Raw genomic sequence first — 72,089 nt, 5'->3', positions numbered from 1 at the left:
ACAAGCTGGAATCAAGATTGTTGGGAGAAATATCAATAACCTCAGATATGCAAATGATACCACCCTTATGGCAGAAAGCAAAGAGGAACTAAAGAGCCTCTTGATGAAAGTCAAAGAGGAGAGTGAAAAAGCTGGCTTAAAACTCAACATTCAAAAAGCTAAGATCATGGCATCTGGTTCCATCACTTCATGGCAAACAGATGGGGAAACAATGGAAACAGTGACAGAGTTAATTTTCTTAGGCTCCAAAATCACTGCAGATGGTGACTGCAGCCATGAAATTAAAAGATGCCTGCTCCTTGGAAGAAAAATTATGACAAATTTAGACAGCATATTAAAAATTTAGAGACATTACTATGCCAACAAAGGTCTGTCTAGTCAAGGCTATGGTTTTTCCTGTGGTCATGTATGGATGTGAGAGTTGGATCATAAAGAAGGCTGAGTGCCGAAGAATTGATGCTTTTGAACTGTGGTGTTGGAGAAGACTCTTGGGAGTCCCTTGGACTGCAAAGAGGTCAAACTAGTCAATTCTGAAGGAAATCAAACGTGAATATTCATTGGAAGACTGAAGCTCCAATACTTTGGTCACCTAATGCAAAGAGGTGACTGATTAGAAAAGACCCTGATGCTAGGAAAGATTGAAGGCAGGAGGAGAAGAGGATGATAGAGGACGAGATGGTTGGATGGCATCACCGACTCAATGGACATGAGTTTGAGCAAGCTCCAGGAGATGGTGAAGGACAGGGAGGCCTGGTGTGCTGCAGTCCATGGGTTCACAGTCAGACATGACCGAGCAACTGAACAACAAATGCATGACTACAGGCTTCCCTGATGGCTCATTGGTAAAGAATCCACCTGCAGTGTAGGAGACAAAGGGGATATGGGTTCGATCCCTGTGTTGGCAAGGTCCCCTGGAGGAAGAAATGACAATCCACACCAATATTCTTGCCTGAAAATTCCCATAGACAGAGGAGCCTCGGGCTACAGTGCAAAGGGTCACAGAGAGTTGAACATGACTAGGCACACACACTACCACTACTACACTATGTATGACTACAAATATTAACAAGAAAACCTTGCTGGGATTTTGATTGGAATCACACTAAACCTGTAGGTCAATTAGGGCAGAACTGATATCTTTATTATGTTGAGTCTTTTAATCCAAAAACACAGTATGTCTCCATTTATTTACATCTTCTGATTCCTTGCATCAGCATTTTATAATTTTCAGCATACAGATGCTGTGTGTTTTGTCAGACTAACACCGAAGTAGTTCATTTTCTTTGGAGCAATTATAAATGTTTTTAATTTTAGTTGGCACGTATTTGTGGTCAGTAAATAAAATTCTAATTGATTTTTGTATATTTCTCTTGTACCATGAAGCCTTGCTGAAATCACCTACACCTTGAGATTATTTTTTAAACATAGTAAAGCATTTCATCTGCAAACAGGGACAATTTTATTTCATTTCCAATCTGTGTGCCTTTTAAATCTTTTTAAAAATTTTCCACTTCTTAATAAATGGATTGTAGGGGACAACTGATTTTTGGATATAGGATGTGGGTGGAGAGTGGAGCCATTTGTTGAAATTGGAAAGACTACAGGAGAAGACTAAGGCAGAAGGGGTTCTGCCTGCTGTTGAGTGGGTGATTAGAGATTTGAGGACACAGCTTGAGAGAAGAAGTCAAAGGTAGAGGTACTGGGAACAGTCTGCAATTGATTGCATTGAAATCCAGGAAAGAGAGTAGATGGAGGCCAGAAGAGGACCCATCTTAAGGGCTGAGCCCTTGAGACTGCAGTTGTTTACAGACTGTGTGTAGAAGGAAGAGCCCACAAAGACCAGGAAAGATATCCAATGACTTCAGACAAATCATTGCATTTCTTCATACTTCAGTTAACTCACTGGGAAAAAAAAGGGGCGGGAGTGGAAGGTTTCAATGAGAGCACTAGTATACCTCTTCTTTAGCCAAGTGCTAGATGGGAGGAGGTCAGACAACGAAACCATTTCCTCATTTCCTCATGTGGTGAGATTTGGTGTGTTGGGAGTGATGAAGCATAGTATTTCCTGGGACAGGCTGCACTGATCCCAGCTAAGGAGACATCATTTGAGTATCTCCTGCCTGACTCTTTGACCAACCACTATGATAAGTTAATCCTCACAAGTCAATGGCTTCATCAGTCATAAAGAAAAGCATTTTGCTGACAGGAAAGACTAAGTAGGTTCTCAGTGGTCTGTAAAGCCAGCGACTCGTGACCACACTACTGCTTAGACTCTGGCAATTTTGATCTCGCCTACCCTGTGCAAGTTTTTTCTTTTTCCCCTTGCCTATTACCATACCTTTTAATGTAATAAACATGATAAATAGATAAATCTGGTGATATTTCTTTTCTGTCTCCCACTATTAATGTCAACTCCTATCCAACCCGAAAGCCTAGACAGGTGGCCAGATCACAATAAGTGTTCCAACATTTGTTGATGTCTTCAGAAATAACATAAATGACCTTCAGATGTTAAGTGCTTCAGGAATCATGGTCCAAATCTAAATGTCAGTGGTGTTTGTTATTAATACATAGAGAAACTGCTTGAGTATTCCTATTTATGAAAAAGAGTCCTGAATTATGCAGAGTTTAAATTATGTAAGACTGTCATGAATGCATCCTTCATGTCAAGCATAGCCAGTTTATAATTTATTACATATTCATGCAATAAATTAATGTGTATTCATTAAGCAAGGTCTAAAATATATTTAATGATGTATGAAAAATAACCTCATGAACAGTTTCGAGTTGAGATGTAAAACTATATACATAATATAATGAGCACATTTTTGAAAGGGGGACGAAATGGATCAGAAACACACACACACGTACCCAACACATAGGCCAAATAGTTAAAAGCTAAGATTACAGGGATTTTTGTTTGCATCCTTTTTGTTGTTTTCTACCATTAACACCTAAAACTTGTGCAATCAGAAAACACAAGCTACCAATAAATGGAGAGTAGTTGGAAGATAGTGTTCTCTCAGAATTGAAAGCACTTTTAGAAACAAAAAAAAATAGCACCACTGAACTGATCTGAGAAGTCCCAAGGCCTCTTGGAAATCAGCTGTGAAATAAAGGAGGAGCCATCAGCTATGGAAATGCATCAGTTTTGTCCAGGAGTGTTTCTCAGTTGGACTAGGCAGTTTAAAACTTTGAGGTTGCCCCAAAGCCCTTCCAAAAGACCAGAGATTCACCTTCACTCATAATCCCAAGTAGAATACCTAAGCTATGGGTAACAAAAAACTAACTCTGGCTGCAACTACGAGAAAATTATTTCACATAAACAAATTTAAATGGGAAGGGGAGCTCCTGGATAGGTTCAAAATGAGGAGATCATAGCCTACCCTTTGATGACTTGAACTCATTCAATTTAACACTAATTCTCATCCTTCAGTTGCTATCAGCATTCCAGGGATCACAAGCTGGTGAACAGCCAGAGTCAGAAGAGGTTTTGCCTCTTTCTCGTAACTGAAGAATGAGTCTTTCACCATTCACAATAGCCAAGACAAGGAAACAACCTAAATGTCCGTCAAGTGATGAACGGATAAAGAAGATGTGATCCAGATATATAACATTGCTCAGCCATAAAAAAGAATGAAATAATACCATTTGCAGCAATCTGGATGCAACTAGAGATGATCATAGTAATGAAGTAAGTCAGAAAGAGACGGATAAATACCATATAATCACTTCGATGTGGAATCTAAAATATGACAGATGAACCAATCTGTGAAATAGAATTATTGCAGTGAAAAGAAAAAAAGAGGAATTTCTCTTTTTTTCCCCTTTCCTGAAACAACAAAAAATTAAAGAGAACTGTGAATAGGCCAGAGAAGAAACATAAATGGGTCTGAAAGAGCTAATCCCTATTAGTTTTACTTTAACTGTTCCTAATCTATAGTCCATAAATTTTCTTTTCCCAAAACAAACCTGACACTATGTAATTTACACCCTGTACCTATCACTCCCTTACTCTGCATGAGCTCTATCCTGCTATTACACTTTAACTCTATGCTAATTACATCCTGTACACGGTGCTTACCTTCACCACACTCCCTTTACAGACCACTCCTGTAGCTTTCCACATTTCAGGAAGAAGGCCGCAGTACAATAAACCAGAGACAAACGGACCCAATTACTGGACTACCAGACTGTTTAAGACCCAATCACCGGATCACCTGACCCCAGATATGACTGTTTTGAAACATTGCAAGAAATAGAAGAATGCAAGGTTCTTTTCCCTTATTACATACCCCAGACTGTGAACCCCATCTGTCAAGTCTCTCAGTTCCCCATGCAAGAGGAGGGCACAGTCCTTGGGGCACTAGTCTGCTGTGTTCGCCCCTCAGCTGTCTGAGGATTAAAGTTATCTTTCTATCTCCTCCAAACTCTATCTCCATATTTTTTTATTTGGCTTCAGTATGCAGAGAAAGCCAAGATTTTGGCGGTAAGAGAACCATGGACACAGACTGGTTGCCAAGGGGAAGGGGGTTGGGGATGGGAAAATAGGAGATTGGGGTTAGCATATATAAGCTACAGAAAGAGAGAAAGAATGGATAAACAACAAGGTCCTACTGTATAGCACAGAGAACTATACTCAATGTTCTATGATAAATCATAATGGAAAAGAATATAAAAAAGAATGTGTATGTGTATATTGTATAACTGAGTCACTTTGTTGTACAGCAGAAATTAACACAACATTGTAAGTCAACTATACTTCTATACAAAAGAAAGGAAGAAGGGACTTTTAAGAAAGACTCCAGCCTCCAATTTCTCACCTTTACTGTGTCACTCTACATTTGCCTAATCCTATTACCTTCAAGGAAAAAGGAGTTTTCTGATTATATCCCTCAAACCCACCCCTGGGGACAAGTGGGCTAGCCTCCTCTGAAACCCAGAATGTATGAACATTAGGAGGTACATATTTGGGAACACCAGAAGAATGTGTGGGAGATGCTGGGGGTGGATGTCAGGCTGGCAGCCGACAGCATCTGCGGTAGCTACTGGATTCTCCCTACCAGTCAACAGGCTGTGTTATTCCAAAGTGAAGGAAGCAATGTACAGTTCTCTTTGAAACGGCCTTGCCTCAAACACGAGGCCTTCCCAAGGACTGATATGGAGCAGGACCCTGCAGGGCTCATGGGCACAAAGGCTTTTCTGTGTCCCCCACTTCTTGGCTTCATTCAGCCTTCATGACTTTCCCTGAGTTCAAACGAGTAGGCTGAAACAATTGCTAATCAGGGAAGAGAGGGGATGGGGAGACAAGGGAGGAACAGTCAAAAGAAACAATAGTGCAACTTTAGGGCAAGGTCTTGTTTTCTCCTCAAGTGACACAACCATCTCTGAGCTGTTCTGAAGATACTGAAACCCTCACCAGGCTGAAGGTAACCACATAGTGCCCACAAGTAGATCCCAGATGGGATCTGATGCTGACTCCCACTTGCCTCACCATCAACCAATCAGAAGAATGTCCACATACTGAACACATTCTCTTTGAACCATTCCTATAAAACTCCTCACAATCCCCTCCCGGTAGAGACACACAGTTTTGAGGGCATAAGCCCACTGTGGCCCCCTTTGCCAGGCAAAACAATAAAGCTATTCTTTTCTACTTCACCCAGAACTGTCTTGGAAAATTAATTTGGTGTCAGAACAGAAGCTAGTCAGTCAGTTTAGTCACTCAGTCGTGTCCAACCCTTTGTAACCCCATAGACTGCAGCATACCAGGATTCCCTGTCCATTACCAACTCCCAGAGTTTACTCAAACTTATGTCCATTGAGTTGGTGATGCCATCCAACCATCTCATCCTCTGTCGTTCCCTTCTCCTCCTACCTGAAATCTTTCCCAGCATCAGGGTCTTTTCCAATGAGTCAGTTCTTCACATCAGGTGGCCAAAGTATTGGAGTTTCAGCTTCAACATCAGTCCTTCCAATGAATATTCAGGACTGATTTCCTTTAGGATAGAATGGTTAGATCTCCTTGTAGTCCAAGGGACTCTCAAGACTCTTCTCCAACACCACAGTTTCAAAAGCATCAATTCTTCAGTGCTCAGCTTTCTTTATGGTCCAACTCTCACATCCATACATGATTACTGGAAAAACCATAGCTTTGATTAGACGGACCTTTGTTGGCAAAGTAGTGTCTCTGCTTTTTAATATGCTGACTAGATTGGTCATAGTCTTTCTTCCAAGGAGCAAGTGCCTTTTAATTTCATGGCTGCAGTCACCATCTGCAGTGATTTTGGAGCCCAAAAATGTTTCTTACTGTTTCCATTGCTTCCCCATCTATTTGCCGTGAAGTGATGGAACCAGATGCCATGATCTCAGTTTTCTGAATGTTGAGTTTTAAGCCAACTTTTTCACTCTCCTCTTTCACTTTCATCAAGAGGCTCTTTAGTTCCTCTTTGCTTTATGGCATTAGAGTGGTATCATCTGCATATTTGAGGTTACTGATATTTCTCCCAACAATCTTGATTCCAGCTTGTGCTTCATCCAGCCTGGCATTTTGCATGATGTATTCTGCATATAAGTTAAATAAGCAGGGTGACAATATACAGCCTTGACATACTCCTTTCCTGATGTAGAACCAGTCTGTGTTCCATGTCCAGTTCTATCTGTTGCTTTTTGACCTGCATACAGATTTCTCAGGAGGCAGGTAAAGTGGTCTGGTATTCCCATCTCTAAGAATTTATCAGTTTGCTGTGATCCACACAGGCCAAGGCTTTGGCGTAGTTAATGAAGCAGATGGTTTTCCAGAACTCTCTTGCTTTTTTGATGATCCAACAGATATTGGCAATTTGATCTCTGGTCCCTCTGCCTTTTCTAAATCCAATTTGAATATCTTGAAGTTCACGGTTCATGTATTGTTGAAGCCTCACTTGGAGAATTTTGAGCATTACTTTGCTAGCAGGTAAGATGAGTGCAATTGTGTGGTAGTTTGAGCATTATTTGGCATTGCCTTTCTTTGGGGCTGGAATGAAAACTGACCTTTTCCAGTCCTGTGGCCACTGCTGTGTCTTCCAGATTTGCTGGCATATTGACTGCAGCACTTTCACAGCATCATCTTTTAGGATTTGAAATAGCTCAACTGGAATTCCATCACCTCCATTAGCTTTGTTCATAGTGATGCTTCCTAAGGCCTGCTTGACTTTGAACTCTAAGATGTCTGGCTCTCGGTGAGTGATCACACCATTGTGGTTATCTGGGTTGTGAAGATCTTTTTTGTGCAGCTCTATGTATTCTTGCCACCTCTTCTTAACATCATCTGCTTCTGTTAGGTCCATACCATTTCTGTCCTTTATTGTGCCCATCTTTACATGAAATGTTCCATTGGTATCTCTAATTTTCTTGAAGAGATCTCTAGTCTTTCCCATTCTATTGTTTTCCTTTATTTCTTTGCATTGATCACTGAGGAAGGCTTTCTTATCTCTCCTTGCTATTTTTTGGAACTCTGCATTCAGATACTTATATCTTTCCTTTTCTCCTTTGCCTTTCATGTCTTTTCTTTTCTCAGCTATTTGTAAGGCCTCCTCAGACAACCGTTTTGCCTTTTTGCATTTCTTTTCCTTCCTCAATCCAGATTAATTTACAGAAGCCACCTCTGAGTCATCCCAAAGTATGCCTTCCACATTGCAGAGAATCTCAAAACGTGAGTCACTTGGCTGGTTCTGAGAGCATCTTCTCAAAACCTCTTTGGTGCCCTAGCTGCCAGGTACATTTTCACACGGTTTGTGCCAAGTTGCACAGTTTATGCCACTCTCTGTCACACAGCAGGGATCACCTCTGTCAGATGTGATTGTTAGGACAGTTGGACATTCATGCCATTAGCCACACAGTGCTTCAGCTGCACTCAGAAAGTTCACTGGGGTGGCTGGAACGGCTTTCTGGGGCTGGTGAAGTCTCAAAACCTCCATTCTATGGCCTTTCGCCTAAGCATGGGCTTGGGTCCGTCTGAAGACGCTCCCTCCGACTCACCTCTAGGCTATATTCTCAGGAACTGGAAAAAAATTTGACCCTGAAAATCTTAGAAGAGACTGAGACTCTTTTGCAACAAAACTTGGAGCTGGTACAAATTAGGGAACCAAGAAAAATGGCCTGTTAATGGCACACTAAATTATAACACAATCCTCCAAGATAAGCTATTTTGCAGTTTCTTATGCTCAGATCTTTATGACAGTCAGTCAGAATCCAGATCTAAGGGACTCATGCCACATATATCCTTCTGTTTCCACTATCCCCCCACCCCCCTTGTCTCCCTCTCCATCAAATCTCCTAGCCCAGAACTTTCTCCTATAATCAAAATCCTGAAGGGGAAAAAAAAAAAATCTCTCCTAACATTCTAAAGAATCCCCTTGTAATTACTCCTATCTCTCAGTATGGGGGGCTGTAAGGGGTAGAGGGATGGAGGGAAGAAAATGAAGCTTCCCCACCTCCTGCAAAGTTCTCCTACTCTTCAAGTTGTTCTGATCAAACTAAGACCCTATGTCTCCAGAGGAACAATCCTTGCTAGGACAATCTTATCAGCCCCGTCATCAGAGCCAATTTGGGCACTATTTGGTCTATATTTTAGCACGAAACTATGACCACATAAAAGAGAGATGACATTTTTGACACCAGATGGCCATGATATTCTTTAGACTCCAGAGAAAATTAATTAAAATGAAATCTTTTTGAAATTATGAAATGAGTTTTCTTTTGCACGTACCATTAGAAAAACCTGGCTTCTTACACTACTCTTTTTTGGAGCACCAACCCTGAGAAAACAGAAACACGCCTACGAAAAAGCCTGAAGTTAACTCTTACCACGTCCTGGAAATCTCCCACTCTGCTGGAGACTTCAGCCTTGAGCAGATTAACAGAACTTCAAGCCAAGGATGAAAAGGGGGCAAAGAGACATTTTAAATCTCAAGTAGAAAACTATAAGATCTTTGTCTGTCTGGCTTTATGTGTGTCTTAATGTGTGTCTTTGTATTTGGGTAATATTGCTGGAGTTACTTTGTAAATAAGCTCTTATTTAATTGGCCTAAATAAAAGTAAGTGCTTAGAAATCAAACAATTCTAAATACAAGAGAAATTAAATGAATTTCAGGTTCACATGAATTGGGAAATATTCAATATTAAATTAATACCTGGTATTAATGTTTATTTGTTAATCTAACTAATATAGATATATCTAAAGGTTCATCAACATAAAGTGTAATACTGTTACTGTGCCTAGGTTTAGTAAAATATTATTATATCTATTGCAAATCTATCACCAATGTGAAGAAACTTTTAAGGAAAGAAAATGCAAATGAAGTAAGACTTTTGTGTGATTTATGTTTACCAGTCTACAGGGTGCTGATATAAAGGACAGTTCATGGTTGCTTAAGGAAAGTAGGATATGTGTTTTTAATAACAAAGGATGAGGAATGGAATTACATTTTATTAAGGGGAAAGTACATCAAAGCTGTATATTATCACCCTGCTTATTTAACTTATATGCAGAGTACATCATGAGAAATGCTGGGCTGGATGAAGCACAAGCTGGAATCAAGATTGCTGGGAGAAATATCAAAAACCTCAAATATGCAGATGACACCACCCTTATGGCAGAAAGCAAAGAGGAACTAAAGAGCCTCTTGATGAAAGTGAAAGGAGAGTGAAAAAGTTGGCTTACAACTCAACATTCAGAAAACGAAGATCATGGCATCCGGTCCCATCACTTCATGGCAAATAGATGGGGAAACAGTGGCTGACTTTATTTTTCTGGGCTCCAAAATCACTGCAGATGGCGATTGCAGCCATGAAATTAAAAGACGCTTACTCCTTGGAATGACCAACCTATGACCAACCTAGACAGCATATTAAAAAGCAGAGACCTTACTTTATCAATAAAGGTCCATCTAGTCAAGGCTATGGTTTTTCCAGTGGTCATGTATGGCTGTGAGAGTTGGACTATAAAGAAAGCTGAGTGCCGAAGAATTGATGCTTTTGAACTGTGGTGTTGGAGAAGACTCTTAAGAGTCCCTTGGACTGCAAGGAGATCCAACCAGTCCATCCTAAAGGAGATCAGTCCTGGGTGTTCATTGGAAGGACTGACGTTGAAGCTGAAACTCCAATACTTTGGCCACCTGATGCGAAGAGCTGACTCATTGGAAAAGACCCTGATGCTGGGAAAGATTGAAGGCAGAAGGAGAAGGGAACAGCAGAGGATGAGATGGTTGGATGGCATCACCGACTCAATGGACATGGGTTTGGGTGGACTCTGGGAGCTGATGATGGACAGGGAGGCCTGGCGTGCTGCAGTTCATGCGGTCACAAAGAGTCTGATACAACTGAGTGACTGAACTGAACTGAAGGGGAAAGGAAATAAGTGTGACTTACAGTTGGCTGTTCTCTGAATGGACAAATAGAGTCATGAATACAGAAAGATTTGGGGGGAAAAAAGGTTTGTGGAAAATGAACCCGGAGAGAAGAGTTTTATATATAAGACAAGTTTTCTTAAGACATTGAGTTGCCTTTGAAGTCTTTTGCTTTTGCTTTGGCTAAGTGATTAACTATGGTTTCACAACAAATATAAACAGGTACCACACTGGAATTTGATTTCCTCTCTCTAGTAACAGAATAAAATTTTCTTGAAATGTTGCTTTTGATAATAGACTGTATGAATTTCCTTGCCTTTAAGTGATTTAATTTTTCAAATCATTTGTTACTTTGATAAGATGACTAAGCATTATTTCACAAAGATCTATGAAATTTATGGCACACATAGATAAAGCTCATTCTGCTTCTACAAAATTTAACCCCTTATTTATTTCTAAATCAGGGATTTAAAATAGATAAGCAATGACTATAAATCAAACAGTCAGGGCTATGGGAAATCCAAGATGGCCACTTGGCTTTTCCTGGATCCCTGAAAAAAACCTCATTTTTATTTGATGGAATAAAGCCTTCTCTAGTTTCAGGGTCAACGTCCTCACAGTGGGAAAAAAATGGTTAAAAATGTGTTTCCCACCTGGGGTATACTTTCTTCAATCTCCAGTCATCAAGGCACCCACCTCACTGGATAAATCATACAAGCCTTAACCAAAACTTTTCAAACATCTTAAAACTATCACTGTCACTATCATCCTCACTTATCGGACAAGGTCAGGCAGAACAAAGATTAATTACATTGAATTAAATAAACTGCTAAACATGATAATAATTTTCATGACTTTTTATCTGACATATTACTGGTTTCTAATCTTTGTTTTGAGATATAAGGAAACTTTTCCCAAACTATTTATGGTTTAAATCAATTTGGTAATTTAAGCAAGTAGATAAAATTAAAACATTTTTCTTTTCTCTCTGCCTTGTCCCTCCAGAAATGTGAGACATTTTAGTTCTGAACAGCCTTAATAGGTAAATAAACTGTCTCCTGACATATACAAGAGTCTCAAAATATTTTGAGGACCTCTAGAAGAAAAATCCATCTAGGCAAAATATGATGGCAGGTCTTTGGCGTGGCTTTCTTGGCCTTGAGATGCCTTTGGGAATTCAACCCAAGACTTCTTCTAAGGAAATACACCAGTCAATGTAAAAGCCTGTGTAGTTAATGGTCTAAACTTATTCTCAAAACAAATTAGTCTTGGCTGTATTTAAAAAAAAAAGTGGAGGTAACTTTAGAAAAAAATTACCTTTCACTAAATATTAAATTCTAATTTTGTCAATTAATGTCTGCATCTACTAAGACTCACTTGCCAGATAATTCCTTGTTATCATGTCATAGCGTTACAAAAGTATTAAAAGGATCTTCTAAGTTTGTTTCTGAAGGCTAACTTCATAATCAATCTTTGGATAAATATCAGATGCTCCATGATCTACAACCAGGAGATTAACACCAGGCTATAGTCATTCAATCGGAGAAGGCAATAGCACCCCACTCCAGTACTCTTGCCTGGAAAATCCCATGGACAGAGGAGCCTGGAAGGCTGCAGTCCATGGGGTTGCTGAGGGTCGGACACGACTGAGCGACTTCACTTTCACTTTTCACTTTCATGCATTGGAGAAGGAAATGGCAACCCACTCCAGTGTTCTTGCCTGGAGAATCTCAGGGATGGGGGAGCCTGGTGGGCTGCCGTCTCTGGGGTCACACAGAGTTGGACACGACTGAAGCAACTTAGCAGCAGCAGCATAGTCATTTAATGGACTAAGTCAGATGTCATGGGATATACTGGACAATACCTCACGAAAGTTCTTAAATTCTTACTTGTGAGCTCACTCACCAGTCAGTTCAGTCACTCAGTCCTGTCTGACTCTATGACCCCATGGACTGCAGCACGCCAGGCTTCCTGGTCCATCACCAAATCTGGAGCTTGCTCAAACTCATCTTCATCAATCAGTGATGCCACCCAACCATCTCATCCACTGCAAACAATGACAGTTTTACTTCTTTCAATGCGGATTCTTTTTCTTTTTCTTCTCTGATTGCCATGGCTAGGACTTCCAGAACTATGTTGAATAAAAGTAGCAGGAATGGACATCCTTGTCTTGTTCTTGATCTCAGAGAAATGCTTTCACTTTTTCACCCTTGAAAATAATGTTTGCTGTGGGTTTGTCATATATGACCTTTATTATGTTGAAGTTGGCTCCCTCTGTGCCAACTTTCTGGAGAGACTTTATCATAAAATGCTGTTCAATTTTGTCAAAAGCTTACTCTGCATCCATTGAAATTATCATGATTTTTATTCTTCAGTTTGTTAATATGGTATATCAGTTTAATCACTCAGCTGTGTCTGACTCTTTGCAACCCCATAGACTGCAGCAAGCCAGGCCTCCTTGCCCATCACTGACACCCAGAGATTGCTCAAACTCATGTGCACTGAGTTGGTGATTCCATACAACCATCTCATCCTCTGTCATCCCCTTCTCCTCCTGCCTTAAATCTTTCCCAGCATCAAGTGAGTTGACTCTTCTCCAGTGAGTCAGTTATTCCCATCAGGTGGCCAAAGTATTGAACTTCAGCTTCAATATCAGTCCTTCCAATGAATATTCAGGGTTGATTTCATTTAGGATTGACTGGTTTGATCTCCTTGTAGTCCAAGGGACTCTCAAGAGTCTTCTCCAACACCACAGTTCAAAAGCATCAATTCTTCAGCGCTCAGCTTTCGTTATGGTCCAACTCTCACATCCATACATGACTGCTGGTAAACCATAGCTTTGACTAGATGGACCTTAAAAAGCAAAGAAATGTCTCTGCTTTTTAATATGCTGTCTAGGTTGGTCATATGGTAATATGATCTAGGTTGGTAATATGCTCCTTTTCTTTCAAGAAGCAAGTGTCTTAATTTCATGGCTGCAGTCACCATCTGCAGTGATTTTGGAGCCCAGGAAAATTAAGTCTGTCACTGTTTCCGTTGTTTCCCCGTCTATTTACCATGAAGTTATGGAACCAGATACCGTGATCTTTATTTTTTGAATGTTAAATTTTAAGCCAGCTTTTTCATTCTCCTCTTTCACTCTCATCAAGAGGCTCTTTAGTTCCTCTTTGCTTCCTACCATAAGAGTGGTGTCATCTGCATATCTGAGGTTATTAATATTTCTCCTGGCAATCTTAATTCTAGCTTGTGCTTCATCCAGCCCAGCATTTTGCATGGTGTACTCTGCATACAAGTTAAATAAGCAGGGTGACAATATACAGCCTTGGTATACTCCTTTCCAATTTGGAACCAGTCCATTATTCCATGTCCTATTCTGACTGTTGCTTCTTGACCTGCATACAGGTTTTTCATAATGCAGATCATGTGATCTGGTATTCCCATCTCTTTAAGAATTTTCACATTTGTTGTGATCCACACAGTCCAAGGCTTTAGCATGGTCAATGAAGCAGAAGTAGACATTTTTCTGGAATTCCCTTGCTTTTTCTGTGATCAGATCGGATCAGTGGATGTTCACAGTTTGATCTCTGGTTCCTCTGCCTTTTCTAAATCCAGCTTGAACATCTGGAAGTTCTTGGTTCACATACTTCCGAAGCTTAGCTTGGAGGATTTTGAGCATTGCCTTTCTAGCATGTGAAATGAGAACAACTGTGCAGCAGTCTGAGCATGTGGCATTGCCCTTCACTGGGACTGGAAAGAAAACTGACCTTTTCCAGTTCTGTGACCTTTCTGTGGCCACTGCTGAGTTTTCCAAATTTGCTGGCATACTGAATGCAGCACTTTAAGAGCATATTCTTTTAGGATTTGAAGTAGTTCAGCTGGAATTCCATTACCTCCATTTGCGTTGTTCATAGTGATGCTTCCTAAGGCCCACTTGACTTTGCATTCCAGGATGTCTGGCTCCAGGTGAGTGATCACACCATCGTGGTTGTCTGGGTCATTAACATCTTTTTTGTATAGTTCTTCTGTGTATTCTTCCCACCTCTTCTTAATATCTTCTGCTTCTGTTAGGTCCATACTGTTTCTGTCCTTTATTGTGCCCTTCTTTGCATGAAATACTCCCTTGGTATCTCTAATTTTCCTGAGGAGATCTCTAGTCTTTCCCATTCTATTGTTTTCCTCTATTTCTTTGTGTTGATCACTTAGGAAGGCTTTGTTATCTCGCCTTGCTATTCATTGGAACTCTGCATTCAGATGGATTCATCTACTAATAGTGTTAGCTATATTATTTTTTTATTGCCTATTTTACAAAATTGCTGTCTCTTATATTACAAAACATGTGACTGAGCCTCTAATAAAATGATCATATGGGGTTCCACATGAGATCAATGATTGTAATAATGTAACTCTAGATATGGGAAGATGCAACAATAGGGAATATCTCCTGGACTACTAGTAAGGCAGATACAGCCCAGGACTTTCGCTACTTTCATAGCCTAGTTCAAGAATAGCACATTGAGTGTTCTATCAGAAGAAAAAAAAAATCTCTGCCAGGCCTGGGAATTAGTATTCCTAGCACTGTGGGATAAAATGGTCATGAAATGCCCCCCTAAACATGGTCAAATATGTAGCTATGAAGGCACCATGCCACTGCAGCTGCTGACCTTCAGCACCCCTGAAAGGAGTTCAGGGTGGAAGCCAGAAAAAAAGGCACTCCTTGCCCTGGGAAAACTGGCAGAACAGGCCTTCAGATAATGAGCTATTTTCAGGTGGAGATTTTCATGAGCCCCAGTTCTTACATCTTCTCATACCTAAATAAACACTAACCTCACAGACCAGCGTCTTGTCCTGGTTCTCCTGGCTGGCTCCTCTACTAGGCCCCTTGGCCTACTTTCTACTTCTATTCATCTTTGGGCCATGTCTCTAACATTCTTGTCAAGTTTGCTTCTTCTCAGTTCAGTTCATTTCAGTCATTCAGTCATATCCAACTCTTTGTGACCCCATGAACCACAGCACACCAGGCCTCCCTGTCCATCACCAACTCCCGGAGTTCACTCAGACTCTTGTCCATCAAGTCGGTGATGCCATCCAGCCATCTCATCCTCTGTCGTCCCCCTCTCCTCCTGCCCCCAATCCCTCCCAGCATCAGGGTCTTTTCAAATGAGTCAGCTCTTCGCATCAGGTGGCCAAAGTATTGGAGTTTCAGCTTCAATATCAGTTCATCCAATGAACACCCAGGACTGATCTCCTTTAGAATGGACTGGTTGGATCTCCTTGCAGTCCAAGGGACTCAAGAGTCTTCTCCAACACCACAGTTCAAAAGCATCAATTCTTCAGCACTCAGCTTTCTTTATTGCTTCTTCTATAATACAACAAATAAATCTCCAGATAGTCCTATAACAAGGATACCAGCCAGGCAACACCCAGACAATGCTGGAATAAGCCACCTTGTCACTTTGTGGACTCTCATCTCCCTCCATAAATGCACCCTGACGGATAACAGGCATTAAGACCCAGGACATCATGACATTCCTATCCAGCCTGAAGAAGCCAGAGAGGTCTTCACCCCTTTCCCCAAGAACCTGGGTCCCCATGTCCCGAGATGAGGATAGGCAGGTAGTTAGAAATGAGCAGGGTGTTAAGGGACCAAAGATTTGACCCACAGAGAAAAAGAAAGAGGAATATGGGGTCCTGCCCCAAGGCCACAAGTGCAAGGCCTTGCACCAAGGCCACAGAAATGGAACCTAGAACCAAGGTCACCTCCAAAGCTGACTGAGCCCCTTTGTAGCCAAAACCTCCCCCTGATCATCATCACTAGCAGCCTTCCTGACCCCAAATTAGGCAAAAATGCTCACCCCAGTAATCATCCTATAGTGCCCTAACCAATCACCTAATGCCAACCTTCCAGCAGGCATTTTCTTTGTTTTGAGGATATAAAAATTGGCTTCTAACCCATGAAAAGCATCAATTCTCCCTGGTTTGTCAGGAGGCTGACCCGCTGCATTTGCAATGCCTTCATTATCTCTGCTCCCTGCTCTTAATAAACACTCCCTTCTGAAATGCTCTGTGTCGAAATTCTTTTCCAACCCGTGCTCAGACTGCCTCAACACTTTTTAGTTCACTGAACGAGGCTCTAGATTGCCAAGTTTGTCATTTCCTCAGTTAAACCACAGCAATATCTCCCAGGAAATAAAAACCTACACCCTGGCTTTGAAGAGCAGAAGTGTTCATACAGTTGGACTTGGATTACAGTGAGACAGCCCAGGGATGGGATGAAAAAATCATGGGTTTTTGTCTGAAATACCCAGGTTTGATTCCTGACTTTGTTAGTTAATTGCTGAGTGGTTTTAGGCAAGATATTGAACCTCTCAAACTACTTTCCCATGATAAAATGAAAATACTGCTACCCACCCAGAGGTCTGTTGGCCTGATTAAATGACTACTGATCTTTTCTCTCTCCATTTGCCTAGAGAAGTTTGCACAAGGAGTATTCAGACCACATTAGTGGTTAACCAACACACAGGCTGATCTTCTCCTTTGTAATGTTCAAAACTTGGCTTAAATGCCCTTAGAATTGAACCAGAATAACACAAAATAAGTTGATTGGCTTATAGGAATTATACTGTAGAGAGTGGGGCTTCATTGCACACATGGCTAGAGTCAGAAGACAATCTGTAATTCAGGGAAGCAATGAAATGCTTGCCTGGCATTTTGATTTTCCTGTAGATGAAGAGTCATGACATTTTCCAATATATCTGGAGGCATTTACAAAATGCAAAGTGGTATGAGCAGCAACATTGAGAACCATCAAGACTGAACACTGTCAATGGCGTGGATAATTTGTGTTATTGCTACTTAAATTATTGCAGCCTAAACACAGGGTATGATGCAACCTAAGCTATCTAATATACGTAGGAGGAGAATAAACGTTTCTATCAATATTCCAAGAGCATTAATTTCCAGCCAACTTGTCTTTGTCTACATTGAAATCCCAACTGGGAATTTCTGTCCATAATATATTAAAATAAATCTCTCCATCAAAATTTTTTTAAAAACCCACTATTTTCTAAAGCTTTCCAAATAGGTTATATATTTGATTTTATTTTACATTTCTTATTTGACATCAGCTATGCTATGCTGCCTGTGGAATCCAGTGGTTTGCATTATCAGTGGTACTGAGGATTTTTCTGACCTTCATTTTGCACAAACCCTAATTGTCCAGGGAAAAAAAGTGGAATTCCCTCAAGCTGTCCTCCTTTGCCATGCCTGTTAGCAAATATCCATCCAGAGCCAAGCAAGTCACTGCTCTACTGGTCTCATCCCATGGATCTTGGTTCACTTGCTGCAAGGATGAATTAAGTCAATTCCATAGGAAAGAAAACTTAATACAGCTATGAAATAACCCATGGCTGAGAATATGGGGAAGAATGAAATCACAGCTCCCGATTTCTTAAATTAACACTGTTTCAGAAACAGACTCACAGACTTAGAAAACATGGTTACCAAAGGGGAAGTGGGGGTGGCAGGGATAAATTAGGAGTTTGGGATTAACATAAACACATTAATACATATAAAATAGAAAATCAGTAAGGACCTACTGTATAGTACAGGGATCAATACTCAGTGTTTTGTAATAACCTATATTGGAAAAGAATCTGAAAAAGAACGAATATAACTGAATCACTTTGCTGTACACCGGAAACTAACACATTGTAAATCAACTACCCCCAATAGAAAATTAAAATTAAATCTAAAAAATCACCCCACAATGAAATAAATGCTGTTTTCTCTTCTTCAAGAGGCAGTGTCAAAACATCTTTTAAGTCCTGAAATTCACCTACTGAAATGATTTCAGACCACAATCATTCATTATTTTGTGGCATAGAGATGGTCATACTCTCCAGGGGGTAAACATGGATATCCCTTCCTGTGCCTGAGGAAGGTGGCCCAATACTCTTCTGCCTGCCGGTCTCACACGGACGCCGGCAGGCATGGAAGCATCCAGTCAGATAAACCTGATGTAAATGCTGGTCACATCACTCTCCCCAGTGTATTTTCATTTTCTGGGTCCATTTCTTTTCACTCATCACGTGGCCTCTATTTTCAAAAAGGCTGTATGACATTCCATATATATTTATCATAGAAATGGCAAGGCAGAAGGCAGTTGGAAAGGACTGAATTTGATGGGAAACCCTTTAACTGACAGAAGAGCTGCCCAGATTCAAGGGCAGGGTTTCTCAGTGGTCGTATCAGTACCATGTCCAGTTTGCCATGTGTCTCTCTCTCCATGTCACAAGGAGGAATGACATGGAATGGAGAGCAGAGTGTACCTAGAGTTCCAACATCTGCTCTGGAGACCACACTCTAAAAAAGAATTTAGAAGTTCCAAGAGCTGATAACAGTAGGTAACATTTATGTAGTATCCTCTATATACTATTGATTATTAGTTATTAGCAATTAATTATTAATAAATATGTATTATGCATGTATGCACATATATATGTGGTATATATTATATTATTGTGAACTATTTCTCCAGTCTTATGAGCTTGTTCTGTTTTAGAAGTGGGAAAACTGTTGAGTGTCTTGCTCAATATCCCAAACTCAGGTCACAGAAATCTATCATGGCATCCTATGAGGCAATGAACAAGTGTGTTGTGGAAAGCTTTCCACTCAATGAACAGGCTTATAGCAGGAGCTATCGGTGCCTCACCCAGTCTCTGTGGGCAGCTTTCCAAGCTCATGGGCCAGATTTCTCACTGCCACTACCTGCTCTCCTTAAGGGCTTTCTTTGGCCACCAGAGCCCCTCTGTCCCTGTGTGTAGGAGCCTGGAAGTGCTGAGAAATTAGTGTCCAATGACAGACCAGGGAACCTCTGATGTGTTTGTAATAGTCAGGGTCCCTCAGAGAACTAGAACTCATGAGGTGTATGTATGGATACACACACAGATATATACACCACACATACATATATATATCATATATATACTGAGAGAGAGACAGACAGAGATTTTAAGTAGAGGCCGAAAGGTCCACCATCTGTGGCAAAGTCTGGTAGGCTGAAGACCCAGAGAGAAGTTGATGCTATAGTCCAAGTCCAAAGGCAGACTGCTGGCAGAATCCCTGAGGGAGGGTCAGTCTCTCTAGTCAGACCCTCACCATTAAGGAGAGGAATCTGCCTGATGCAAAGTCTGCTGATTTACATGTTAGTCTCCTCTAAAAAAAACACCTTGACAGAAACATCTCGAATAATACTTGATCAAGTACCTAGCCAAGCTGATGCACAAACTCAGCCATCACAGTGTTCTGCGCTGTTCCCAGGTACCCAGAGTGATCACTGGCTTGATGACACGCCCTGTACTGACTCCCTCCCCGACTCTCTCACTTCCCTAGGTCCCCACCCTAGTGCATTCTCAACCCTATTCTTTGTATCAAGGGCTGTTCTGGGGAAATCTAAACTGAAATGATATGCTTTGTGCGTGGCCCATTTTGCTCCTACAAGAAAAGACCAGACTAGATGTGAATCCTGCTACAAGGAAGGGAGTGACGTCAAGGAGCCAGCGGGGACTGAACATCTTCAACCTGGTTGGCAATGCACTATGATGAAGAATCAGCCCTGGGACTTTCCTGATGGCCGTCCAGTGGTTAAGACTTAGTGCTCCCAACACAGGGGGTGCAAGTTCAATCCCTGGTCAGAGAACTAGCATCCCACATGCTGCACAGTGCTGCCAGAAAGACAAAGTTGTTAAAGCTTTAAAAAGAAAAAAAAAAAAAACAGAAAGAACCATTCCTGATGAAAGTAGACAGCTCTGCTGGTGGATCTAGCTGCCGAGGAGGAGGTGGGGCTAGCACCCAACCAAAGGAAACAGGCCCAGGCAGAGATCCAGAAGCAGGAAAGAATTTGATGTGTTCCAGAAACTTCCAAGAATGGGCAAATCTCCTGGCTCTGCAGAGGAGGGTTGAAAGGGAGCAAACAAGGTTGGGTGTGGGAGGCTGAACGGGACACTGTTATTCTAGTTTAGGGGAGAAAGGTGAGGACCTGACCTGAGGTGGGAAACACCCAGGAAGCAAGTCTGCAAAGGCTGAAGTGGAGATGTGCTTGTGGAAAGCCTGTGATTCCTGCAGTCATGACATAAATAGAGATGTGTACATTTCTTTTTTTTGGCTGAGCCACACGGCATGCAGGATCTTAATTCCCACCAGGGATCGAACCTGTGCCCCATGCAGTGGAAATGTGGAGTCTTAACCAGCGGACTACTAGGGAAGTCCCAAATTTGTATGTTTCCATGCTTCACATCCAGGCTGGGGAGGCACAACTTGTACCCTTCAGTGTATCTTAGGAGAGCCATGCCATCTATGAGAGAAGGGGCCCCTAACTCAGACCATACCCTGAGGATAACCAGCCGCTCCCTGGAGAGGGCTGAGCTGAAATCTATCTGCCTTGGTCCTGGCTCAGAGAGCAGGGACATGTCTCTTCTAGGAAATAACCCAGATAAAGCCTATCTGGACTTCCCAGGTGGCCCAGTGGTTAAGAATTCGCCTGTCAACACAGGGAACACAGGTTCAATCCCTGGTCCAGGAAGATGCCACGTGTCACAGAGCAACGTAGGCCATGTGCCCCCAACTACTGAGCCCTCGAGCCCTAGAGCCTGTGCTCCGCAACAACAGGAGCCACCGAAATGAGAAGCCCGAGCACCACAACTAGAGAAAGCCCACGCACAGCAGCAAAAACCAGCACGACCAAAAATAAGTAAATACATAAAATGTAAAAGGGCTTCCCTGGTGACTCAGATGTTAAAGCGTCTGCCTGCAATGCGGGAGACCTTGGTTCGATCCCTGAGTCGGGAAGATCCCCTGAAGAAGGAAATGGCAACCCACTCCAGTACTCTTGCCTGGAAAATTCCATGGATGGAGGAGCCTGGTAGGCTACAGTCCATGGGATCACAAAGAGTCGGACACGACTGAGCAACTTCATTTAAAATGTAAAAACAAAAATAGCCTATCTGATACAAGAGCCCAAATCTGAAATCTAGCCCTGTCTCTCCAGAAGGCATAGATGGAGACGTGGCCTCTCTCAAGAGCCCTTATGGGGAGTGTCAGCCCCTCCAAATCAAGAGCTGGGGATAACAACGCTCTCTGTTTTCAGCAGATGCTCGCCTATGTCACACTCAATTCGGTTACTCATTTGCCACCTTCCTTTGGGGAAGCTCTGTGAGGGAGCACACCTTGTCCACCACGGTCGCTGCTGGACATGGAGCCCTAGATCTATATCTGGCACCGAGGACATGCTCACTTGTTGTTGTTCAGTCACTAAGTCATGCTTGACTCATTGTGACCCCATGGACTGCAGCACACCCGTCTTCCCTGTCCTTCACTGTCTCCCGGATTATGCTCAAACTCATGTCCACTGAGTCAGTGATGCCATCTAACCATTTCATCCTGTCTTCCTCTCCTCTTCCTGCCCTCAATCTTTCCCAGCATCAGGGTCTTTGCCAAGGAGTCGGCTCTTTGAATCAGGTGGCCAAAGTATTGGAGCTTCAGCTTCAGCACCAGTCCTTCCAATGAATATTTGGGATTGATTTCCTTTTGGATTGACTGGTTTGATCTCCTTCCTGTCCAAGGGACTCTCAAGAGTCTTCTCCCACCCCACAGTTTGAAAGCATCAGTTCTTCGGTGCTCAGCCTGTTTCATGAGGACACACTTATATATGATGAATAAAGGGATGCTAGACCCCTAGAGCAGTAACTCCTGGCTCCCACGAGTCTATGAAGGAACTTGTCACCCACCCTTTTCTGAACATGTCTCTCTAAACCACTTCTCCTCAGCTACAGTGAGGCTGGGTGGAGGGACTCTGACGTCCTGTGTTTAGATGACTGGATGCCCAGAGGTGTTGGCAATGGCAAATTCCACTGAGGAGTCTTCCAGCCCAGCCCAAGGCAAAAGGAATAGGCTGGATGATATTTTGTCATCTTGGATGCTGAGGAAACAGGATCTACTTACGCCACTTTTTACCTGGAAAAAAATCAGGCATTTCTGCACCCCTTAATTTAGAGATGAGAAGACAAACACCACCAGAAATAAAGCGATGAGCTGACGGCTTCTCCTCCAGCGCATGAATAGCTTAGATTCATCTCAGGAGCACAGTGTCAGTCCCAAGTGGGTCCTCAACAAGTCTAGGTTGAATGCAGCATGAAAGATGGCCATCAGACACAGAGAGACCCCGCGTGCTGCACACTCCACATGTGGGTGTGCAAGTGAGCACATGCACACTAGAAATGGAGTCTCAAAGGAGGAAGAGCTGGGTCTTATTCTCCTTGCTCCCAAGAGATCTTTGTCTCTTTGAAAATGGACACACCCTCCCCCTAATACCCAAATCAAGAATCTGAAAAAGAATATATATGTGTGTGTGTGCACATGTGTGTGTAACAGAATAACTGTTGTACATCTGAAACTAACACAACATTGTAAATCAACTACACTCCAATAAAATCTTAAAAAACAAATACATGTATAGTAACAGCAACAATAACAATACCTAGCTCAGATACCATAAGAGGCAACCAATAATCAAGAGGCAAATTTCCAGGTTTTGCCTGACCGCATGCATACACAGCACAGAGCTGCCCTGCAGGCCAGGGTTAGTTGGGTTGCCTCTGCAATGCCTCACCATGATGATTGTGATGTGCAAGCAAGTCCATCCTCATCTGTATCAACACCAGGATATTGGCATTGGAAGAGGTTTGAATCAGGAGCATTAGTGATGCTTAAAGCTGGATGGATTAGGAGGCATCCTAGAGAAACTTCCACCTTTCATTAAAATAGCACAAGAAGAATTAGAAAGCCCAGAGGCCTGTGCCACCAGCGCCCCCACAGTGTAGAGAAGCCTTTCCTCTTGGGGTTGGTCTGTTTTAAGAAGGATCTTGCTACCTCCCAACTTTAAGATGTCCCATCTGCTTGGGAGGGTTCCTTCCAAGCAAGTGCTTGGAGAACCGCAGATGAGAACTCGAGGGATAGTGACCGCTTCCCACTCCAGACAGGCTAGGAGAGCTCTGTTAGCAGAGCCCGTACACTTGGTCTAACTTGGTCTGAGACTGAGGAAGCAGTGAGGCTGCCAGCTGTGACACTATCTCACACGTTGACCTTCAACAATCAACCAGACTGGTTCAGGTTGGTAGGTTGGTGAATGACACCCCTTAGTCGTTTCAGCTCCTTTTCTCCCCACTCCTAACGGCTTTGCCATGGGCTTGTCATAGTCGCTGTTCAGTGTGACGGCATTCTCTCACCTCTTTCTTCTACTGTCCTCCTTGGCCTCTGCTGGCTAACTCCACACTCCCCAAAGGGGAATCTGATTGGTTCTACTGATGCTTTTAAATCAGGCCACTTGGGTCATTAAATAATGTAATGCTGGACTTTCCTTGGGTCACTTTACCCAACATCCAGGCAACTGTGGCCAGAGGGATGGGGCCAGATGGAAAAAATATGGCAAACAACCAACTTCTCCTCAATGGGTTATGGTCAGAGCTTTCCATCAATAGGAAGAGGGGTATGAACACCCAAAACTCAAAGTGGACACAAGTCTGTATACTTGGTAGACTTCCTTAAAAAAGAGTTGCATGGCTAGGATTCATTTTCATGGTTAGGTTATAAACTCTCAGCCGGGGTGATGAAAAATAGTCTATTAATTTGTTTTCATCTAAAATGCTGTTTTACATTTTCCTTTTTGAAAGGATGCTGACTTGATATGAAAAGTGTCAAAAACTGATACAGCTTTCAGCACCTAGGAGTGATTAAATCACCTTTGCAAAGTCTCAGTAATTAGAGACCAAGTCGGGACTGAGCCTACACACAGCTAAATTCGTATTTAAAGGCAGAACTCCAACTATACCAAACCTATAATCATTTCACAATGTATACATGTATCAAATCATCACATTTTCCACCTTAAACTTATACATGTTACTTGTCAATAATCGCTCAAAGCTGGAAAAATAAATAAAAAGCAATGCAGTAAAAAAAAGTATACAAATATATACCACAGGTTGGTCAAGTATAGCTCTAATCAAACTCAGAAACTCACCAGCTTTGCCTCTTTGCTGACTACACTGCAGATTTTGCTTTTAAGCATTTTGCAATTAATTGTGAGGATGCCTGTATCTCAAGGAGCGTGAAACAAAAGATAGGAAGTGCACTGCAGCATTTCCAAAGATGATAAAGATAATTAATTCCGTTGCACCAACACTGAATGCATAATTAAAATGGCAGCCTGGTTTTCCCTCTGCTCAAGGTCATTCCCTGCACCCTGCTCATGGGAAGTTCTTTGTAATTTAGCATGTTTCACCAGGGTTTTTAGTTAGTGAACACTTCCCAAAAGTGACCGTGACCATCCTGTGCTTTGGGAGGTCAGGCCTGGATCCGTGAAATTCACTGTGGCATCACCAATGCCCACTGACATTTGATAAATGAATTAGAAAAATACCCAAGATTATAAAAACTCTCTGAAAGATTCAGGGAAACTTACCACACCTGACAGCCGGAGAGCTCAAGGAGGAACCCTGGTGGTCCAGTGGCTGAGACTCTGTGCTGTCAATGCAGGGGCCTGGGTTCCATCCCTGATCCAGGAACTAGATTCTGCATGTGCCACAACTAAAGATCAAAGATCCCACTTGCCGCCACCAAGACCCAATGTAACCAAATAAATAACTTTTTAAAAAAGAGCGAGAGTACTCATGTAGAAATGAACCATTCTGTTACTATTATGTGTCTGTACTTCTACCATCTAGCTATCATCCCTATTTCATCCTCATTGTTCCCTACCATGAAACCTCTAATCTACTTTCTGTATCTATAGATTTGTCTCTTCTGAACATTTTATACAAATGGAATCATGTAATATGTGGTCCTTTGTGACTGCCTTCTTTCACTTACCATCATGCTTTCAAGGCTCATCCATGATACAGCATGTACAAGCACCATTCATTTCTGTGGCTGAAAAATATTCCACTGTATGGATTTGGTTTATCCCTTCATCTGCTGATGAACATTCACGTTGTTTCCACTGTTTGGCTGTTACGAATAATACTGCTACAGCCTTTTGTGCACAACTTGCTGTGGACATATGTTTTCATTTCTCAAGTGAACAGCCAAGAGTAGAATTGCTGGGTCAAACGGTAACTCTATGTTTAACAGATTCCTGCTACCTAGTTTTGCTTTTTTTAAGCCCTTTCTTTCCTGTATCAGTACCACCTACCACCCACACACCTTTTTCTTGCCTTTTGTTGAATTAAGTCTCTTTAGTTCCGATTTTTTTTCTTTCACTAGTTGGAAAGTTATATATTCTACAGTTATTCCTTTAGTGATTTACATTAACACTTCAAATCTTTAATTTTAATCTGTAAGTGTTTAATTCACATAATTTTCTAATGAGGTCCCTCTTTGTATCTTCCCCCCAAGACAAGGCAAGCAGCAGAATGTTGGACAACCAGGCCCTACTGTATAGCACAGGGAACTATATTCAACATCCTGTAATAAACCATAATGTAAAGAATATGAAAAAGAGTGTATATATGCATAACTTTTACTGTAAGGCAGAAACTAACACAACATTGCAAATCAACTATACTTCAACTAAAAAAGAGGCATAATGTGTTTTTATACTGCGCTACTCTCCCCCACCACCTGCTGCCCTACTTCAGTTGCTGAAATCATCTAGAATTCTAATTCCAGATCACTCTTCTAAAACATTTCCTCAATTAGTACTTATTTAGAGAGCTCTAGATTTTACTCACCACTGCATCTCTCCACTTCCTCCCAAACTAATTTTTCTTCTTGCTGAAATACAGCCTCTAGTAGTTTCAGAAACAGTCCTGGGGGTGTGGGGGCCAGTAGGCTTTAAATCCACACATTTAGTGAGAAGTGTTAGTCACTCAGTCGTGTCCAACTCTTTGCAACCCCATGGACTATAGCCCACCAGGTTCCTCTGTCCATGGTACTCTCCAAGCAAGAATACTGGAGTGAGTTGCCATTTCCTTCTCCAGGGGATCTTCCCGACCCAGGGATCGAACCCAGGTCTCTTGCCTTGCAGGCAGATTCTTTCCCGCCTGAGCACTGAGAATGTCCCATCTGAGCCACTGGGACATGTGAGTGGCTGATGAAAACCATGCGATGGCTCCTGATATTACTCACAGTAAAAGTCACACTCCCTAAGTGCCCACATGACCTGGCTCCCATTTCTCTCAGCCGCATCTCTGGTCCCTGACCCTGCATTTGTCCTGTTCTAGCGACCTTCCTCACAGTTTCTCTAATAGAACTAGAAAGGTGACATCTCACCTTGTGCCTTGGTTTTAGCTCTTTCCTCACTGTGATACTGCCGTCTTCCCCCAATCATTCAGCCAGCTCCCTCATCTCAATTCTTTGCTTCAGCGTCACCCTCTTGGTGCAGTCTTCCCTATCACTGCCTCCCTTCCGCTTTAAAATCCCTGGTTCCCTTTATTTTGCTCTATAATTTTTTCCCCAAAATTAAAACCCCTTAAATTTACCACCTTCTAAACACACTATGCTGGGTACTTCCTCTGGTGATCCAGTGGTTAAGACTCTGTGTTTCCAATGCAAGGGGCACAGATTCAATTCCTAATCAAGGAACTCAGATCCCACATGCCGCATGGTGTGGTCAAAAAGTAAAAAAAAAAAATTTTAATACATTAAAATGAATAAATAAATAAACACACCCTGCTGTTCAATGATGGTTTGCTCTCAGCCCAATCCCTGCCATTCTCCTGCCCTGCTCTGTATCATAGGGATCTAAGTTTCCCAGTTTCAGTTGTCCTCTGGCTTCTGGGAGATTCAGCCAAAGGGAGGCACTGGCAAGAGGTTGAAGGATGGGAAAGAAGAAGATTGAGGCCTTTCTCCTGTTCTCTGTTCCTAGGGCACCTCCAACAGCATCTCTGCCCTCTCCATGCTTCCATCTCCTTCCATCTTCTGTGACCCAGTGCCATACAGCCTCTAGCCCCGACCGATAGCCTCAACTTCTAGGTTCTGGTAAAAGTGCCCCTTCCTTCTGGCCCCAGGGCTACAGCAGATCCCATTTGGCTTGCCCACTCTTCTGTAACACTTATATTAATCCTCTGTATAAAACTCCTTCCATATGAAAATTACAGAGTGGTCTGGTTTTCTTGGCTGGACACTGATAGACACCCAACTATATAACTTCTCTATTTCTAACTTTTACAGTTTGCCTGCCCATAAACTCCACGAGAGTGAGGATATTGTTTCTTTTTCTTACTGATATAGGGCAAGTACCTAGAATGGTGCCTGTTACATAGTAGGTGCTGAATAAACATTTGTTGAATAAATGTTCATCTCTGTGCTTGACACTGGGATGTGACCCCCAGATCCCTCCCTCAAGACAGAAGAACTTATCCCTCCTCCAGCAGCTAACAGTGTCGTTCTGTTGGCAGACATATTTTAGCTTTTAGCCTTCTCCAGAAATGACTCTCAGCTAGCAAGAGCTGCCTCATCCAATGTTGCACCCCATTCCTGGGAGCATCCTGAACCCAGTATGTCCATAATGTGTTAGTGGCTTAGTCATGGCTGACTCTATGGGAATCTATGGACTGTAGCCCACCAGGTTCCTCTGTCCATGGAATTCTCCAGGCAAGAATACTGGAGTGGGTTGCCATTCCCTTCTCCAGGGGATCTTCCCAATCCAGGGATCAAACCTAAGTCTCCTGCATTGCAGGCAGATTCTTAACCATCTGAGCCACCAGGAATTGGTCCATATGGGAGTAGAGAGACCCCATGCAATACCGGACAACTCTGAAGGCCTTCCCATCTCAGAGTTCCCCTGGGGGACTGCTGCAGCCTCTGCCAGGGCTCTTTTGCAGCCCAACTTTCCTTTTTGCTTGACCTTGCTTCCCTCCCTACCAGTCCAAGTGTTAATTCCTCATGCAACTCCCCTGTGCTAAGCTCCATCTCAGCCTCTACTTCCTTGTGAGCCCAACCTGGAGCAGTTTCACTGGATATAAAGCTCTAGTTCAAAGTTCTTTTCCTTCACCACTTTAAACCAGTAGTCCTGTTGTCTTTCTAGAGCTACTGATTTGAATTTTAATTCGATCTTATTCTAGCTCTTTTAGAGCTGTGGCCAACGTTCTGTTGCCTCCTGCTTTTCCTTCTCATAGAAGCAGAGTGTTGTTCAGGTTGCTGATGGCCAGTATGCAAGATCTTCTGACTAGCTCCGGGGGTGAAGGTCAGTTATCTTAACCCGTTGCTTCCCATTGCTTCCCATCATTTTAGATATCAAGGCCCACACAGAATATGCTTTTTATATGACATCTTTTAAGTGCTTCCATTTATCCTGGGAAAAACTAGGCTGGGAGGCTCTGGGTACCCAAGGTGTCACCCAGGCTGCCCTAAGAAATTCAAAGATCAAAGTCTCAGGACTGTCACCCACTTTCAGCACTGCCCACTAGCCAAGTATTTCGTCATGCTAATGCCATTCCCCCCCTGCCATGATTGTGTTTTATATGGAAGACAGAGTAGTCTTTTCTAGCTTTTGGTCACTGTGGTATAAATAAGTGATCCAAGTGTTAATAGTTGTACCATCTTGTAACCATCGGGTAACAGCCTAGGAGCAAAAATCAAATAGTCTAGGGGAGGCAAAGCCCCAAAAAATGGAAATAATCTGGGTATCTGGTAACACTGAGCCACTGAATCAATACTGGAATTTCCTGCCTCAGAACTTGTATGTAGAGAATTTTCCTCATTTAAAGATTTTTTTTCCTTTCAATTGGGTTTTCTGTTGTTTGCACCAAAAAGCATCCCATCTGATACAGTAAGTAACTTTGTTTCTAGTAGATTTTTGGATAGGGTAAAAAGAGAAGTCATTAGTTAAAGCCAATGACAAAATCCTTTTGGTCCTTTTCCTGCCATCTTTTTCCTGAGATGGGAATGTACATACCTTGTCTGACATTCTAGAAGTCACTTACTGTAAGAGAAAGGTCAAGCAAATGAAGGCACTTCAGCCCTGAACCAGGACCAGCCATCTCCTCCCTCTGGACCTATTACAAAAATAAACAAGTCCTCCAGTCTTGAAGCCACTACAGGAGGGTCTCTGTCACAAGCAATCAAACAAAAGTCTTTAAGTGATTCAATATCCTTTGCATATTTGTCTAGCAGGCTGTCTATTTCTTGTCAAATTTTATGAATTCTTTATATATTGGAGAGGTTTACTCTTATCTACACTACAAACACTTTCTCAAGCTGTCTCTTGCCTATTCACTTTTACACTGTTTTGCCATGCAAATGTTCCATATTTTCATATAATCAGATTTTTTTTGGTCACTTATTTTCCTCTTGGTTACTGTGCTGGTATCAGAGATGTGCCCACAAATTCAGTGATACTCCTCTTCTCAAGAGGTGGAGTTTCATTCCCTTCCCATTGAGTGTTGGCTGAACTTCATGATCTACTTCTAGTGCATAGAATATGGCAGAACTGATGAGAAGTCACTTCTAAAATTAGGTTAGAAAAAGACTGAGGCTTCCACCTTAGGTGCATCCATTCTGATTCTCATTCTATCTTGGCTCTCTCACTCTGGGGGAACCAAGCTGCTGTGATGTGAGCAGTCCTATGGACAGGTTCATGGAGGGAAGAAACAGAGACCTCCTGCCAATGACCAGTGAGGAACTGAAACCTGCCAAGAACCGCATGAGGGCACTTGGAAGCAGGTCCTCCAGCCCCATTTGAGCCTTCAGATGGCTGAAGCCCTCACTGACTGACTGCAACCTTACAGGAGACCCTGAGCCAGAACCACCCAGCCAAGCCTCTCTGATATTCCTGATCCTTAGAAAGTCTTTGAGATAATAAACGCTTGGTGTTTTAAGCTGCAAAGTGTTGGGGCAATTTGTTACACAGAAACAGATAAGGAATACAATGGCAAACCATATCCAAGATCCTAAATTATTTCTGAACTCTCCTATAATTTCTTCCCCCAAGGGTTTTTAGAGTATAATTGCTTTACAATGTTTTACTAGTTTCTGTTGTACAATAGTGTGAATCAGCCTTATGTATAACAATGTGAATCAGCCTTATGTATACGAATATCCCTGCCCTCTTGTACCTGCCTCCCACCTCCTATCCCACCCCACTAGGTCATCACACAAAGCTGAGCTCCCTGTGCTATACAGCAGCTTCCCACTAGCTATTTAAAGGAGATCAAACCAGTGAACCCTAAAGGAAATCAACCTGAATATTCATTGGAAGGTCTGTTGCTAAAGCTGAAGCTCCAGCACTTTGGCCATCTGCTGTGAAAAGCTGACTCACTGGAAAAGACCCTGATTCTGGGAAAGACTGAGGGCAAGAGGAGAAGGGGGTGACAAAGGACAGGATGGTTGGATGGCATAAGCAACTCAATGAACGTGAGTTTGAGCAGACTCAGGAAGATAGTGAAGGATAGGAAAGCCAGGCATGCTGCAATTCATGGAGTCACATACAGGTGGACACCACTTAGTGGCTGTACAACAACAACAAAGTGTATATATGTCAATCCGACTCTCTCAGTTCATCCCATCCTCTCCTCCCCGACTCTGTCCACAAGTCCATTCTCTCTGCCTGCGTCTCTATTCCTGCCCTGCAAATAGGTTCATCAGTACCTCTTTTCTAGATTCCATATATACATGTTAATATATGATCTTTTTCTCTTTCTGACTTACTTCACTCTGCATGACAGACTCTAGGTTCATCCACATCACTACAAAAGACTCAATTTCAATCCTTTACATGGTTGAGCAATATTCTGTTGTATATGTGTACTACGTCATCTTTATTCGTTCATCTGTCAATCTTGCAAGGTCTTAATACATTTCAAGCCTTGAATCTACCAGATGTATTTTTTTTAATGTGGGATAAAATAAGTCCACATACATTTTCCAATATGAGCAGCATTTTTATGTAATCTATTAAAAGTCTATTAGCTCCTTGAAATGTTAAATTTTTAGAAATTAAAAACTCTTGAATTTTCTCCTGGAACTAGTATTTGTCCATCCCTAAACCAATAGAAATTGTTTGATTGCACTGGTAATTGGATGGGGTTAGAGGTTCAGTGGGAGCAGCCAAGAGGGGACTGGGCCACAGCAGGAAGAGATATATTATATAGAGGGAGACAGAGACATGAAGAAAACACAAATGTTGCTGGAGGTATCACAGGAAGCAGAAGTATGAAGGAGAAAGACCCTTGTCCTTTCTTTCCTCCAATTCTCCCAATTTCTGTCAATGCTCCCTATTGCTGGAATTCCCAGAAGGAAAGAAGGAAGGAAGGAGAACTTGGAAGAAAGAGTCCAGGACTGCAGTGTAGTTTCAAGGAAGTTTCAACCCAGCCAATAGGGAGTCTTCAAGCAAAAGCTTAGATGACTCCTCAGTAAGAGGATTCCTATACACACACAAAAAAGAGGAGTCCCACATGCAACTAGGATGCCTACCATGCTTGGTCAATGGCAGGCGAAGGGAAGCATGATTTTAATGCAAACACACTGTTAAATCCAGAGGAGCAGCCAGTCAACCACATTCCCCATTCCCCTTGGCCAGAGATGAGCAACATGTTTCCACAGTTACCACCTTTGGGTTTAAAATTCAATCTATATTAGAATCACTAGAATGGCATCACTGGTGGTCTCCAACTGCAAAGTATGCTATATATTCTCTGACTAGGTAAGTACTTGGCATCATGCATTTGTCAAGTTACGATGTTACAGGAAAACTGCACACCATACTCCACTTGTGCGAACTGTTTTAAACTAATTACCTTTTATACCTGAAATCAAATCAAAATATACTTGATATGTTCAAATTGAACATTGATCATGTTCCAGGCAATGTTCTTAGGCATTGGGAGGACACAGTGATAAAATAAGACAGATTGTTTCCATCTGAGTTTACATTCTAGCAGGGAAAGTTGGCAGGGTATGAAATAAAAGAGGGTGATAAGATGAAGAACTCTGATTTGTAGCATGACAAGTACCCAAATGGAAGGAGCCAGGGAAAGATGTTAGGTCAGTGGTCCTTTTTCAGTTCCTTTTTGGCACCACGGACAGGTTTTGTGGAAGACAGCTTTCTTTTTCCATAGACAGTGTGGGATGGGGGAATGGTTTGGGGATGATCCAACTGTGTTACATTATTGTGCACTTGGTTTCTATTATTATTACATCAGCTCCACCTCAGATCATCAGGCATTAGATCCTGGAGATTGGGAACCTCCGTGGTAGGTGGCATAGTTCAGGCAGGCCCATGAAGAGGTGACAGTTGAGCTGGGAGTTAGACGAAATTACTTCTGCTGTCTCAAAATGTTTCATACCTTATCCTCAGTCCTTCAGGTGCTTTTGGATAGTCTTGCTTAGTGACAAACAGAAGTCAATATATTAGAGGTATAGACTTCTTTTGAGAGAAACATCAACTGGCTTCTTTTCATAATCATCATGATTTTTAAAAATGACTCATTTAGAAAGAAAGTTTGAGGCTGCTATTTGCAAGCACTGCTCTACAAATAACACATTACAGATGTCAGTAGTATTTATTCCCAATAAATAGAAAGTTAAATTGGAGTAATTGTCACCATATTTTCCCTTTAGCACTGGTTTCTTGAGTCAGAGAGATATATTGCTCTGCTATGTAAAGATCTTTATCAGATAAATATGCAACTTACAGATCCGGGAAGACCATGTTAAGACAAATCTGAGGAACTATCATTTATCTGCTTAAACACGTATTTCTTCTTTTTTTAATTTATTTTTTATTTTTAATTGGAGGATAATTGATTTATAATAGTGTTAGTTATAATCATGTTAATAATATATCAACATGATTCAGCCATAGGTATATAAACATGTATTTCAACATCAGTGTTTCTCAAGTTTCCTCCCTTCCATTAAATGTTTATCATCGTTGTGAAATAAACACTAAGGAGGGGGAGTCAAGATGGCAGAATTCGCTATCTCCTCACAGCTAGGGCACCTACAAGGAGCTGATGGGGAGCCTCGGACACCTAATCAGACAGTACAAATCCCTGCGAGAGCAAGCAGGATGTAGAGGGAAGGTGGGACAGGACCAGCACCCCTGAGGCATGGCTGGGGGAGGGGAAGGGTTCCCATGATCAGAGGGGGCCACTCACAGTGTGGGAATCAGTGGGGACAGGAAGAGACTTTCAGAGAATCAGATGGGAATGTAGCTAGCATCTCTCCCACATACTTGGGCCCTGGTGAGCCTGCTGGGGTCCCAAGCCTGAACCACAGTCCTCCGGGGGGCCCCCTCTGGCCGTAGGGACCATGGGGGCATGGGAGTGAGGGAGTGGGGGAGGAAAAGTAGATGCGAGATGGGACTGGCACCCCTGAGGGGTGTTGGGGGAAGGAGAAGGGTTCCCATGTTCAGAGGGGCCCATTCATGGAGCAAGGATTAGCAGGGATGGGAGAAGCATTTGGGGGATTGGAAACAAACAGAGCTAGTGACTCCCCTGCCTGCTCAGGCCCCATCGAGCCTGCTTGCTACATCATTTTCATTTTTTCTTATATATTTTATTTTTCTAACTTTATTTTTTTATTCTTCATTATTGTTCTCTTTCTTCTTTGTTGCTTTTTCTTTGTTGGTGACATGCCTTGCAGGGTCTTAGTTCCCAGGCAGGGAGTTGGACCTGAGTTCCTGTGGTAAGAGTGCCAAGTCCGAACTACTGGACTAACAGAAAACCTTGGACCACAGGGGTCATCAGTGTGAGCTCTCCCAGAGGTCCTCATCTCTGCACAAAGACCCATTTCCACCCAACTTCTTGCAAATTCCTGTGCTTGATGCCTCAGGCCAAACAACCAGCAAGAAAGGAATGCAATTTCACCCATCAAAAAAAAAAAAAAAAAAAGAAGGAAATAACAAAAAAATATGGTACAGATAAAGGAACAAGGTAAAAACCTCTAAGACTAAAGAAACAAAGAGGAAATAGGCAACCTATCTGAAAAAGAATTCAGAGTAGTGATAGTAAAGTGAAGTGAAGTGTTAGTCACTCAAGTCGTGTCCAACTGTTTGTGACCCCATGAATGGTAGCCCACCAGGCTCCTCTGTCAATAGGATTTTTCAGGCAAGAATACTGAAGTGGGTTGCCATTCCCTTCTTCAGGGGATCTTCCCAATCCAGGGATCAAAGCTGGGTTTCCTACATCTCAGGGAGATTCTTTACCATCTGAGCCACCAGGAAAGCCTGATAGTAAATGATAGTAAAGATGATCCTAAATCTTGCAAAGAGAATGGAGGTAAAGATCGAGAAAATATAAGAAATTTTAACAAGAATCTAGACGAACTAAAGAACAAGCAGTGATAAGCAACACAATAACTGAAAATCAAAAATATACTAAAAGGAATCAATAGGAGAAAAACTGAAGCAGAAGAACAAGTAAGTGAGCTAGAAGATAGAATGGTGGAAATAACTGCAGAGGAGCAGAATAAAGAAAAGAAATGAGGATAGTCTCAGAGAATTCTTGGGCAAATTAAATGCACCAACAGTCTAATATAATATAATATAACTTGACCCCTATAAGGGATCAAAAGCTCTGATTCTGGGAAAGATTGAAGGCAGGAGGAGAAGGGAGAGACAGAGAATGAGATGGTTGGATGGCATCACCAACTCAATGGACGCGAGTCTGAGCAAACTCCAGGAGATAGTGAAAGACAAGGCGGCCTGGTGTGCTGTAGTTCATGGGGTTGCAAAGAGCTGGATGTGACTTAGTGGCTGAACAACAACAACAGAAGAAGAAGAAGAGAAACAGAAACAGTCTGAGAAAATATTTGAAGAGATTACAGTTGAAAACTTCCCAAACAATGGAAAGGAAATAACCACCCAAGTCCAGGAAGCACAGAGTGTCCTATACAGGATAAAGCCAAGGAGGACTACGTTAATCAAACTAATAAAAATTAAAATCAAAGAGAATTACTAAAAGCAGCAAGGGAAAAGCAACAAATAACATATAAGGGAATCCCCATAAAGTTATTCTCATAAGTTAAGTTTTCAACAGAAACTCTTCATCCCAGAAGGGAGTGGCAGGATTTATTTCAAGTGATGAAAGGGAAAAACCTACAACCAAGATTACTCTATGCAGACAATAAGATAATTCAGATTCCATGGAGAAATCAAAAGCTTTACAGATAAGCAAAATCTAAAAGAACTGAGCACCTCCCAACCAGTTTTAGGGCTTCCCAACTGGAGAAGACAATGGCACCCCACTCCAATACTCTTGCCTGGCAAATCCCATGGATGGAGGAGCCTGGTGGGCTGCAGTCCATGGGGTCACGAAGAGTAGGACACGACTGGGCGACTTCACTTTCACTTTTTACTTTCATGCATTGGAGAAGGAAATGGCAACCCACTCCAGTGTTCTTGCCTGGAGAATCTCAGGGACGGGGGAGCCTAGTGGGCTGCCGTCTATGGGGTCGCACAGAGTCAGACATGACTGACTTAGCAGCAGCAGCAAGTAGCACTAGTGGTAAAGAACTTGCCTACCAATGCAGGAGATTTAAGAGATGCTGGTTCAATCCTTAGGTTGGGACAATCCCCTGGAGGAGGGCACGGCAACCCATTCCAGTATTCTTACCTGGAGAATCCCATGAACAGAGAAGCCTGGAGGGCTATGATCCATAGGGTTGCAAAGGGTAGGATATGACTGAAGCAACTTAGCACACATGCATGCAAACCAGCTTTATAACAAATGCTAAAGGAACTTCTCTAGTTGGGAAACACAAGGAAGAAAAAGACCCAAAACAATTTAAAAAATTGTAATAGGAATATACATATTGATAATTACCTTGAATATAAATGGATTAAATGCTCCAACCAAAAGACACAGACTGGATGAATGGATACAAAAATAAGACATGTACATGTTGTCCACAGGAGAGCCACTTCAGACCCAGGGACACAAGCAGACTGAAAGTGAGGGGACAGACAAAGATATTCCACACGAATGGAAATCCAAAGAAAACTAGAGTAGCAATATTCATATCAGACAAAATAGACTTTAAAATAAAAAGTATTATAAGAGACAAGGAAGGTCGATACATAATGATTAAGGGATCAATCTAAGAAGAAGATATAACAATTACAAATATTTATGCACCCAACATAAGACCACCTCAATACATAAGGCAAATGACAAGAGTCAGAAAAAGAGAAATATAACACCCCACTTACACCAATGAACAGATAATCCAGACAGAAAATAAATTAGGAAACACAAGCTTTAATGATACAATTGACCAGATAGGCTTAATTGATACTTATAGGACATTTTACCCAAAAGCAGCATAATACACTTTCTTCTCAAGTGCACACAGAATGTTCTCCAGGATAGATCACATCCTGGGTCACAAATCAAGCCTCAGTAAATTTAAGAAAACTGAAATCACATTGAGTATCTTTTCCGACCACAATGCTATTAGATTAGAAATCAGAGAGAAAAAAAATATAAAAAATACAAACACATGGAGGCTAAACAATATACTACTAAATAACCAAGAGATTACTAAAGAAATCAAAGAGGAAATCAGAAAATACATGGAAACAAATGACAACAAAAACATACTGACCCAAAACCTATAGGATGCAGGAAAAGCAATTCTCAGAGGGAAGTTTTTAGCAATTCAATCTCACCTCAAGAAACAAGAAAAATCTCAAATAAACAATCTAACTTTATACCTTAAGCAACTAGAGAAAGAAGAAAAAAAGTTAGTGGAAGGAAAAAATCATAAACATCAGAACAGAAATAAATGAAGAAAAAATAGAAAAAAAATTAGAAAAAGATGAATAAAACCAAAAGTTGGTTGCTTGAGAAGATAAATAAAATTGATAAACCTTTAGCCAAACTCATCAAGAAAAAAAGGGAGAGAAGATTCTAATCAATAAAATTAGAAGTGAAAAAGAGAAATTACAACTGATACCACTGAAATACAAAGAATCATAAGAGATTACTGCAAGCAACTACATATGCCAATAAAATGGACCACCTGGAAGAAATGTTCAAATTCTTAGAAAAGTATCACCTTCCAAGACAGAACCAGGAAGAAATAGAAAATATGAACAGATCAGTCACAGTAATTAAAAATTTTCCAACAGGGACTTGACTGGGGGTCAAGTGGTTAAGAGTCTGCCTTGCAATGCAGGAGATGTGGGTTCAGTCCCTGGTTGGGGAACTAAGATCCCACATGCTGCAGAGCATCTAAGCCCATGTGCCACAGCTACCGAGCTGGTGCTCTCCAGAGCTCATGTGCCACAACTAGAGAGCTTTCATGCAACAACTACTGAAGCCCACAAGCTCTGCAGACCAGGTACTGCAACGACTGAGCCCACGCACCACAACTAGAGAATACGTGTGCTGCAGTAAAAAGATCCCACATAAGGCAGCACAGACCCCGCATGCTGCAACTAAGACCTGATGCAGCAAATAAAGAAATAAGCACTTTATAAAAACCTTGATGAACACTGGGGTACACGTTGTCTCTTTCAGTTCAGGTTTCCTCGCTGTGTATGCCCAGCAGTGGGATTGCTGGGTCATAAGGCAGTTCTATTTCCAGTTTTTTTAAGGAATCTCCACACTGTTCTCCATAGTGGCTGTTCTAATGAGGTGGATGAAACTGGAGCCTATTATACAGAGTGAAGTAAGCCAGAAAGAAAAACACCAATACAGTATACTAACGCATATATATGGAATTTAGAAAGATGGTAACGATAACCCTGTATGCAAGACAGCAAAAGAGACACAGATGTATAGAACAGTCTTTTGGACTCTGTGGGAGAGAGCGAGGGTGGGATGATTTGGGGGAATGGCACTGAAACATGTATAATATCATATATGAAACGAATCGCCAGTCCAGGTTCGATGCATGATACTGGATGCTTGGGGCTGGTGCACTGAGACGAGCCAGAGGGATGGTACAGGGAGGGAGGAGGGAGGGGGGTTCAGGATGGGGAACACATGTATACCTGTGGCGGATTCATGTTGGTGTATGGCAAAACCAATACGATATTGTAAAGTAATTAACCTCCAATTAAAATAAATGAATTTATATTTTAAAAAATATTAGTATTGAAAAAAATTAAAAATCTTGAAACAAAAGTCCAAGACAATATGGCTTCACAGGTGAATTCTATTAAACATTTGGAGATGCAGAAAAAGCTTTCAACAAAATTCAACACATATTTTTAATAAACTCTCCAGAAAGTGGGAATTGAGGGAAACTACCTCAACATAGTAAAGGTCACACATGACAAACACACAGCAAATATTATTCTCAATGGTGAAAAACTGGAAGTATTTCCCTTTAAGATTAGGAAAAGTACAAGGATGTCCATTCGCACCACTATTATTCAACATAGTTTTGGAAGTTCCACAGCAATCAGAGAAGAAATAAAGGGAATCCAAATTGGAGAAGAAGAAGTAAAACTGTCACTGCTTGCAAATAACATGATACCATACATAGAAAAACCTACAGAAAGCTACTACAAAACTACTACTACAAAAAACCCACAGATGCCACCAGAAAACTACTGGTGCTAATCAACGAATTTACTAAAGTTGTAGGATGCAAAATTAAGGCACAGAAATCTCTTGCATTCCTATATACTAGCAACAAAGGGTCAATAAGAGAAATCAAGGAAATAGCATTTGCCATTGCAGCAAAAAGAATAAAACACCTAGAAATAAATCTTCCTAAGGAGGCAAAAGACCTGTACTCAGAAAACTATAAAATACTGACAAAAGAAATCAAAGATGAGACAAACAGATGGAGAGAAGTACCATGTTCTTGGACTGGAAGAACCCATATTGTGAAAATTGATCCAAAGCAGTCTACAGATTCAGTGCAATCCCTATCAAGCTACCAATGGCATTTTTCACAGAACTAGAACCAAAAAATTACAATTTGTATGAAAACATAAAAGACTCCAAATACTCAAAGCAATCTTGAAAGAAAAACAAGATTGGAAGAATCAGGCATCCTGACTTCAGACTTTACTACAAAGTTACAGTCATCCAGACAGTATGGTACTGGCACAAAGACAGAAATACAGATCAATCGTACAGGATAGAAAGTCCAGAGATATACCCATGCACCTATTGCCACTTATTCTGTGACAAAGGAGGCAAGAATATACAGTGGAGAAAAGAGAATTTCTTCAATACATGGTGCTGGGAAAATTGGACAGCTCCATGTAAAAGAATGAAACTAGAACACTCCCTAACATCACACACAAAAATAAAGTCAAAATGGATTAAAGACCTAAATGTAAGGCCAGACACTATAAGAATCTTATAGGAAAACATAGGCAGCACACTCTTCGGCATAAATCACAGCAAGATCTTTTTTGACCCACCTCCTAGAGTGAAGAATTAAAAACAAAGATAAACAAATGGGACATAACTAAACTTAAAAGCTTTTGCAAAGCAAGGGAAACCATAACAAGACAAAAAGAAAACCTTCAGAACTGAAGAAAATACTTGAAGCAATTGACAATGGATTAAACTCTAAAGGATACAAACAGCTCATGTAACTCAATATCAAAAACACAACCCAATCAAAAAATGGGCCGAAGACCTAAATAGACATTTCTCCAAAAAAGACATACAGATGGCCAAGAAGCACAAGAAAAGATGCTCAGCATCACTAATTATTAGAAAATGCAAGTCAAAACTACAATGAGGTTTCACCCTTACACTGGTCAGAATGGCCATCATCAAAAAAACTACAAACAATAAGTGCTGGAGAGGGTCTGTTGAGAAGGGACCCCTTTGCAACCTTGGTCAGGTTGTCAACTGATACAGACACTATAGAGAACAATAGGGAGGTTCCTTAAGAAACTAAAAACAGAACTACTATATGACTCAGCAATCCCACTCCTAGACATAAACCCTGAGAAAGTTCAGTTCAGTTGCTCAGTTGTGTCCGACTTTTTGTGACCCCATGAACCGCAGCATGCCAGGCCTCCCTGTCCATCACCAACTCCCGGAGTTTACCCAAACTCACGTCCATTAAGCTGGTAATGCCATCCAACCATCTCATCCTCTGTCGTCCCCTTCTTCTGCCTTCAATCTTTCCCATTTTAGGGTCTTTTCAAATGAGTCAGCTCTTTGCATCAGGTGGCCAAAGTATTCGAGTTTCAGCTCAACATCAGTCCTTCCAATGAACACCCAGGACTGATTTCCTTTAAGATGGACTGGTTGGATCTCCCTGCAGTCCAAGGGACTCTCAAGAGCCTTCTCCAACACCACAGTCCAAAAGCATCAATTCTTTGGTGCTCAGCTTTCTTTATAGTCCAACTCTCACATCCATACATGACCACTGGAAAAACCATAGCCTTGACTAGATGGCCCTTTGTTGGCAAAGTAATGTCTCTGCTTTTGAATATGCCATCTTGGGTGGTCAAAACCCTGAGAAAATGATACTGCAAAGACACATGTACCCCAATGTTCATTTCAATACTGTTTACTCTAGCCAGGACATGGAAGAAACCTAAATATGTCCATCAGCAGAGGAATGGATAAAGAAGATGTGGTACATAGAGGAAATGGAGTATTACTTGGTCATAAAAAGGGAACAAAATTGGAGAAACGTGGATGGTTCTAGAGTCTGTCATATAGAGTGAGGTAGTCAGAGAAAAACAAATATTGTATATTAACGCATATGTGTGGAATGTAGAAAATGGTACAGATGAAGCTATTTGCAGGGCAACAATAGAGATGCAGATGTAGGGGACTCATGTGGACACAGTGGGGGAGGGGGAAGGCAGGGTGCACTGAGGAAGCAGCACTGACATATACGCACTACCATGAGCAAAACGGACAGCTAGTGGGAACCTGCTGCTAGTGGGAACGCAGCTCTGTGCTCTGTGATGAGGTAGATGGGTAGGAGGAGGGGGTGAGGTTAGTACAAGAGGGGGGCGGTATATGTATACACATAGCTGATTCGCCTCCTTGTACAGCAGAAACTAACATAACACTGCAAAGCAATTATACTCCCCCAAAATAAATAAAACACAAAATGGTTAAGATAACTGCAACGTCCACTCTGCTCTACCAGCCACAATGGACTTGGGTTTAGACAGACAAAGTCACAAGACCCAATAGACCCCACACACCACCAAGTCTGCTTAGCTTTACTAAAGGATACGGGACATGCTATATTGTGGTATGCACTGCAACAACACAGCAGATGTCCCGTGACTCCCAGGCACAGTCATTCTGAACCTGGGACGTGTGTTCCCACAAGAGACAAGGCAGTGCACGTGATCTCAGTTCAGAGAAGCCATCAGTTCTGCGACCCTTTCAGCTTTGTGCCAGCTGGTTGTGTAGCCCCTCAGGCATGTGACCGTCCCTTGCCCATTCTTCAAGGCAGCTGCATCTCATCACTGTCAATTACTCATTACTCAATAACCAGTTTTGACAATGTGCATGTACAGAGTATAATTCTTAACCAGATTCTATTTAATCAGTAGCCTACCATCCCAACAATTCCTTGAGTTGATATTCCAAAGAGAAAAGTCCTAGAGTCAAATCCTCAGATACCCTGAGGCTAGAGGAAAGACCACAGAAGCAGCTGTTAACCCCTTTTTGTAGTTCACCTGAACTCTGAAAACCTCCTTGATCCTTGATACATATTTGAGGCATTTTCTTACTCTTAGCACAGCAACTTCTACAGTATTTGGTGTACACACAAAAAATAAATCCACTAAAATATAGACAACCGCTAAGACCTGTATCCTCCACTGAGGAGTTGGAATTCTCTGCATGAAACAAGTTTACAAGACTCTGTTCTAGTTTCATTTATCAGTTTTCTGATACACAATCTGCCTTTCCCAGATTCTTCATTCCACCATCTCCCATTCTCCCCCTCCCCTCCACTTTTTAGTAGATGTTGATAGAAACATTCATTCAACTCCATAATGTCCTCTAGCAAGTTTCCATGGAAACTACATTAACTGGGTATCTTAAGTCAAGCTTCCCAAAACATCTCTTCATCCGGGAAATCATCTTCTCCATTGACTTGATTTTCCTTTAGCTCTGTATGTAAAGCTAAAAATCTTTTATTATGCCCTGCAACTATAGCAGAGATTAAAGTCATGCTTAACTTCATGATATACCAGTTAATACTATGGTGACATTTTTCTAACTTTCCAAGCAAAAACACCCTTTTTCTCATATACCACTCATTTCCCCTAGAGGCCACTGCTCAGTGAACTCTGGGTCCCATCTGGTCTGGGACGCGATCATATCCCAGCCCCGAGGAAACAAGTTTTCACTAACCCGAACTTCCAGGCTTCACTGTGTAACCCACTCACCTGCCTTTCCAAAGTTCCAGGGCATTTGATGGGGTGTGCATGCCACACCATGCAGATATTCATCTTCTTGGACACTATTCTGATTCTATGAAGGCTTTCCATAGTTTTTATCCACATTCATAATTATGTAGTCAAAAGGCAAAGCAGATTCTGAGATACTGCATAAAAAGCAAGATGTATACTCTTAATATGATGTCATTCTGGCTCACAGCAATACAGGGTGTCAGCTGCCAGGCACGATGAGACAATGTGTCCATCCCAGTGCAAAGACAGGATTTCTCTCAAGGCCAAAAGAGCACCTATATCACAAATGTAACCAAAGCAAGACAAAAACCACTCCAAGCTAAATTATTGTTATTCAGGGGGTACTGAGTGATGCCATGTCTCTAAATCAACCAAGTAGAATTCTAAAGTATATCTTGTATTCTGACTTCAGTCCAAATCTCCTTCTCAAGGAAAAGGAAATCCAGAGGTGTCTCCCAGAATCTGCCATGGTTTGGCACCACAAACATATACTCTTTCTATCAAATGTAATCTTGGGAAAATATGACATTATCCTTTTCTGGTATCATTATCCATTTGTGGTCTCTATTTCCATCTGCCACAATTTTCCCTTTATCCATTCATTATCTATCTCAAATCAGACCAAGAACCTGCTCTGATTCAGCCATACTGTCCACCCAGAGAACAGAGAGCAGGACTGAACTCACTATACCTTCTCCTTTTATTCATTCCAAGGAAGGAGCGGGAATAGAGTTAGAAAAGTCAAGGATGATGGGACTTCCCTGGTGGTCCAGTGGTTAAGACTCTGTGTTTCCAATGCAGGGGGCGCAGGTTTGATGTCCAGCCAGGGAACTAACATCCCACAATCCTTGAGGTGCAGCCCCCGCCACCTCCCCCCCAGAAAAAAAGAAAGAAAAGTAAAGGATGATGGAACTGTACTAACAGGCAGCTAGGCAGCATTTAGAGTCATCCTAGTTTAGACATATGAGATGTCATTAGCTAGCCCTGTTGCCTTTGGAGAAAAAAAAATTCCAAGAAATTGAAACTTAGTGTCCTAACACAGCACTGTCTTGGTCTTGACCCAGGTTATTCCAAAGATTTGAACTGATTGGCCCCAGTATTTTACCCAGGTGAATTAACCAACTTTTAGCTAGCTGTTGGTATTATCCAAGTTCTCCAATACTCCCTCACTGCTTCTTCTGAAAGGAGACCATCACAAGAACACCAGTGTGAAAAAACAACTTACTTTGATGGCAATCAAATCTAAATCTCAGGACTACCATGGCAGGCCAATGGTTAAAGTTTGTTCTTCCACTGCAGAGGGCGTGGGTTCCATCCCTGGTCAGAGGGCCAAGATCCCACATGCTGTATAGCCAAAAAAATTATTTTCATTAAAAAACCTAAAATCTAAATCTGAATATTCACTGGGAGAACTGATGCTAAAGCTCCAATACTTTGGCCACCTGATGCAAAGAGCCAACTCATTGCAAAAGACCTTGATGCTGGGAAAGATTGAGGGTAGGAAAAGAAGGGGACAACAGAGGATGAGATGGTTGGATGGCATCACCGACTCAATGGAGATGAGTTTGAGCAAACTCTGGGAGCCAGTGAAGGACAAGGAAGCCTAGCATGCTACAGCCCATGGGGTTGAAAAGAGTCAGACATGACTTAGTGACTGAACAACAGCATCAAATCTCTTCTTAGCAAGTTGTGACCATAGATTGGAGACTTCAGACACCCTTGCAAGAAGACAGTGAATGGATCCTGCATTCCTTCCATAAGAAAATGAGTTGTGCCTGGCTTCCTTCCAAAATCCATATAGAAAAACAAGCATTAGTTAAATCTGTCTAATTATAGCCTGCTGGACTTTCTAATAGTTCTCACTGTGTCTAATTTGGTGAAAAGCCATGATAGCCAATATTTAGTCTTCCAGAGCCACCTGCTTTACTCTTAAGACAAACAGGACTATTACAAGGATGGGCAGATGATCACTTCTGCTTCTTCCACTTATTAAAGCTGCAATTTGGGGAGACTTCCCTGGTGGTCCAGTGGTGAAGACTCCGCACTTCTAAAGCAAGATGCGGGTTCAATCTCTGGTCAGGGAGTCAGGATCCCACCTGCCTCACCTCCAAAAGAGTTTAAAAAATAACCCTGAAATTTATTTTTTAATTAATTTGTTTTAACTGGAGGCTAATTACAATATTGTGGTGGTTTTTGCCATACATTGACATGAATCAGCCACAGGTGGTATTATTTAATATTCAGTCACTACACTTCAAGTGTATGTGATGGGAAGGGGGAGCAGAAACTATGGTATATGGAAAGTGAACTGTATCCATTTGATCTCCCCCAGGGTAGGTTTTCTTCCCAAGGATGCTGGAATGGTGAGTGTTAATGCATGAAGGGCCTGAGATTTTACCCTATTTGGAAGCTAACAAATTAGCCTATTATAGTGTCATGGTAAAAGATAGGAGACTCTTAGATCACAGGACTTTATTTCTCAGGAAACAAAAGCATAAGCCGCATGTCTACATAGTTCTTCTCTACATCAGGTGGATGCTTCACTGCAGGTATAAAAGTCTCAAAATGGGCAAGGCATTAGCACATTTAAGAAGATAAATAATGCAAGTGTGCCTGGAGCCTGGTCATCAGGTGAAGAAGTAGAAGGAAAAGATCAGCAAGGTCAACAAGGGCCAGCTTTGCAGGTTCTGTGGATCATGGTTACAAATCCTGAATTTGATTCTGGAAGACAGGGAGCCATGCAACTCTTCAAGGCAGGAAATGCCATCATCTGGTTCATTGCAAAGAGAGATCATTTCGGCTGCATGTGGAGAAAAGACAGGAGAGGATCAAGACTCAAAAGTTCAGTCCAAATGAACATTGAAGACGGTTTGATTAGGAGGTGCTAGTGAGGTGGAAAAGTAGAGATTGATTCAAAACAATATGGAGGGACTTCCCTGGTGGTCCAGTGGCTAAGACTCCATGCTTCCAATGCAGGGGGCCCAGGTTCCATCCCCGGTCAGGGAACTAGATCCCACATGCCACAACTAAGAGTTCACATGCTGCAACTAAGGATTCTGCATGCACAGCTTTTTAAAAAACAAAAGATTCAGCATGCTGCAACTAAAAAATCCATATGCCACAAAGAAGATTGACGATCTCTCGTGCTGGGACTAAGACCTGGCACAGCCAAATAGATAGATACTTTTTTTAAAGACAAGACAATATGGAGCTCGAATTAACACTACTTGTGTGTGGATTAGTGGGGAGAGGTTTTGTGCTGGGGGTACAGGAAGAACTGAGGGTGAAGTCTAGGTCTTTGACTTAAAGAACATTTTAGGGGTAAGATATAGGAAACAAGACTTGGGGAATATGAGGGGCATCACTAGAGCTTCTTTTGAATAAAAGTGACTTGATAGCGACATAATTTTTTAATGTTCATATCAGCTTTTATTTACAAAAACACAAATTTTGGAGTGTTAGTGTCTAGGGTATAATTAAAAGCATGAGACTGGACATAACGACCCAGTGAATGAAAATAGAGAAAAATCAGACCGAAACCATGGATGAGGGCAAAAATTTACCTACAAAAGTGGCTATCACGGTGTTTATCATAAGAGAACAAAACAGTAGCCTCAAACCCTTTAAGAGACTGGTTAAACAATACTATGCCATCAACAGAAATTGTGTTCTAGAATGTATTAGCTCACATGGAAAGAGGTTCATGATATTAAGAGAGAAGAGTTATGAGGCTATAAGTAATATAACCCACCTTTTATTCAGGAAATTCTCTGTACTTGTGCATAAAACTAAGAGTAAAAAAATATCTACCAAAATACATAAAAATATTTATTGTGGTACTAAAGATTTTTTTTCTCACTATTTTCTAAATGCTTTTCAATGAACATGTATCATTTGTATAACAAGAGAACTGCTATGAAAACTTAATCTAATTCTTCACAGCTATCTCTAGGACTAAATCTTGCTTCTAGAAACTCCAGTGTGGGCCTTAAGCTAGCCTGAGTGGATCAGGATAGTCAAATCTATCTTATTTCTTAGCATCATTACCGTGGCCAGCATTTGATTCTTGGCTGTATGCTAGAATCAGCTGAGGAATTTCCATGTCTATGCCAGGGCACCATGCTGAGAGAGATTCTGATATCAGTGGTTTGGAAAGTAACCCAAGTATAACTACTGGGCTATAAAAAGTTAGCTTGTGTTTTTCCAAACCATCATATGGAAAAAACGCCAAATGAATTTTTTTGGCCAACCCAATATTTGGGGTCCCAGGTGATCCTGATGGGAAGGTGGGGCTGGAAATGAGCGGTAAACCCTGGCTTGGTCTCTCATGCAGAGGTTGCGAACATTTAGAGAGGAGAGCACAGTAGAAGGTAGGTAAAGAAGGAGGAACTGTGGAAGAAAGGAGACTCAGAAATAAAGGGTTTGAGAGAAATTAAATAGGACACAAAATGCATTGAGGAAAAGGTTGAGAACTCCTCCCACCTCAAAATAGCTTTTATTTCACACCAGGCACTAGTGAGCTGCAAAAATCTGATCCCTGCACAGAAGCTGATAATCAGAGGCCATTTCCAAAGCTGCTGGAGCAGGTGTTCCCTCCCCAAAGAGGGCGGGACAGAACTGTAAATCTCATTTTGGAAGTTTCGAGCCCAGGGATACTATTCTGTGTCACTGCCACTCTTGCAGCCATCTGTACTGCATCTCGGCTCCCGTTTCTGGGGCAGCCCTCCAGCCCACTCACAGCCCCATGGTTCGCATTCTTGCACAGTGTGTCAATGGAGTGGGAGAGCTTTGGCAAGGCAGCCCTGGGGTCTCCTCCCCTCAAAAGATTTGCCAGTGCTCCTTGCCCTGCTGGCTTCCTCTTTAATTGGCCCACGCTGTGGGGAGTGATTGAGATTAAATGGCCACTTGCTGGGTGGCTGTGTGACACTGGGCGTGCGTGGCCCGATTTGGAGCATTTGTTGTCTCCCAGGGTTGAATGAGGCAACCGCTGCGGCGGAAACTCACGGTGTGTTCCTTAAAGCCATGTCAAAGCAGCCTCTTAATTTTGCAAAACAGCCTCTAAACTCAAACCACTTCTGTACTAGAGCCATTCGAGTCAGAGAGATGTCATAAGCAGAAGCCAGAAGGCTCAGAAAGAACCAGGCAGAAGGAATCCAAAAAATGGGTTATTGTATAATTGCTAGCTCACTGGCAATTACACAATAAGAGGTAAAGAATCCACCTGCAATGCAGGAGCCAGAGGAAACGCAAATTCAATCGCTGGATCAGGAAATGGCTACCCACTCCAGCATTCTTGTCTGGAGAATTCCAGGGACAGAGGAGCCTGGCAGGCTACAGTCCATAGGGTCAAAATGAGTCGGACACGACTGAACAGACTTTGCACGTATGACAACTTGCTTCCAAAAGCCAGCAAAGGAGAGGGAAGGACCCCCTCACTCCCAGAGGTCCCACACTTCTGTAACAATGCTCTGGGGCAAATTCCGGGGCAAAGATCATCCCAAAAGAGTCCATAATTTCTCCATCTTTTAAGAAAAATTTATTTGGCTTATGAAAAGGAAGGCCTATGTACAAAGGTCCTATCCTAGTATGTGTGCAAAAAGGGCCTTTTGCATTTATTATTATTATTATTTTGGCCATGACACACAGCATGCTGGATCTTAGTTCCCCTAATGGACCACCAGGGAAGTCCTAGAAGTTCTGCATTTTAGATGCTAAGAGTCAGAGTGGGCCCTGGCTGAATATGACCTTGGGTGAGGTGCTGAGCTTCCTGAAGCCTTAGATCCCAGACTCTGCACAAGGGTGACAGGAAACCAAAGATTATTTTTCATCTCCTGGGAGTGTTCTCAAAGGTGAGCTTTGAGCCTTGTTCAGCCCCAACATGGAGGATGGATTGGGGACCTCATTGAAATGGAATCAAATGCAAATGCCAGTTCTTTGGCAAACCCAGAAACCTGACCGTCTGCTACCACCTGCGGCCACACACCCTCCTTGTATGAAACTTCTGGCCTCATCTCCTACTACTCCCCTCCTTCACTTACTTTGCCCCACTCCCACACTCTTGCCCCAGGGCCTTGGCACTGACTTCCCTAGATTAAGTCCATATTGAGTAAACTGAACTTCTGGTAGAGAGAATAAACATTTCTATCTACTAAAGATCTCTTCACACCTACTGTCAAAAAATTACCAAGTCAACACAAGGAGATATATCAATAAGGGAATTGCCGCCTGGGATTATTAGCTATAAATAAATTACAAATTGGGAATTGTTTATCACCCAGAACACTTTGCCTATTCAGCAGCCCTTGGATTCTGGGTGAAATTAGCTGACAGTGCCTATTCCACAGCAAAGTGCAAGTGTTAGTCACTCAGTTGTGTCCAACTCTCTGCAACCCCACAGTCCTAGCCTGCCAGGCTCCTTTGTCCATGGAGTTCTCCAGGCAAGAATAACTGGAATGGGTAGCCATTCCCTTCTCCAGGGGATCTTCCTGACCCAGGGATCGAACCCAGGTCTCCTGCATTGAAGGCAGATTCTTTACTGTCTGAGCCACCAAGGAAACCCATTCCATAGCAGTGCTCTTCCAAATTTTCAGTTCATAGATGACATGGTTTGAACTTTCTTCCACTGATACCCAGCTCAGCCTGATGTGCTGGGCAATCATTAAATGCAAAACAAAAAGGAGCATTCAGAATGATCAGCCTGTGAGAGGTGAGGTAACTACATCAGAAACCAAAGCAGGAATCACAAACAGAGGTCTAGCAGGTGATGAGCAAAAGGGAAGAGGGCAGAAGCCGATAGGAGGAAGCTGTCCCACCTAAATGGACGGTGCTGATATGCAGCACTAATTATTAACCCATGGGAAAGTGAGTCAGGGGCTACTGGATATGACTTCTCAATGCAAGCCAGAAGCCAAATTTCTGTGAAATCCCTTCTCTTTTTGTTTTTTTTTAGGCCATGCTGTGTGGCATGCGGGATCCTAGTTCTCCAACCAGGGATTGAACCCATGCCCCCTGCACTGGGAGCATGCAGTCTTAACCAGTGGACCACCAGGGAAATCCCCTTTCATTTTTAAATACTGGTAACTCATGCATCACTACGAACAAAGCTAGTGGAGGTGACAGCATTCCAGTTGAGCTATTTCAAATCCTGAAAGATGATGCTGTGAAAGTGCTGCACTCACTATGTCAGCAAATTTGGAAAACTCAGCAGTGGCCACAGGACTGGAAAAGGTCAGTTTTCATTCCAATTCCAAAGAAAGGCAATGCCAAAGAATGCTCAAACTACCGCACAATTGCACTCATCTCACATGCTAGTAAAGTAATGCTCAAAATTCTCCAAGCCAGGCTTCAGCAATACATGAACTGTGAACTTCCTGATGTTCAAGCTGGTTTTAGAAAAGGCAGAGGAACCAGAGATCAATTTGCCATCATCCGCTGGATTATGGAAAAAGCAAGAGAATTCCAGAAAAACATCTCTTTCTGCTTTATTGACTATGCCAAAGCGTTTGACTGTGTGGATCACAATAAACTGGAAAATTCTGAGAGAGATGGGAATACCAGACCACCGGACCTGCCTCTTGAGAAATCTGTATGCAGGTCAGAAAGCAACAGTGAGAACTGGACATGGAACAACAGACTGGTCCCAAATAGGAAAAGGAGTGCATCAAGGCTGTATATTGTCACCCTGCTTATTTAACTTCTATGCAGAATACATCATGAAAAACACTGGACTGGAAGAAACACAGGCTGGAATCAAGATTGCCAGGAGAAATATCAATAACCTCAGATATGCAGATGACACCACCCTTATGGCAGAAAGTGAAAAGGAGCTAAAAATCCTCTTGATGAAAGTGAAAGAGGAGAGTGAAAAAGCTGGCTTAAAGCTCAACATTCAGAAAACGAAGATCATGGCATCCGATCCCATCACTTCATGGGAAATAGATGGGGAAACAGTGGAAACAGTGTCAGACTTTATTTTGGGGGGCTCCAAAATCACTGCAGATGGTGACTGCAGCCATGAAATTAAAAGACGCTTACTCCTTGGAAAAAAAGTTATGACCAACCTAGATAGCATATTCAAAAGCAGAGACATTACTTTGCTGACTAAGGTCCGTCTAGTCAAGGCTATGGTTTTTCCAGTAGTCATGTATGGATGTGAGAGTTGGACTGTGAAGAAAGCTGAGTGCCGAAGAACTGATGCTTTTGAACTGTGGTGTTGGAGAAGACTCTTGAGAGTCCCTTGGACTGTAAGGAGATCCAACCAGTCCATTCTGAAGGAGATCAGCCCTGGGATTTCTTTGGAATGAATGATGCTAAAGCTGAAATTCCAGTACTTTGGCCACCTCATGGGAAGAGTTGACTCATTGGAAAAGACTCTGATGCTGGGAGGGATTGGGGGCAGGAGGAGAAGGGGACGACAGAGAATGAGATGGCTGGATGGCATCACTGACTCGATGGGCGTGAGTCTGAGTGAACTCCAGGAGTTGGTGATGGACAGGGAGGCCTGGCGTGCTGCGATTCATGGGGTCGCAAAGAGTCAGACACGACTGAGCAACTGAACTGAACTGAACTCATTCAAATTAAAAACAAAATGGGTCAAACTACATCTTTGGGACAGAATCAGCCAAAAGACTGCCCATATGTGGTCTCTGAATTGACACAGAGAAGGTTACAATGAAAAACAAAAGAGATGAAGGCAGCTCTATAAATGCAAAATGAAGAGTGATGACTCCCAAGCCTGAGGTCAGGAAAGGTATCAGAAAGGAGACAAGTCTTAGACTGGAGAACATGGCTCAGGAGGAGTGGCAGGCAGGTGTCCATTATATAATAAATCTGCCAAACTTCAGCACAGCGAGCAAAATAAATGTTGCTGGCTGGAGGTTAGACAGACAATGCAGTCTGGCCAACTAAAAGCCCAGAGAGGGGCTGGGGCATCAGGGTATTCCATCTTTCCTTTTCCCTCCTGTGTTTCCACCTTCAAAAATAAAGGCAGCCCGGGACCTCCCTGGTGGTCAAGTGGTTGGAACTCTGCATTTCCACTGCAGGGGGCCCAGGTTTGATTCCTGGTTGGGGAACTGGGATCCTGCATGCCGAGTGGTGCAGCCAAAAAATATTTTTAAAAGTATAGACAGCCCTAAAGTCCTTGCCTCGAGGCAGAAGTCACAAGCAACTTGAAACTCCACAGGTCCCATTTCCAAAGTCTGAACATCTTGGATCTGGGATAGAACTCTCAAGAAAGGTATTCGGACCAAAAGAGAATAGCCTAGAACAAGCTCTCCCTGGGCTGTGGGGCGAAAAAAGGCAGAGGTGTCCAGGGATTCCCTTGCAGAGGCTATTTGTAATACAGTAGGAAGGACCACCTGGGAAGCAGCCAGATTCTAGAAAGGAAAGGAATGTAGTACATCAGGGGCTTCTTAGGTGGCACTAGTGGTGAAGAACCCACCTGCCAATGCAAGCAATGTAAGAGACGCGAGTTCAATCCCTGGGTCAGAAAGATCCCCTGGGGGAGAGCATGGCAACCCACTCCAGTATTCTTGCCTGGAGAATTCCATGGACAGAGGAGCCTGACAGGCTCCAGTCCACAGGGTCACAAAGAGTCAGACGTGACTGAAGCGATTTAGCATGCATACATGTAGTACATCAAAGCACATGAGATTCTACATGACTGCCCAGGGGTCCCTGCTACAGGGACTCAGCGGAGAGGGAAATGCAGGGAAGCAGTGGAGAGCTCCAGGAAGATGCTTCATAACCAGGGAGAATTCCTCCCATCACTTTGACTCTACTGAGAAAATGTGAGGTTAAAGTTTCTAAAACTCAGTAAAATGGAGGCTCAAAATAAAAGTTTATTTTCATACACCCGGATTTGTGGATAGAGTCATACCAGTCTCCTTACAGAGGGCCTAAAGGTAAAGATGGAGAGGTCTGAAGCAGTTTCTGAACTTGAGTCCAGCTCCTCTGCCGATGTTCACAGATAGGCAGTCTCTTAGGATGGCTCCTAATGATCCTCACCCCGCCCGCCACCTGGGGGATTCACAGCCAGAGTGGTCCCGTCACAACTCTACCAGCACTGGTCTCCTTGAGACCAAGAGCATATGGCAGAAGAGAAGAGGTACCACTGCTGGGATTAGGTTATGAAAAGACTGCGGCTCTGCCTTGGGATCCCCCCTCCTCTCTCTCTCTCTCTCCTCCCCCTGGTATCACTCTGTATGGGAGAAGGAGGCTGCCACACTGTGAACAGTTTTAGGAGAGGCCCAAGTTGTAAAGAGTAGAAGCCCCTGGACAATAGCTAGTAACGAACAGAGGCCCTCAATCCAAAAGACTGCAAGTAACTAGGGCTGCCCCTGACCATGTGAGTGAACTGGGAGGCAGATTCACTGCAGATTCACTTGACTGCAGCCCCAAGGGGCATCTTGACTCTGGAGACTCTGAGCCAGAATCCCCTAGCTAAGCTGCTCCCAGATTACTGACCCTTAACAACTGTGAGATAGGGACTTCCCTGGTGGTCCAGAGGTTAAGAATTCACCTTTCGGTGCAGGGGACATGGGTTCAATCTCTGGTCTGGGAACTAAGATCCCACATGCCTCAGGGCAACTAAGCCACAGCTAAAGAGCCTGCATCACAAGTATGAGAGACGCCCAGTAAGCCTGTGCAGCAGCAAACAATGAAAGATTCCGAGTGTCGCAAAGAAGTTCCTGTGCGCCCCAACTATTTAGACACATCTAAATATATATATATATATATAATTTTTCTCTTTTGACAACTGTGAGACAATAAATGTTTGGCATTTTAACTTGTTAAGTCTGGGGGTGATTTGTAACACGAGAGTAGATAACGTATTTAGCCCAACCTCAGTCAATAAACTGGGTGCTGAACCCAATGAATTAGATGATTGGCCCACAACAAGCACAGAAATGTTGCCTTTTTTCTGCCCAGAAGGTGCCATAAATCCTTTGCCAGAGAAGCTGGTCCAGGAGAGAGAAGTGGATGCGGCAGATAGAGGGGGATGCCGAGCCATGCTCTGTGCTAGGCGCCCCAGGGTGTTCCAGTTGCTGTACAGGATTTGGTCAGTGTGTCAGAAGAAGGAAGTGTGCCTTTGTGGCTTACACCAGTTGAGGAACCAAGGGTTCCCAGGCAAGCTTTCAGCCAAAGAAAGCCCCACAAGCTGGGCCACACAGGAACTCACACCACACTGGGTGATTTGAGGTAAAGACTGATATTCAAGAGCAGCAAATCTTTGCTAGTCACTTCTTTCCTCCCACTCTTTTTTTTTTTCTTTTAACACAGAAGGGGAACATTTGCTGTTGTTTTTTTTCCAATTGCCTAGAGCCTTAGCATCTGCCCTCATGTCATTGGGATTTGAGGATTATGGCACTTGATGCTTTTTAAAGTAGCCATTAATCCCTTAGCTCTATACTTACTTCAATGACACATCAGAAATGATCATCCGCTGTGATCACTGAAGGGTTAACTCAATACTTCATCTCCTGACATGCCTAACATTTGCTCTCCACAGTCTATGAAGCCCCTAGGACCTAAGAGAGAGGTTGAGGTGGGAAACCTGGAACCCAACCTTCTCTAGAGAGATCTTCCATGGCCTCCCTTTCAGTATCCTCCAGTGCCCAGGGGTACCCTTCTGTCTTGGGAGACATCTCACAGGTGGATATTTCCAGAACACTGCCAGTGACCTCCCTAAATCATGGGATGCGGCCAAAACCACCACAGCTGTTTCCACTAGAAAAGCATACAAACCTCAACAGACTCACTTTGGACCCCGAAACTTAAAGGGACTCCTCCAAATTAACACAGGGCTTGCTCTCCCCTTCATCTTCACTCTGACGGTTCTTCTTTACAACCTTGTGACAAGGCGTCCACTCACAAAGGACTGAGTTTTAAGCCCTTATCTGGAAGCTAGCAAGCTGAGAAGTACTGAAGGTGAGCTGTGGAATCAGAGCAAGGGCAATTCATGATGAGCTGTCTTTGTCAAGTATTAAGAAAGATTAAAGTCAGTGACCAGTGACCTTTTATCACTGGGTGTTTACCTGGGCTGAGTTGACCTGACAGGCAATGCAAAGCTTCTTGCATCAATCTCTGTTTGCGTCCACTGGCATGTAGGAGCTTCTGCTTCTCTACTATAGGAAGAGGAAGAGGTTTGGGTGGGCCAGTGAGGGTATGAGAGAAAGCCAACCAAGACAGGAACCAGAGGTGGTGTGGAGACAGGTCTTCTCCTGGCCCCCTGATGGATCTGAACACCTGCGGGTAGGGACATAGGGGCCATCACCTTCCCATTGCATCTAATCTGTGACTTTTACATTGGCCTTGTCAGAACCTTATTCCACTTATTTCCCAAAAGCCTGCAAAAAAATTAATTTCTGGCTTGTGCTTGAGAATAAATAGATTTCATGTCCCTAGAGTAAGCCTAGGGTTGTGAGGCTTTGGAATTTTGATTCTCTATAACAGCCCATCTATTTCCTTCAGTCCCCTAATGGGATGCCTGTAGCCCATTCAAAGTTGCAAGTACTTCAGAGAGTGGGAGCTGGCACTTGTTTGGTGAGGCTTAGCCATGCTGCCAGAGCCTCATTTTCATTAATAATGTATTAATTATTAATAGATATAAATAATATAATTTATAATTATATTATAATTATAATAATGTATTAATACCTCTGGCTTTTCCAGAGGTTCCTCTTCCCTCCTTCATGGTCAGACCACACACTTAGCATGAAAATTTTAGGAGCCTCTTGTAGGTTATCAATCCAAGGCCTCTTGACATTGAAGATGCCTATTCCCACAAGACAGTGGTTTCTAAGCCGATTCTCAAGCCAAAATTATAAGAATCCCAATGTATAGAATAGCTGTGAGTGGAAATTTTGATTAAATGAGGGGCCATGGCATCCAGAGTCCCACCAAACCGCGTTAGAAACCATACAGTGACACTAGATGGTAACTTTAAATGTGCTAAATGGATCCCCTTGGCTCTGTTGCCCAGGCTGATGTCTATTTTGTTTTTTTAGAATGACATTCAATTATAGGGTGTGCTATATCTCTAAGACAAGTACAGTCTCCAGGTCCAGCAAAAGCACCATGGGGAGATGACCATGGGGACCCAGTCAAAGATGCTCTGGTGCCTGTGACGGCAACATGGCAGTGGTTTAAGCTGCTGCACGTTTCAGGGTCTGGTGCAGTACTGCCTATGTTGCCACTTGTGACTCTTTCAGGGGACCAGTTCTGTGATGCTATTTGGGGGTATTGCTCCTGGCTGTGAAGCCTCCAAATGTGACTTTTCGTCTTTCCTGCAAATTACTTTATTTCCTGCTGAGGTTAGCCAGAATCAGTACATGCAAACCGAAGAACCCAAACCCTGCCTTTCAATGACCACCAAGAAAAGACAAAGGAAGAGAAGTTACTACAGAAGAAAAAGACTCCAATGTCTCCCCAGACAGAAACTGGCTTGAGGCACCCTCTCCCCTGGAGGGAACCCTCCATAATCCAGTGGCTTGGATCCCTGCTTGGTGCATGGTTCTTTCAGTTCCAGCCGTGACCACTGTCTCAAGGGCGGGGCACATACCTAGATGGGGTGCCCTAGCAGAGACAGAAGATCGATGGTCCTGAGGGGCTAGCTGAAAGGTGGAGGGAGAGGCCCTACTGCTAATTAACACAATATAAAGAATGGTCCAAAAGAGCCATTTTCCCACCACATAAAGCACTTTCTGCATCAGGTACCTCAGGTGATCCCCTGCCTGAGCGCTACTCCCTGAAGCAGAGCTGAGATAGAACTTGCCTGCTGGTTGTGCAATTGACAAGGCTCCTAGGGATGGGCAGTGAGGGGAAGGGAAGTGTGAGGAGAGGAGGATGAAAAGCCATCCCCAGGTGTGTCCTCATCAATGACTGGTCACACTGTGGGCAGGGGTGCCCCACTGGGACCTAACCCCTGCACACTGGATTGCACATATGGCCACAGGAGGTGGGCCCCCACAGGCCCCCCAGGCTGTGGGAGCAGCCCCAGTGTAGGCACGGCCCTGCCAGTAGAAGGTGCTGACTCCTGGGAACTGAACACACCAGCAGTGGCTGGAATCAGAGGCCCCCCAGTGGGATGTGAGGCGAGTAAGATATCTAATATCCCTCCACTGCTTCTCTCATGGCACTCCATGCATTTCAGAAGGTTATACCATGTGCATGTCTGTTAAGAAGGATAGCTGCCTGGCACTTCCCTGGAAGTCCAGTAGCTAAGACTCCATGCTACTATTCCACTGATAACTTGAAGCTCTGCATTATGTTTCAAATTTTCCCAATTATCAGAACTGTTTGCCTTAAGTTTTTTTACAGCTAGATTTGAGAGTTGTCTCATCTTCTCCTAGGGAAAGCCCTTTATCAAAATTGCCAGCATGAAAGTAATAATAAAACAAAGTCTGAGGGCAAGGAGGGGCAATTGTGACCTTGGACCATACTTATGTAATAATCTCTCTGAATTTATTACCCTTAGCAAAGTATAGAATTATAAATGAAAGAAAGAGCTTGAGGTTTGTACATTTCTTTTCTTATAAACAAGTATATATTAATTTCATTCTTCATTCCTAGTGATATCACAATACTGACACAGTCACTGAACACTTCTTTGTGTCAGCAAAAAACCTCTCTGTACATCTACAACAAGCTCACTCAGTTAACCAGTTTTGCTCAAGTCCATTAAGTGAAGGTGAGCTGTTACAATTTTCTTCCTACAAGGAGAGTGATTCAAATAGCACACACAGATCTGGACGTTAACTATGGTAGCTAGTAGACTGTAACGTCTGTGTCATAGATCTGCCCCCCACATAGAAGTTACAAGGTGGTCTTAACACAGGCTGAACTGTCACTCCCAAGTAGTGGTGCTGACTCAGGGAAGCAGCGCCTAATCTAGTGCCTGGTGTGCTGCAGTCCATGGGGTCACAAAGAGTCGGACGCAACTCAGTGACTGAACTGACTGAATCTAGTACTCAAGTCAGAAACTGCCCATAGTGGTTACCCTGAACTCACCTGGCCCTTCCAATTATTCTTTTGCCCAGAGACAGCTCTCCATGGAGTCACACTAAACACATCAAAGCATCTTGCATCAGACTGTAGCACTGATGTGTCAACAAAGCTCCAAGTTCACACTTGTGCCAGTATATACTGGTGTCTAAACGCTTATAACTTTGTTTTCTCAGAGTAGCTGAAGAATTGATGCTTTTGAATCATGGTGCTGTAGAAGACTCTTGAGTCGCTTGAGTAGCAAGGAGATCAAATCAGTCCATCCAAAAGGAAATCAACCCTGAATATTCATTGGAAGGACTGATGCTGAAGCTCCAATATTTGGGCCACCTGATGCAAAGAACTGACTCATTAGAAAAGACCCTGATGCTGGGAAAGATGGAAGGCAGGAGGAGAAGGGGACAAGAGAGGATGAGATGGTTGGATGGCATCACTAACTCAATGAACATGAGTTTGAGCAAGCTCCAGGAGTTGGTGATGAGCAAGGAAGCCTGGTGTGCTGGAGCCCATGGGGTCACAAAGAGTCAGACATGACTGAACAACTGAACAACAATAATAATTTGGGAGAAAATAGGTTATCCCTTGTCTGACTTTAAAGAACATGGGCATGCTCTGTGTAACAGACCAACATATGATATAAAAGAGTGCTATGTGAAATCTAGAAAAATGGTACAGATGAATCAATTTGCAGGGCAGAATAGAGACACAGATGAAAACAGACACATGTGGACACAGGGTTTGGAAGAAAAGGGAGTGGAATGAATTGGGCCATTGGGATTGACATGTATACACTACTGTGTGTAGAATCGATAGCTGGCGGGAAGCTGCAGGGAGCTCAGATTGGTGCTCTGTGGTGACCTAGATGGGTGGGGTGGGGAGGGCAGGGGAAGGATGTGTATACATATAGCTGATTCACTTCGCTATACAGTAGAAACAATACAACACCGTAAAGCAACTATACCCCCTCCCCCTTAAAAAAAAAAAAAAAAAAAAGAGTGCTATGGGAAACACATCAGTGGGCACAGCAGTTGCCAGGGAAGGAACAATGAATGTGTACTGATGTTTTATCATGGAGAGTAACACCTCTCTCCCCTCCTTTTAGAAGATTGCTTCCCCACACCCCTCCAGACACATGATTCAGTCGGCCTGCCAATCCTAGACTGAGCTGACCGGTGATTTGTCACTTGTCCCTGCCCTGTCTCAGTTCAGGCCAATCTGAGTCCATTCCTGGGATTCTACTTATTGAATTTGTCAAGGAAACGCTCTTTTCCCTCTCTGATCAGATGGCTATGAAAAATCTGTCTGGAGCTGCCTAAAGCTTTGGTTCTGTTTTCCTAAGCACAGGAAGCCTGGGAGGAAAAAAAAATCAGCAGGCAAAAAGAGGTGGATACGAAAGCAGGGGAATACCAATGACATCAAGTCTCTCAGTCTAGTCACCCTTAGATCAGCGTCACCCACACCCCACCTCTTCTTGGGGAAAGGCTGGAACTTTACAGAATGCTTCATAAATGGATATATTAATACAAGTTGGGTATGGAGGGTTAAGGCCCTGGATGCATATTAAGGAAAAGGAGCATGAGGGGACACGAAGAGGAACAATGATCAGACCAAAGAGGCAGGTGTGTAAAGCAACTATGCTCTATTAAAAATTATTTCAAAAATAAACAAATGGATAAATAAAAAGAGGCAGGTGTGCTGTCCAGGAACGGGAGAAATAATTGATCGCAAACTGTATACCAGATGGTATACTTTATGGTGTTGTTGGAATAAATACATTCTAAATTGGTTCAGGTTTTTACAGTAAAGGCTGAAAAGTTCCCCTCTCACACCTGTTTCACAACCACTCAGTTCCCATTCCTAGAGGAAATCGTAATGATCAGTCTCATATCACAGAGCAATTTTTTGCATACATAGCCATGTACATAACTATTCTAGAAAGCTTTGAATGTCAAGACAACATACTTGGTCTGCATTTAATTGGCAATAGGGAAACAGTGTAGTATTACTTTCATGAGGTATAATTTACATATAAAATGCATAGTGTAGTTTTTAAAAGACTGACACAGCAAGAATTACGTTTGCAGGTGATCTGGCTATCAGAAGGGTTTAGAATTTTACTGGGTGGGCTTAATAGCATATTTGAAACGACCCAGAAAAAACAATATGGCCTGTGGTAAAAATCAAAATGGCTCAGTTCAGTTCAGCCCAGTCGCTCAGTCGTGTCTAACTCTGTGCAATCCCGTGGACTGCAGCACACCAGGCCTCCCTGTCCATCACTAACTCAAAATGTCTAACATGGGTGTAATTAGAGTCCCAGAAAGAGAGAAGGCAGAGGGCACAAAATATTCGAAGAAATAAAACTCCAAATTTCCAACTTGATAAGAAATGTGAATTTACAGATTGAAGAAGTTTAGTTAGTTCTAAGTGGGATAAGTACAGACAAACCACACTAGGCCCATAGCACTAGGCACTGCTAAAAACCAAAGAATGAGCAAATTTTGAAATAAGCCTCACAAAAAGGATATTTTACACACAGAAAAGCAAAATTAAAAATTATGGTTTATGTCTCATCAAAAATAATGGAGGCCAAAAGTCAAAGAAAATGGTCAAACCCAGAATTCTATATCCAGTCAAAATAAACCATTCAAGAATAAAGGCAAAATAAAGACATTTTTAAATAAACAAAATGAAAAAAATTCAAATTCATTACCCGCAGACCTGTTCCACAGGAAATGTTAAATAATGTTCATCATACTGAAGAAAAATAATACCAGATGGAAACATGGATCTTCAAGAAGGAATAAAGAACACCAAAAATAGAAAATATATGGGCAAACATGAAACAGTATTTTGCCTTACTTAAAAAAAATACATACGACAATATGTATAAAGCAGCAGTGTTACACTGAACTGGGGCCTGTAAAACATGTGGACATGACATATGTGCATGTATGTGTGTACATATATACACACACAAGTATACACACACATATATGCAGGCATACATGCATGTGCATATATACACACACAACTATCATATAAAAGATAAGGTAGGTAAATGGAAGTACATGACTACAAGACACAGTTTAGGTGAGATGGTATGATATTAGCTCAAATTAAATTGTGAAAAGGCTTCCCTGTGTAGCTCAGCTGGTAAAGAATCTGCCTGCAATGCAAGAGACCCCAGTTCGATTCCTGGGTCAGGAAGATCCACTGGAGAAGGGATAGGCTACCCACTCCAATATTCTTGGGCTCCCCTAGTGGCTCAGCTGGTAAAGAATCCACCTGCAGTTAAGAAGATCTATTAATATGCAATCCCTAGGGCAACCACGTTCATGCATTGTAGAAGGAAATGGCAACCCACTCCAGTGTTCTTGCCTGGAGAATCCCAGGGACGGTGGAGCCTGGTGGGCTGCCGTCTATGGGGTCGCACAGAGTCGGACACGACTGAAGCAACTTAGCAGCAGCAGCAGGGCAACCACTAAAATAAAAACAAGCATATAAAAATAGAATTCAAAAAATTATTTAAACACAGATGATAAGAAGGGCAGGATAGAGGAATAAAATACAACTAAGACAAGCAGAATACAAATAGCAAAATGGCAAACCTCAATCTAACCCTATCAGTAATTAGATGTAAGTGGACTAAACACTCTAATTAAAAGGCAGAAATTGTCTGAGAAAAGTAAGATATACCTAACATACTATCTGTAGGAGACATTTCATATATATATATACACACACACCCACACACACACATACAGGTTTAAAGTAAACCTATAGAAGAGCATATACCCTGGAAACAGTGAGGGTAACAAAATTAGAATGGTTACACATCAGATTAGGTACTCTTTATGTATGACAAAGAGAAATGCTTTTAAGATGAGGAGAAATGCCATCCGTAAAGAAGAATATTTCAAATTACAAAAGGGTCAACTCAGGGGGAAAAAATGTCATAACCATGCATCAACCAAATAATAGAATTTGCAAGTACAGCATATCTCACTTTATTGCACTTTGCAGATACTACGGTTTATTTTGTTTTTACACAAATTGAAGGTTTGTGGCAACCCTGTGTTGAGCACGTCTATCAGTACCATTTTTCCAACACCATTATTTTTCTCTGTCTGGTAGAAAAAAATTTTAATAGAGTTATCTTTTTTTAGAAAAGTTTTAGTTTCACAGCAAAAAAAAAAATTTTTTTAAAGAGGAAGAGATTTCCCATACACCTCCCCCCACCAAAGTATATTTTCCCCCATTATCAACTTCTTCCAACACAGTAGTACATTTGAGCCTAAGCTTGTGTTGACACATTATCAACCCAAAGTCCATAACTAACATTAGTGTTCACTCTTGGAGTTGTATATTCTATGCTTTTGAATTTTTTAATTAAAGTGTGTACATTTTTAAGATATAATACTATTGTATTCTAATACTATTGTATTGTATTCTATTCTTTGGCAATGCCAAAGAACGCTCAAACTACCGCACAATTGCTCTCATCTCACATGCTAGCAAATTAAGGCTCAAAATTCTACAAGCCAGGCTTCAAGAGTACATGAACTTATAGATGTTCAAGCTGGATTTAGAAAAGGCAGAGGAACCAGAGACAGATTGCCAACATCCGTTGGATCATCGAAAAAGCAAGAGAGTCCCAGAAAAACATCTACTTCTGCTTTACTGACTACAGCAAAGCCTTGGCCTGGGTGGATCACAACAAACCATGGAAAATTCTTAAAGAGATGGGAATATCAGACTACCTGACCTGCCTCCTGAGAAATCTGCATGAAGGTCAAGAAGCAACAGTTAGAACTGGACATAGAATAACAGATGGGTTCCAAATAGGAAAAGGTGTACATCAAGGCTGTATACTGTCACCCTGCTTATTTAACTTATATGCAGAGTACATCATGAGAAATGCCAGGCTGAATGAAGCACAAGCTGGAATCAAGATTGCAGAAATATCAATAACCTCAGATATGCAGATGACACCACCCTTATGGCAGAAAGTGAAGAACAAAAGAACCTCTTGATGAAAGTGAAAGGAGTGTGAAAAAGTTGGCTTAAAACTCAACATTCAGAAAACGAGAATCATAGCATCTGGTCCCATCACTTCATGGCAAATAGATGGGGAAACAGTGGAAGCAGTGTCAGACTTTATTTTTTGGGGCTCCAAAATCACTGCAGATGGTGACTGCAGCCATGAAATTAAAAGACGCTTACTCCTTGGAAAAAAAGTTATGACCAACCTAGATAGCATATTCAAAAGCAGAGATATTACTTTGCCAACAAAGGTCCATCTAGTCAAGGCTATGGTTTTTCCTGTGGTCATGTATGGATGTGAGAGTTGGACTGTGAAGAAAGCTGAGCACCGAAGAACTGATGCTTTTGAACTGTGGTGTTGGAGAAGACTCTTGAGAGTCCCTTGGACTGAAAGGAGATCCAACCAGTCCATTCTGAAGGAGATCAGCCCTGGGATTTCTTTGGAAGGAATGATGCTAAAGCTGAAACTCCAGTACTTTGGCTACCTGATGCAAAGAACTGACTCATTTGGAAAGACCCTGATTCTGGGAAAGACTGAAGGTGGGAGGAGAAGGGGATGACAGAGGATGAGATGGTTGGATGGCATCACCAACTCAATGGACATGAGTTTGAGTAAACTCTTGGAGTTGGTGATGGACAGGAAGGTCTGGCGTGCTGCAGTTCATGGGGTCACAAAGAGTTGGACATACTGAGCAACTGAACTGAATACTTAACAGACTACAATATAGTATAAACATAACTTTTATATCCACTGGGAAACCAAAATATTCATATGACTCACTTTATTGCAGTGTTCTGGACCAAACCTGCAGTATCTCCAAGATATGCCTGTACATGAAGCAAGAGTAGATAAAACTATAAGAGAAAAATAAGTCCATAATCAGAGTTGGATTTTTTTTCCCAATACTCCATCAGTCAGTGATATGAAAACTAGACAAAAAACAAAAGTCAGTAAGGATAGAGATTTGAAAATTTCTATTGGCCAATTTGACCAAAGTGTAGGAGATTACCAACAGCTGCAGAATACATGATATACAGTGATCAACACTGATCATGGGCTGGACCATAAACAGAGTCTCAGTAAATTCAAAAGATGAAAATCATACATATATCTTATGTCTCTGCCCATATGGAATTAAAAATACCTAGAAGGAAAAAAAATCTGGAAGCTAAATAGCATACGTCTAAATGAGTCAACGGAGAAGGCAATGGCACCCCACTCTAGTACTCTTGCCTGGAAAATCCCATGGATGGAGGAGCCTGGTAGGCTGCAGTCCATGAGGTCACTAAGAGTTGGACACGACTGAGCAACTTCACTTTGACTTTTCACTTTCATGTATTGGAGAAGGAAATGGCAGCCCACTCCAGTATTCTTGCCTGGAGAATCCCACGGATGGGGGAGCCTGGTGGGCTGCCGTCTATGGGGTCACACAGAGTTGGACACGACTGAAGTGACTTAGCAGCAGCAGCAGCAAACGAGTCAAAGAAGAAACAAGGAAATTATGAAATATTTTGAAGTGAATAAAATAAAGCAGATTAGGTATCAAGGACCCCCATTTTCTTAATAAAACTCACCTGCGGCTGGGTTTTTACTCAAACTATCAATACTTGAATCTTTTTAATTAATTACTTTTGAGTGTGTGAAACACTAACATGATTCTTAAAGCACTGAAGGAGGTTATGAGAAGACATGAACTCTGACCCCTGAACTGGACCCAAGCAAATGGGAGCCTCCAACCCACTCCCCTGTCCTTGGACTTTACATTCCACTTGCATTCCCCAAGCTAGAAGCTGCCCAAGGAAGACATAGCCTTGAGGAAGTAATGTGTTGTTTGGATCATCTGAACAGTACACATGACTGAACCCAGTTAAATCTTCTATATAAACTTTTAAGGCTCTGTAAGGCAGATGTGAAGATCTATGCATTTTGCAGCTGCCCAAGATAGACTCGTAAGTAAGTCCCCTTGCTTATGAAACCTTTACCAGTCAATCAATTTTCTTGTTGTTATTTAGTCACTCAGTCATGTCTAACTCTTTGAGACCCCATGGACTGTAGCCCACCAGGCTCCCCTATCCATGGGAGTTTCCACGCAAGAATACTGGAATGGGTTGCCATTTCCTTCTCCACGGAGTCTTCCTGACCCAAGGATCAAACCTACATCCTCTGCATTGCAGATGCATTCTTTACCACTGAACCACCAGGGAGGCCAATTAATCAGTCAAGCATATTAAAACATGTATGATGCACCTAAAACAGTTTAGTGGCTCAAAGGCAAATAATAGCTATAAATGTTTATCTTAGAAAGTTTCATTAAAATAGCTATTAAAGAACAAAGTCAACCCAAAGCAAGTAGACTATAAGAGAATAATTTTATGAAATTGAAGAAATTAATGAAGACTAATAGAGAAAATACAAAAACAGAAATGAAGATGAAAACTTGGTGCTAATAATAAAAGATTTAAAAACTGATAAACTCTTAGCTATACTAATCAAGAAAACAAAAACACAACTTACCAATATCAAGAATGAAAAACATTAAAAGGATAAGCAAATACTATGGAACTTTATGATAAATTAAATAATTTAGATATAATGAATCAAGTCTATAAATAACATAAACTTTATGATAAATTAAACAATTTAGATATAATGAACCAAGTCTATAAATAATATAACTTATTAAAGCTGATACAAGAAGAAATATGAAATGTGAATGCCAATATCTATAAAAGAAATTAACTATTAAAGTTTCTCAAAAACAAGTCTCCAGATCCAGATGGTTTTATTAGCATATTCTATCAAACATTTAAGAAAAAAAAAAAAACAGCAGTCTTACACAATCTCTTTCAGAAAATGGAGTAGAAATATTTCAACTTATTTTATGGAGCCAACATTTCTCCAATACCAATACTAAACAAAGATAATACAGGGAAAGTTTCTATAGACCAGTATCTCTAATGAACATACATGCAAATATCCTTAGCAAAATATTAATAAATCAATATATCATGAATAAATGGAGTTTATGCCTAGAATGCAAAGTTGGCTTAAGATTGGAAACCATTCAATAAAATATGCCATATTTACATAACAAAGGGAAAATCACACAATTATTTAAATATACACAAAAAAATTTAATAAAATCCTACATCAATTCATGAAGAAGCAAACACAGCATAGTAGGAGTAGCAGGGAATTTCCTCTGTCCAAAAATGCATCAACATAATACCTATAGCCAACATCACACTCAGGAATGAAATGCTGAATGTTTCCTCCCTATACTCAGTGACAGAGCAAGGATATCCACTCTTACCATCTCCATTCAACATGGTACTCAAAACACAAGGAAAAGCCATCATCATCATAAGAAAAAGATCAAATATTTTCTTTTCAAAGAAGACTATATAGAAAATTTCCAATTACTAGAACAAGTAAATTTAGTTAGGTCACAAAATATAAAGTCAACATTGAAACAGATTGATCGTATATCTACATATTAAATGAAGAACTAAAATGTAAACAACGGTACTATTTACAACAGCTTTCCAACTTCCTTGGCATTAGATGTGGTCTTTGACCAAACTTGGCCAATGAGACTTAACAGAGGTGACTGCACTGCTCTAGGCATGACCCAGATAATCCTCCCAGTGGAATCCTTAGTCCTCTCTCCCCTTCCTCATTACCAGAAACCTTGGTAACCTTGGTCTGAAGATAACAGAGCTACAAAGATCGTTGCCTGAATCCTTAGAGCCCTGCCTTAGGAGAGAGGTGCCTGCTCGCAGGAGGAATTCTCGTTACTAATAATAAATTTATCGTGTTTGGTCCATTAATTCATATTACGTTAACTAATACAGTGAGAATCACTTGGGGATCAGATAAGAAAATACTCTAGAACACCAGGCTGCAGTTATATGCCAGGAATAAGATATATCCACGCAGCTGCGCATCCATCTTAAACAAGTACTGAGTGGAAAGACTGAGATCCACAATGTGGCCCCACTTACGTAATTTGGAATACATTCCACTGTATGTTGAAAGAGTCACACATATATAGGAACATATTATTAAATGCATTAGAAAGGCTAGGGTGGAATGGGGGTGGATTTTAGGAACAAGGAGGAGAACAAGTAACCATGAAACGATACTCAACTCAGCCACTGCAAGGAGACAACACAAAAAAACAACAGGTTGGAGATGGGGAGTGTGAAAGTACATGCTCATATTAAGAGGCGATGTGAACAGGGAACACATTCAATACCTAACAATAACCTGTAATGGAAAAGAAAACAAACACAAACACACATACATATAACTCAATCGCTTTGCCGTATATCTAAAACATTGTAAATCAACTACACTTCAATACAAAAATTAATAAAATAAAAATTTTAAAAAGAAGTTGTATGTGGTGAGCAAAGTCATGGGTTGTTTAAAAATGTTAAGGATTGTTTAATAGTGGTCTGTTTAAAAATGTGTTTATATTATTAAACAGTAATAGTGATTGTTTAATAATGGCACAGTCCGTTTTTGCAGAAACAACAAATAAAATATACTCAAGGAAAGCGCTTTGATATTCATTGTCACATTTACAAAATGTGTGTATGTTCTGGTAGATGCAAAAACTCATACGTCATAATAGTGCTTGTCTATGCTTTTCCAAAAAAACTTTGTTAGCAACAGTAATATGATAACCCAGGTACCATTAAGGGGAACCTCAGAACAGTATTGTTAGGATTGAGACCATCTTCCACTTAACCAAAACCTCTTCTCTGGATCTGTAAAGGAACTGCAAAGAACCCAGAACACACACCACATGCAGTGATTCACAGCTGGCCTTTAATCCTCTTCTGAAAACAAACTGCTCAAGACAGGACATTTTCAAGTGGCGTGCGTGAGAAGATCCAACCCCTTAATAATCCTCCTGTTTTAAGTTCCCATGTAAGAGAAAAGAGGCACAATACCAGTTTGGCCATTTAATCCTTGAATTATGTATAATTTTAGATGAGGCTTTTAGACGAGAGACTCATCTTTGTGTCTAACTGCTGGAAAGGGTGCTGTAAAAATACACTTAAGACCCCGTGGAAAAAGCAACAGCCATTAAAGTTGTACGACTACTTAAAGAAAAACTGATAATTGAATGAGACCGCAGTGCTCACACCAGGATTTCATGTAAGAGGACAAAATGAATGATCCGGGAAAAGATGGTCGTAACGTTTTTGGATCATTACTGACTTTGGCTATAAAATGTTTCAACACACACTTGCTGGCTCTGCACTACAGCGAATCTCAAGATTTCAATGCATCAGCATCTGTGCACCATGGGAACTTTGTAAAGATGTGAAGATAAAATGCCTTACCTGTGAAAGAAACCCTTGCAACTTGCTGAGGACACAGTGGTTGATCAACACCCATGGCAAACGCTCTGCAGATGAAAACCCAGAATTAGGCCACAGGGCAGAGGCAGGCAGGGAGCACTATTTAAGCCAAAACGTGAAATCTTCCCTTTGAATTGTTCTGGGACAAAGTGGATGGGGACAGGGAACAGATTAGGAAAGATTCCTAGCTCCCTCCTAAAACTCTTTTTTCAAACTGTAAAGACTTGTAAACGCCAGAGCAAAACTGGTGCCTAGCATCCTGGTAGGAAATAGCCTTTGGCACAGCACCATCTAGTGGTGTCCAGAAGGACTTAAAGCTCTTTATTTCCTTTTTCTTCAAACTCCTTGGAGGGGAGGAAGGTGAGTTTATGCATCCTGGGAACCTATTTTCTTTGCATTCTAGCCCCTCCTTGAAGGGGGAACCCTCCACTGGACTTCCATGATGGCAGTGCAGACTTCCCTCATTTGAATGAATCTTCCCACTTTTCATCATCTCAGGTGAGGATAATAACATTTATCCCCAAGTTTGTTGTGAGGCTAAAAGTGCCCATACATGCAGTACTCCTGTCCATGTCTGGTATAAAACAAGCACTCAGATGTCTTTGCCAGCAACCAGTGTTAGAGCCCATGATGTTCCTACACTGAAAAACTCAACTCACCATGCATTAGAGCTCACTCAACCAAGCAATCTAGGCTTGTCAGGTGGTCCTCCCACAAACACAGGTGGCTGAGAACACTGTTGGAGGCTGCAGTACTTCCATGGAGCAAGAGCAGAAGGTAGATGAAAAAAGCTTCTATTCTTTCCTTGATTTTCAGGATCATTACAGGTTTGTTTTGTTTTGGTTTTGGCTGTGCCAGGTCTTAGTTGCAGCATACATGCAGGATCTTTTTAGTTACAGTGTGTGGAATCTCATTCCCTGACTAGGGATCGAACCCAGGCCCCCTGCATTAGAAGCATGGAGCCCCAGCCACTGGACCACCAGGTGAATCCCAGGACTGCTACTCTTTCCAGCATCCCCAAACAGAAGGATGATTTTGGACATTTTTGGTTTTAAAAACACCTCTGGGAATCCAGTGTTTCTGGCTCACCAAAAAAAGCCCGCACACAACCTCTTACAGTTGACTTTGTGTGTTAGTGCGTAGTTCACTGATCCCCAAAGCTTATTTCCATGAACCCCAAGTTTAACACTGCCTCCTCATAGAAGGTGATCTGGAAACAGATGGGGGAGCATTTTCCCCCCTCCAGCCCACTTTGAGCTCAGTCGCCAGAAGCAAGGGGGTCACAAAGGGGCTGGAGGGGGAAAATGTTCCCTCTCCTTCCTCTCAACCAGGAAAATGTGCTTCAAGACTGCCCCTGGGCAGTGTGATAGCTCTATGTGGAGGATGAAAGGTTTACGAAATACACTGACATTAAGACCCCAGCCATCTGTCAGATAATTTAGAATTTTAAACAATAAAGTGAACAGCTGCCCAGGCTTGCCAGCAGGCCTGGCCACCCATATCTGCCTGAAAACCACAGCTTCTACTAAAGAACTATCTGAGTAAGGTGACCAGAGCTGTAGCCCACTGGCAACCACAGGGCTTTCCCCACCCATCTCCAGTCACTCCTGGGCCATGGATGCTTGTTGGATTATACAATACCTCGTCCAAATTCAAAAGCTGTGCATGGCTCACTGTGATTTTAGGGATGTCACTTGGTGTAGTTTACAAAGTTCAGTAATTTTGGAGATATATGATCTGGTCTGTTTTGTAAGTTCCTAAATGCTACTCTGCTTGCTCCTCTAGGATGGATTTATCTTGAGAGCCCAACTGCCCCCTTGGTTTACATTTGGATTTCACAGGAATCGTATTCTTGTTTTTAAAATATTTATGTATGTTTGCATGTATTTGGCTATGCTGGGTCTTAGTTGTGGCATGTGGGATCTAGCACCCTGACAAGGGATCGAAACTGGGTGCCCTGCACTAGGAGCATGCAGTCTTAGCCACAGGATCAATAAGGACGCGCTCCGCATACTTATTCTGAGGGCAAGTCTCCTTCCCACATTTGTCATGAGTTTAACTCCTATAGACAACTAAGCAGTATCAGGAATAAAAGGCTTTAGCAAGAATTGAGGAAAAATAAGCACCATTGTTTCCTAAAGGTAGTGAAAATATGATTTTTAATCTAGAGAAATGAGATCTTCATCATCCCACCATGACCCCAGGGTTCTTCTCCTAGGATTTTAGATAGAATTGAGCAGAGAAAGGTGATGGGATACAAGCAGGCTATTGTAATAGCCTTAGGTTAGTCTCTATATTTTTGGAGAAACTGAAGGCCTACATGGTTAGAATGCAGGAAATAAATATCTATACACACATCCTATTTCCTGAAGAAGTGATTCATATTTTGCTTTAAGAACATTAAGATGACCCCCAAATCCCAAGTACACAGGAACAATCTGATGTCTTTGAAGTAAAATTTCAGTCACTGATATATTCCCAAATATCTTTTGGATTCTCCAAAAATCGAGTTTCATTTTCTAAAACATTGAATAAGATTCAAGGAAATCATAGGCAAACTGCTGAAAAGGTGACGGGATGGCTGGCTAGATGTAACTGTCTGTCTGTCCACAGCATGGGTAGAAGAAGTGTGAGTTCCTGTGTCCTGGCAACAGCTTTCTGATTCCACTGATTGTTTCCTCCAAGATGCAGTGACCGTCGGTATGTGACTACTTCCGCACAGCAAGTTTCTTTATGCTGGGCATTTACCAGGGTACCAAATAAATGGTGTGGGTGCTATTGGCCAAAGAGGAAGAAACAGTAGGGAGGAAGGATGGAGAACAAAGGAAGGGAAGAGGTGAATAGGAAAACCACTCTGGTGTGCTTGGTTACAAATGCATCTCCCATCAGGCTTTGGGAGACAGGGCCAAGATGCTCTTCATTTTAAGCTCCAAACGCTGCTGCGAAAGATACGCTCAGTATGTGCTTGAATAAGGTGCCAACCAGTGCCTAAAGAATTACATCAGCAACTCAACAGTTGGCTATAAATCCTAGCTAACTGCCTAGATGGAGGATTCTAGTCTTCACCAGTTGAGAAGACTCCAAGTTCACTCCATTTACAATCTTGATCTTCATGAAACAGAGATCCTGAAACTGCATTTCAAGATGAACATAAGCTATAGCAAAATGTTCCAAGTCCAACTCTTAGTGGTCTGGTCTCTAGTAAATGCAACTTTAAAACCAGCAACCCTAACAACATACTTATTGAATAAAGAGAAAGGAAATAAATAATTTGGTTTCTATTTTATGTGCTATTATAATAATATGACACTTTCCCATAACCAGCTTTAGAAATGTAATAAATGTGTGTAGACTATATATACATATGTGTGTGTCTTATATGTATATAAAACAATTTCCAAAACACATTCCCAGAGGGATGCAATGAAAAGACTCAGGATGATTTCAACCTCCACTAGCCTTCATTGAGAAGACATTTCAGGCAGAGTTGTAATAGGTTTAAAAAACATATCTAGTCTAGCAGTTCTGGAAGAGAACAGGTATTAAACAAGGACCTCCCTTCCATAATGCATCAGTCTTCTTATCCTGCTATTCAGAATGGCCTTCAAACGTCTAGAAAAAAATACCAGGAAATCAAACCAATAATAAAATGAAGAGTAATGATCCTGTCATTAGTTGTTCTGTTATAGAGAACTCAATGGAGAAAACTTGTACATCTCACACATAGCGTTTGCCATCTCCATGGATGCATTATTCATAAGATTATAATTAAAAGGTGATGAAGGTAGATTGAAGCTCCCCACAGAGGTGCCACTCAAAGCTCTGGCTTTAAGTGTGCCAACTGGCTCTTGGGGACCAATGCCAAGAGTGTAGTTGAATGCTTTCCGTCAAAAGCAATGAGAATTTAATTAACG

This window comes from Budorcas taxicolor, chromosome 1 (genome assembly GCF_023091745.1).
Source record: "Budorcas taxicolor isolate Tak-1 chromosome 1, Takin1.1, whole genome shotgun sequence".
Taxonomy (NCBI): domain Eukaryota; kingdom Metazoa; phylum Chordata; class Mammalia; order Artiodactyla; family Bovidae; genus Budorcas; species Budorcas taxicolor.
Note: the sequence above shows the minus strand (reverse complement) of the source record.